Source organism: Limanda limanda, chromosome 11 (assembly GCF_963576545.1).
Source record: "Limanda limanda chromosome 11, fLimLim1.1, whole genome shotgun sequence".
Lineage (NCBI taxonomy): Eukaryota > Metazoa > Chordata > Actinopteri > Pleuronectiformes > Pleuronectidae > Limanda > Limanda limanda.
In genome coordinates, this window is record NC_083646.1 from 23,170,645 (window position 1) to 23,231,592 (window position 60,948).

At 40.5% G+C, this 60,948-nt stretch overlaps 3 protein-coding genes across 3 annotated transcripts in view; 2 read left to right on the top strand and 1 right to left on the bottom strand.

Annotated features, from left to right (window-relative positions):
• LOC133014601 (TGF-beta receptor type-2-like) overlaps window positions 1–19,065 on the top strand; it is a 20,044-nt gene extending 979 nt beyond the window's left edge. Inside the window, 8 exon segments of the mRNA XM_061081865.1 lie at window positions 7,328–7,617; window positions 7,700–7,948; window positions 8,055–8,168; window positions 8,598–8,735; window positions 10,269–10,410; window positions 16,678–16,805; window positions 17,894–17,943; window positions 17,945–19,065. Coding sequence (XP_060937848.1) covers window positions 7,328–7,617; window positions 7,700–7,948; window positions 8,055–8,168; window positions 8,598–8,735; window positions 10,269–10,410; window positions 16,678–16,805; window positions 17,894–17,943; window positions 17,945–18,149 — 1,316 coding nt within the window. The 3' untranslated portion in view covers window positions 18,150–19,065.
• A 16,737-nt stretch (window positions 19,066–35,802) lies between these two features.
• Window positions 35,803–42,243, bottom strand: LOC133013568 (protein NYNRIN-like). Its single transcript, XM_061080547.1, has one exon. The coding sequence runs from the start codon at window positions 42,200–42,202 to the stop codon at window positions 37,976–37,978; it is 4,227 nt and encodes a 1,408-aa protein (XP_060936530.1). The 5' UTR covers window positions 42,203–42,243; the 3' UTR covers window positions 35,803–37,975.
• An 8,649-nt stretch (window positions 42,244–50,892) lies between these two features.
• Window positions 50,893–60,367, top strand: LOC133013569 (IgGFc-binding protein-like). The gene is made up of 16 exons (XM_061080548.1): window positions 50,893–51,140; window positions 51,787–51,905; window positions 52,549–52,745; window positions 52,973–53,111; window positions 53,440–53,622; window positions 53,727–53,872; window positions 54,049–54,392; window positions 55,094–55,317; window positions 55,603–55,744; window positions 56,124–56,460; window positions 56,870–56,986; window positions 57,312–57,413; window positions 57,525–57,720; window positions 58,175–58,438; window positions 58,893–59,035; window positions 59,644–60,367. The coding sequence occupies exons 1-16, from the start codon at window positions 50,944–50,946 to the stop codon at window positions 59,845–59,847; spliced, it is 3,054 nt and encodes a 1,017-aa protein (XP_060936531.1). The 5' UTR covers window positions 50,893–50,943; the 3' UTR covers window positions 59,848–60,367.
• Window positions 60,368–60,948: the final 581 nt, after the last annotated feature.

Sequence of the window (60,948 nt, forward strand, 5' to 3'; positions counted from 1 at the left end):
CAGACATATGGTTTCCTGTCTGTGTTTAACTTGAAGCAGAAACATCTCCAGCACATGGTGAACAGGCCCTAAAGACACAGAACGCCAAAGGGGTGACTGACAGTAAATTCAGTGTTAGTCACTTCCTCGGTTACAGCATTAGTAAAGCAGATAGAATTCCTCCTGTTCAAACTAAACCCTAACATTCTATCTGATTTGTATATCTCCTGCAAATAATATGGGAGGTTGATGGGAGGCCCGGTGTTGAAACAGACAATCCTTAAATTGAATGAGCTTTTTTGCTCTAGGGTGAAAAACCTCAGGTGGGGCCTCCTCACGTCTGTTGCATGAAGTACAGTTTCTACAGCACCCTTCCCATGGCAGATTATTATTTTATTGGGGAAGAAATTGGATATGTCTTGCGGAATTATAACAGCAAAACAATAGAAAGTGACAGTTTATTGTAGAAGTGTTTAAGGAGAACTCACTAATGAGTAAGGAATAATTGTGAAGTAGATCCGGATTCTTAACACAGGACATGAGAACAGCCAATTCCAAACAGTCAGGTTCAGAATGAATGGGTACTGCACCAGTTCATTGAAAACTCAATTATCTATTTGTAAGAGCACAGTTGATGAATAAGCTCTAAAAATTGATGCATCAACACTCACTCATTTTTCTTTAAAGCCCTTTATAGTTGGTTTTCATTTTCAGATTCGCTCTTGTTTGCCTGTCGTTCTCACTGGGATGTAACCGTCCAATAGGATGCAAACACCAACATGTAACTTAGAGAATGATAGCAATTCGAGCCATTCATGGATGTGCTGTTAGAATGGGTGACACAAGTAGAGGGAGATACTGGGATGCTGTGGAGGACATCTTCAGACTTAGGGGTAACAATTGCTCATGTTACTCTGTTAGCGTTTGTATATTGTTTCACCCTCTGGTCTCCTTGATGCATCAAGTCTACATTCAAATCTTTTGCATAAGACATCGGCTGCTGCCTGAGTTCTCCTTTCACCAGCTTCCAGTAAACTTCCATAACAATGACCAGCTCTGTTAGGCAGGTTCTTCTATCCACTGCACACAGTTTGGAAACAAGCTGGAATTTTGAGTGGTGGTCTATAGCTGATGCTGTCTGTCGCCGTCTGTTCATCTTGTTGTCGTTCCTTACAGTTATTAATTAGCCTGGGACAACCAGAAAAAGCCCTCCAAAAAAAATTCAGGAGGTTCGTTCAAGGATGTGGACAGTAGTTTGTATAAATCATAACCTGTGTCATCCTGTACTCCCCCCTTTACACACACACACACACACACACACACACACACACACACACAGACATTCAGATCCCTGAGGATAAGGGTTGTGATTCCTTCCTCCCATTGAGGTCACAAGTAGAAGGAAGTCCTCGGCTGTTATTTTGGAGCACTGCCAGAGCTTAAATGCCTCACATTGTCTTCCCCCTGCATTACATTCTCATGACGTGCTTGTAATACGGTTTCTGCATGGGGAGTTATGAATTCTGGTGTGTGTGTCTGTGCAGTCAAAAGTATGAAAAATGTCACTATGAGGCAGTTAACACTTACCAGCTTATGTTGGACAAATCAGGGAGAAGTGATCAGATGATTAAATAGTAAATTGGAGTGGCTGTTTATCAAAGCTGCTCATTGATCAAACAGCTGTTTTCAGTTGCGAGATAAGAAGAGAGAGAGAACAAATTATTTAATCTCTCTCAACCAGTGTTGCCTTGCTAAACAATCATGCACATGCCATAAACAGTTTGACGTCAGGTGGTAGACAAAACTAAATAAGGTTTTGAACTTGATGCATGATGCCAAATGAAGGCTGATGCTGCTCTACATGTGCTGGGTGTGTAAATACAAGAACAAGTAGTTTACATGTTGCGCTGCCCCCAAGTGGCCAACAAATTAATGAAAGCAAGTTTAAGATGATACCCAACAGAGAATGTGATCTATCTCTCCGAGCCCCAGGCAGTGGTGGTAGTTTTGTTTGCAGGCAGCATGGTGGTGGATTAGTTTAGTTAGAACCTGACAATTATCAGAGGCCTCTCTGTGTAGAGTTTGCATGTCCTGTGTCTGTGTGGGTTTTCTCCTGGTGCTGTGGCTTCCTCCCACTGTCCAAAGTCATGCAGTTTAGGTTAATAGTAGACTTTAAATTGCCTGTGTGTGTGAATGGTTGTTGTCTCTGTATGTCAGTCCTGTGATAGACTGGCTACCTTTCCAGGTTTTATTCTGCCTCATCCAATGTCAGTGGGGATTATCTCAGCCCTCCTGGTTGGTTAGTTGGTTGTCAGATTGATTGATGTTTTGTTTGCTTGTGAAAAAAATGTGAGGAAGTAGGCCGACATCCATCATCATTTATCAAGACAGTGTGTTAACTCAGTGACAGTGAGTCCACATACTATTATTCATTGATATAAATCATTTCGAACAAATCGTTTGCACTCAATTTTGGTTTTATTTCTCAATTTATTCACCATTAAAGGTTCAGTGTGTAGAATTTGGTGACATCTAGTGGTAAAGTTGGATGTTGCAGCTTAATACTCCTCACCTCACCCTCCCTTTCCTAACATGAAAAATAACCTGCGGTAGCGAGGACTCGCACCTGATGGAAAGGCTCATTATAGGTTAGAGAAAATATCAATTAGTAGATTTAGATAATTACAAACTAGTGAAAACATCACTTTAGGATTAGTTCTTATTCGATTTCTTCCATTAGATCCCCTTCACATAAATCTTACACACTGGACCATCAAAGTTGGCACATTATCCACTGCGGTGTAGCATTGCCAGATTCAATCCCGATCAATAATGGCTCCTGATGCAAATAGTGCTACTGCAACAATATTGGTTGAATTGATCATAACTGAGCATCATAACTAACTCTGGCTCGAATTTCTTGTTCATTCAGCATTGACGGTAGTTTTAAAGTTTAAATACAATACAGGAAAACCCCCATTTTAACATGTTTTTTCTAAACTAGTAAAGTTTAACTACTATTGACTTTCTCATCGACGATTATCCCTCTCACTGAGAGACACAGCAGACGTTTCTACTCAAGATCCTGTAAAGATGATTTCCAGCAGACTAACGTCGCCTCTGACAGTGTCAATGCAACATGTGTTTTTGAGCTTATGAACTAGTTTCAATGAGAAGGGAGGCAGTGGTAGTAAATACTGCCTTGTTGTAGTAACATGCTGATGTTATAAGTGGTGTATTTAGGGCTGTGCTGTGGTGAAAGTCAGTTTTATGTGCTTGGAGGCACACTATGTGAGGAATGAAACAACAGTAGAACTAATTCATTTCTGACACAAATTCCTTGACTCAGTCTGTGTTTTTGCACTGATGTCACCTGATCTGGTGGGTTATTTTGACATCCCTCTTGATGAATAAAATGTTCCTCGTGAAAGGAAGTGGGGATTTTGAATGCCAAGGGATGTTTCTATTTTGGTGGTAAAGACAAAGGAAAAGATATAAAAATATGTAGAGTGGAAAATTAATTAGGATGACTTCTCGATGTAGCCTGCAAAGGGGAAGAGGAGATGAAGATGGATATGGAATAATAAAGGGAAAAAATGGCTCTGTGCCTCATCCAAGATCTATTTTTTATTCTTATATTTTACAGTTCCCCCTTAACTGTGAAATCTTGGCTTGTCATCAGTGAGTATATCATTCATTCTGTCACACAGCAGACTGCTTCATAGAGATATGACTCAAGCAGGATGATTTAAAGCTGCAGAAATAGCAGGAAAAGAAGAAGGGCAGCTTTACAAAAAAAGAAGCAGATGGAATGATAGGAACAGACCAACAGAGAGATGATGGAGGGAGAGAACGCAGACCTGCAGAACTATGAGCCATATTCATGCAGCAGTCGGGTTGCAGAGGCCGCACTGTTACCATAACAAGTAAATAGTGAGCATCCTGGTTTTTTCTTCACATCACCATAATATGATAAAAGTCTGGGTGGCTAGTTATTTATATACATTTAGGACATAACTTGGTTTTGGTAAGGTAACAAAATTCATGTAATGCAGAAATAACCTTTAAAAAAGTGTGTTCTCTTTTGTGCACTGAGCAGAGGTTTGAGTTATATTTCTTGTAGATGGCTCAATAAACTAAAATCTATACACAAAATCTATGACGCACATCGTAGGTCTGCTGAAAGTGTGCTTCTACCTCCTCTGTTTTTATAATGCCACCCATCACCTTTTTCAAACATGAACTCATGTCTGGCTCTGTGATTTTCCAAAGAAAACACTGTAGTTCCTATAATGTCACAACAAAACACTGAGAAATTAGAAACTAATAAGAGCATTAAAGACGTGAGTCAGAGACGGCAGCATTTGAAACCTTACCATTCACATCCTGAAACACACACACACGCTCCCTCTACTATTCCAAATGACGTGTCAAACTTCATTGAACGGTGCATGAGCACTCTGGCATCATGTTTGGAAAAGGCAACAATAGTCTCATTACCAGTTTGTTTTGGCAGTTTGGCTTTGCCAGTGTGTTACCTCAACTACACACTCCAGTCGTAGCATGAGGACAGCAAGGAAACAAACCTAAAACCTCCGAAACCTCCAAGCAATTTTCAAATCCTTAAAGCATACACACTTGTACAGGCGCATGGAATGTGAGAAGTACCGTCTGACCGTCTGGAGGTCTTATTTCACAACCCACTTTACTACCAGACTCTTGAAGTTGTGTCAAATCTAAAAATATGCACGTGTGTTTGTGTCCAGAGCGTTCTGATTCATTGTATCCGCAGCTCTGCCCTGAGCTGTTTTTGAAAGATTTACTACTTTACAATGACAAAATTACAACCAAAAAATGAAGATATTATTCATCTTGCTGAGAGCGTTTTTTATCTTGCTTCACAGTACATCCAGCTACATGATGGATTCAAAGACACTCACTTCTATAAAGAGAAGTTTAACATATATTATAATGAACTGTCAGTTGATGTGTCAGACTCATAAAGTCAAAATACTTGTAGTTACAAATAATTGGCATAACGTATTTATGGTCTTTACATTTAAAACAGCAGTTTTGTTTTTGCTGTCTAGGTGCCACAGTGTGTCAGGAGGAAATTCACTTTTTTCTTTCAAAGTTGAGATCACGTGCAAATCTTCTCTCTTTACCAGACGTTTTAATTTGATTTTGCATTCCAACACTGTTACTTAATAATGTATTCAATCACAGGTTAGACTTTTACATTTCAGTGCACAGTCATTAACTCCATGTGTGTATATAACTCTGAAATGCAAAATAGATATAGGCTGGTGCAACCTTTTCAGAGGTCAGTCCTTGGTATGACTCCAGCATGCCAAAATGGCAGCTTCGCTCAGGAGGGTATTGTTCCCCCGAGAGACAGAGTGAGACTCTTTTAAACGGCGCCCTGACCAGAGCAGACCAGGACGGGCTGGACCAAGCCAAGGCAGACAGGCTCTCCACTGTTTTCTGTGCTCTGAGGGTTGGCTTTCGTTCTGTCAGGGTTGGCAGTCACAGTCCGAGGAGGTGGTTAATGCTGGAGTTCAGGGTTCTCTTGGGGGGGGGCATTGAGCTACTCCAGGGTGGGCATTGATGTCCAGAGGAGAGTATGGAGGGAAAATAATTTATGTATCGAGTTATGTACAGATTCTGTCCTAATTAATGACTAATAAAAAAAATTGGGTTTCGGGCCTTTTGAGCTTTTTCGGTTTCTGAAGTAGAACATGCAAGAAAATATTTTGAAAACCAGTACTATCTCATTAAGCTTTGAGGTCAGCCCTGGCTACTGGTAGTGACCACTGTGGTGATGGAAAGGACAATATTTACAGTACTCTGTGGAGCAGGGGAGAGCATGAGAGGAAATGACTGAGGAGGTTGCTACTGCTGCAGCAGCACCCAAAACACACACACACACACACACACACACACACACACATTAGACTGTCTTCGAAAGACCTGCCTTTACTCCACTGCCATCCCTTTTATTTAGTTGTCTGTGGGATGATTAGATGTTGCTCGGCTATGCTGGATATGGTAAAATAGGTAAAATAGGAATGCAGACACTGTTAAGATGACAGTCTATACCAGAGTATTATATAACAGATGTTTTTATTGTCAGTGCCTCCGTGCTAGATTCAAATTGCCCTCATATGTAGGTAGAGGGATTCACAGCAAACAGTGAAGCATGCAATCAATTGTTAGTGTCTATATCTCTGTATCTATATCTCTAAAACACAATCAGAGCAATATTAAGTTGCAGCTCACATAAAGCAAACACTTCCCTCTGCTGCCAGGTCATGCAACGTTTGTATTCCTGACCATATAGCTGCTCAGTTTGTGTTGCTGTAGTATTAAATTCATTGTTACTATTAACTTGTTTTCCTGCCGACAGTTTGTCCGTTTATCTGTAGCGCCTCCTCAGGTGAGCCCACAACAAGACAGCTTCATGGTACAATGATGACAAACAGCATCACCTTTGATCATTAAAATACTTGCTGCTACTCAGATGATCTGGTGTCGTGATGTTCTGCTCAGGACGGCTTTGTTTCTGAGGGTCTGTTTTTATAGGTAAACAACGAAACATAACTTGCTTACTTAACTGAAAGGTCAGGAGGGCATGCAGTAGGTCAAGCCGACAGTGATCGCCCTCTGCTGTTTGACAAAGTTATCTCAGACTGTCTGATTATTTTTAATTTGAACGGTTTATTACAGGTTGAATACCATCTCCCCCCCAAGTTAGAATTAATGATAGAACCTGACAGCCCAATCTTGTGTTGTGTAAAGTTTAGCAATAAATCATACAAATGTGAAATGCACTGTATTTATATAGCAATGTTTCTTCTATTAAACTACAGCTAATAGAACAACCAACCCTCTGGATACCTCTTGAACCGCAGCCCCCTCATAAACACATCCAACTCTTTTCCTGAGCCTGCAAAACCAATTGACCTACAAAAATAAAACAGTAAATAAATGAATGGTTATCTTTCTGGTAAACGTGAACCAACAGCATCAACATTACTTCACAGTAATGTCACAATCAATGTCCTGTGGTGGAAGACTTTTACTTGAAAGATTCCACTTGAAATGTTGTTCAAAATGACTGACACTCCTTTTCTTCAACAACCCACCTTAGTTTCAGAGGCAGAGAAATGCCTCACACATTCAGGCATCTTGCCCCCAACCCTTAAAAAATGTAACAGCAAACAATCCTGACTCGTTGAGAATCTCTTCATAGCAGACCCTTATGATTCTTATTCCTCAAGCAGCACCTGGTAAAATATATGTTCTCTACGCATGTTTATTCATCTCCATCTTCTATGCTCTTTTCCAGTTGTGGATCCAACTCCAGAGGATACCTTAGTGTCTGTGATCCTGGTGAGCCTGCTGCCCCTGCTGGTGATGGGGATCATTTTAGCAGAAATGCTCTACTGGTACCGAACTTACCGTAAACGCCTGCTCAACCAAGAATGGGAGAGTAACAGTAAGAAGCGCAAGCTAAGGCTGGACTGCAGCGACGCCTGTGCCATTATGATGGATGATGACAGGTCAGAAAGCAGCTCGACCCATGCCAACAACCTGAACCACAACACTGAGCCACTGCCCATAGAGCTGGATGCGCTGGTATACAAACTCATTTCACCTGTTTAGTGAACCTATTCTGCACTTTGCCCTTCTGACTAAAATGATCACTTCTCCCTGGCAGGTTGGCAAAGGTCGCTTTGCTCAGGTATTCAAGGCGAAGCTGAAGCAGACAACCTCAGATCAGTTTGAAACTGTGGCTGTGAAGATTTTCCCCTATGAGGAGTACGCTTCCTGGAAGAACGAGAAGGACGTTTACTCCAACACAGACCTCAGGCACGAGAACATCCTCCACTTCCTGACAGCAGAGGAGAAGAAGGTGGAGAAGCAGTACTGGCTCATCACTGCGTTCCACCCCAGAGGAAATCTACAGGTGAGGCCACCACTCAGGTTGCCCAGAATTAAAGACTGATATGTTTCAGATGTTTTAGATTGGAGATTGTCTTTTCATTCTCTATTTTCATTCTCTGCCCCCCCAGGAGTATCTAACACGTCATGTGATCAGCTGGGAGGAGCTGCAGGTTTTGGGCAGCTCTATTGCTCGGGGTGTTGCCCATCTCCACAGTGACCGCCTCGCCTGTGGACGCCCTAAGGTAGCATACTGTGAATTAATGAATATACTCAGAAAATCTGATGATAGTTGAAGGAATTTCAAAATTCTGTGCACAGTTGCCTGAATGGGGGATACACCAAGTGTCCTCATGGGAACAAAATGTGTCCAAAATGTAAGGTTATATAAATATGATTGTTAGATTAGGATTTTTTTCACTGCAAACTAAATTTTTGTCTGATGGTTGTGCTAGAGAACAGGTCAGGGGGTCTCACAATAAATATTTATAACTAATTACATTGAAAGGAGACCTTGTCATTGTTCATTATAAAATATTTTACGAGTTAAAATACCTATCTATTTGTTTGCAAATGTAAACTCTATTTACTCTTTTGATTTTTCACGGTTGGCCATTGTCTACTTGAAAGCTTTTATTTTGAGATTGACACCCATATTTCTATTGTGCCTGAAGGTGCCCATCATCCACCGTGACCTGAAGAGCTCCAACATCCTGGTGAAGAATGACCTGACATGCTGCTTGTGTGACTTTGGCCTGGCACTCTGCATGGACAGCAGCCTGACTGTGGATGACCTCGCCAACATTGGACAGGTCAGATTTCATCTTTGTATTGTGACGAAACATAGTTCCTTTTTTAAAGACTTTATTAAGACCAGAGGCTGATTTGAAAGAGGACACTGTATGTCAGCAAGTCCTTTAATGTCTGCCTGTGTTAAATAGAGATACAAGCAGTGGTGGCAGAAGTACTTACATATTTCACCCAAGATAACTTCAACTCAACTTAATAAATATTACATTTTAAATACTGAAATTAAAAGTAAAGATTAAAAGCAACTTGATTATATCACTATAGATCAAAGTTGTGGGCTCAATCTAAAGCTTTAAAATACATATGTTATGGAGCAGAAGGATATTATACCTTCCATAACTGAATAAGACTATAGTACTTGTTAGGTCCTGTTAAACGTCCGTTTACAAATAGTGGTTCGTGCTGTTGTTTTATAAGCTGATACAAATTATAGGTTGTGCAGAGGAAGTTTATTGTCTACAGTAATGATGCCGCTATTTACCAACAACGCCCTGTAGGACAACCGCTTTGGTTTAAGGGGAGATCTTACTTGTGCTTGTTTGTTTTGCCTCCTTCTGTCCAAGAATTCGCTGACACGCATCATGCAGAGCGGAACACTCTGCTCCTGTTCCTAGTAATTCATTAAAATGTTCACATCATGATCCCGGATTGTCAATACCGGATGTTCCATTTACAAATGGAGGCTCGAAATTCCCAGCTGGTTGGGTGTAATTATGACTTTTGTATGTGCATGTGTTTGTTCATGTGATTCAGCAACAATCTGCGAAGAGACATGAACTGACATTAACTTTTTTTTTAATGCATAAAAAATGTCTTCCACAGGCAACAGTAGATATTATATCAGTAATAAACAAATAAAGTAATAAACTATGGTATTTTTGGTAGATTAGATGTTATGCAATGGTGAAAAACATTTTCTGACTAAGATGAGGGATCATTTTGTCACTTAGTAAAGTTTCCCTTTTTGTAAAATGCTGATGGAACGCAAGCATTCTTCACCATTATCCAAATGAATACAGATTTGTGCATCATTAGATGCTACAGACCTCCTCTCTTCAGCAATGTGCTAAACCAGCAGCTGTTTCCTTCTTTTACAACAGGGTTTCATAATGCTTACAGATAGTAATGGGCCTGGGCGGCACCAGCCTGCCCACATTACTCACTGGATCACTCAGCCAACTTATGTATAAAAATACATTTTGTTAGATGTACGAAAATAATTAAATATAGACTTGATTTATTGACATATTCTGTGTGTTTAATTTGTCTTCTGATTAAAATGGGATCGTTTAAACATGAGTGTAACTGCACAACACCAAACAACTTTTTAGGAATGAATAAAAGTAAACACAATGTTGGAAAACACAACACAAACCACTTCCTAATTTCTATTGAACCAAAGAAAACAGAAGTCTCCACTTAACCTGGCCTACATGAGCTGTGGGAGGAAGCTGTATGTGTGCGTGCGTGCGTGCGTGCGTGTGTGCGGGAGTTTTGTGTGTATTAACCCTCTCCCTTGTGTCTCTGCATTGCAGGTGGGTACAGCCCGTTACATGGCTCCAGAGGTTCTGGAGGCCCGACTCAATCTGGAGAACACTGAGTCCTTCAAACAGACTGACATTTATTCCATGGCGCTGGTGCTGTGGGAGATAACATCGAGGTGTGAAGCTATCGGAGGTCAGTCCACCCACAGACATGGAATACATGAACACACACTCACATCGGTAGCAAAGCAACTCCTGCTGAGGTGAATAAGTGTCATCCAGATGCAAAGCAAGCAATGCTTGAGATGTTGAAGGTAAAAGCATATATTAATTAGATGATACCAAAGTGGAAGCTATATCTCTCCTTACATCTGTCACATAAGGATCAGATGTTGTCAGCTTGCATTCCTTTTGTAACGTACTGCCCAAAAAAAATTATTAAAAAAAGTTAAGAGTTGCCTTAACCAATGTCATATCTTTCAGAGCAGTTTAAAAACCTATTCTAAATAATTGTTGTCTTCCTGGAGAAACGCTGGACACAAATGAAAACACTGCATTTCCAAATTATCACTTCGAAAGGTAAAAGGGAGAGTTGACTGTCGAGTGTCACACCCAGGTTCCTAGCAGTCTGGGTTGGGGCTTCCACGGAATTGTCAAAGGTGATAGTCAGGTCGTGGGCGGGAGAGCCTTTCCCTGGAAGGAAAAGTAGTTTGTTCTTGTCAACGTTTATTATCCAGGTGGTGACGCTTCTAACGCGCGACAGATTCAGACATGAAAAAAACAAGTGAAAAGGTGGGGTCTTACACTTAGATGACACAGAGAAAAGATGTCAAGAGAGTTTGAGGTGATAAGAGCCGACACCAATGTCTGTGTGTTGTCAAGACAATCACGTGATATCTGTCACTTCCTGCCTCTGCCTGTTGCAGCCTCCACCTCTCGCCTGAATAATGAGGAGGATTTTTTAGCCGCTGTGAAGGCGTCTTTGCAGAGAATCTCCTGCTGCGTTGTGCATGTGTGATTACAAACTGCGGCTGCAGGATGTAAATGTCCGGTTACTTCATCAGGATGATCACTGTATGACAGTGCAACGTTTACAATTTAAATTTGAATTATTTACTCTTCCACAAATTTCAAGTAGCATTTTCATCCAGTGCCTCTGCCTGTAATGTTCCAATGCATGTACACGTATTAGATAGAATACACTGTAATCTGAGTTTATGTACATCTATGCTAATAAGGTGAACTGTGTGTCTGTGTGTGGTTGTGACCTACATGCACACAATATGTTCAGGTTTCTTACAGTGAGTGAGGGCTTGTGGGTCAACAAGGAAGCTGATAGTCTTGTCCGTCAGAATTCACTCAGACCTCAGCTCCAGGGCTGCAGCAGGAAGCTGAGGAATGACAGAAATGTGAGGGAGGCAATCTGGACTCTGCTGTTGCCCTTCTTTGGGCAGGAAATCAATACGTGAGAACGGGATGGGACTCCTTACCTGATTTAGCTGGCTCTGCATGTGTGAGTGAGAATGAGTGTGTCCATGTACAGGGGGCATTCCTGGTTCATTACATTGAGACTTTACATTTATTTAAAATAAGATACAAAAATAAAGGAAAACTGTTGGCTGTTCTGATTATGTATTTTCAGTATGTAATGTTAGAAGAGTACAATAATTTATCATGATCTATTTCTGTAAACCCAAGTTTGGACAAATATTTTTTTTATTTCAAGAGCCGGACTTTCCTCCAAGCTAGTCATGCAATTAGTTTTTATTTAAACATAAGAATAAGTCTTACATAGAATTTGAATATTTACATGTGCATTTACATTTATAGTCATCTTTTAACATTGACACTATATTACAATTACATTGAACTTTTAACAAATACACAATATTATTTTATAATTTTGCATGAATGAAGAATATTACATAATTATTTTAAATACTTTCTTTAAAGTTTAAAAACATAACAGTTGACAATTGTAATAGATGTTTAACCTTCTAGTTTTGCATTGTTAATTTGATGTAATATGCTTTTATCCTATGATTTAAAAAATATCCAAACCTCAGCACTCAAATGCTACTTTGCACTAAACAAAAAATCTTGACTTTCCAAAAACATCTTCACTCTTATATAAGTTAAATTGCAGTCAATCTTAAAAGCAGTCGCAAATTTTCCTGTTTCCTCCCATCTCCTCACTCCAGTTGTTCTCCAGTGGACTTTTTTTAGACAGTCTGAGACATTTCGGAACTAGACAGTCACATTCCAACATTGGTTTGTCTTTGTGTGTTTATTTCGGAGTGAGCTACTGGACAGTTTCCTCTGTCTGCCCTCCAACAACAGGGGACAGAATGGTGGGTAAAGAAATACTACCCAGCGCTGGTATTGTTGTGGTGGTCAGTTATAGCAAATTCTCTGTGTGTCTCTGAGCATTTTATTTACGTATCCTGATTTAGCTTGCCGGGCGCGGCAGGGAGCTGAGGGTTATACTGGGTAATGGAGCGAGGCAAAGGGTGAGGACTGTGCCAAAGACCTTGTGGTCCATGGAGGGAGACGGCCATGAGCAACAGCTGGTGAGGGGGGTGATGTTTATACCCCACTGGGGCAAAGGCTTAGAGATAGAGGGCATTTAGTCAAAAAGTTAAATAATCAAAGGAATGTGTTACATATTGAGCTGTTTACAGAAGATGATTGACTTAATTTGCAAACTCTAAGCAAGGGTTCCAGCCAGGCTTGCTTTGTGAAATGCTCAAGAAATATGCCAAATAGCATCTATAAAACATTAATTAACACATCTTATTTGTTTACACAAACAGGATATGGAAATACAACATTTATGGTCTTAACAGAAGTTATATATTTAACCTTTTTATCAGCAAAGAGCTCAATGGCCTTCTTAAGTCATGTTGTCAGCTAGCATAGAAACTACACAGAAGTGCAGTCGGATGGATAAACTGTCACTCAGCCCCCTGTAAAACTACATATTGCACCTTTTGCATTTCTATTTCCAAATGCACTTCATTTTTTACCACTGGAAACAAAAATATTACCAGGCATGTTCACTTCACTCACAACGGCAGTTTTCAGACATGACCTCTGGAGGATGTCTGCAGAATTGGGTCCAGACTTTCCCCAGAGTTTGCCTTTCATACATTAAAAAAATCAGCAGGAGTTTCTTTGGTCAAGACTCTTTTACTCACAGAAATCTGACAATACTAGCCTAAAGATACTAAGTTGATTAGCTTATCATTTCACTTTGACGATCATGCACAAATGCAAGTGGTGAAGTAACTTTCAAGTTTTTCAACCAGCAACGGTTTCAGGCCCATATGTGCATGAAACTAGATTCACCTGCTAGTTGTAAAAGGTGTTTCCTTCTCTTAGTTTAGACTCTTAAAGCCCCATCAAAACACCACAGTGGTACTGACGTTTTACTTTCAGCTCGCTAATGTGCTGCCCACAAACCTGCCGCAGGAATTCAGCCCACAACTTTCTCTAGTGTGATGGGTGGGGGGTGGATGCTTTAGATGGAGAGAGGTTTAGTTTGGATGAGAGCGTGGTTTATCAGAGGCTGTGCAGGTTAATTCGTTCTGATGTAGTATTTGGCAGAGATGTGGGATCAGTGTCTCGTTACATGCAAATTGAAAGTCTCAAAGATGGAGCTGGGTTTCTCTTAAGATAGTGCGACCACAGAGATTTTTTTGCTAACCTCCAGGCCACAAAGGTTTCAGACAGATAATCTAAAAAGGAAACTGTCCTAAACCACTCTCCGCCCCTCAGATTGGATATACCAGGGTTTTAACCACGGGCCCAGACAGCGAGGGAAAATTGTGGCTGAGGGTCTGGTTGCAGTCTCTTGTGAAATCTGTTCTCAAACCATGGACGAAATTCTTCTCATAGCTTTCAAATGTCAGGAGAGGGAGAAACAGGCCGCACCTCTTTCATACACTGCACTGATAGTATTTGTCTGTCTGTTTCTCAAGATAGGAAAAGAAAATAGGTGCCAAATCAACATCAGGGCAGGAAATTAGATATTTTCCACTCAGTCATGTTTTAATGTTTAAAAAGCACTTCACATCTTTTTATTCCAGTTTTAACTTTCAGTTTTCTCTCTGTGTGGTACTTATATCAGCTCCTCTGCAGGAGATCGAAACAGCAGAGAGCTGTGGACAATACCAGCCTGGGCATTAATAAGCTCCAGGGGAATGGGCTGGGTCCGACTGGGTCCAGCTGGGTCCTGTTTTAAAACACTAAAAAGAGGGGAAGTTCAACATGTCAAAAACAGGAAGTGTGGGCCTGTAGAGTCAGCTACTCTGCACACAGTCTAAATCCCAGCCCTCAAACTTCCTGTCCGGGGGGTTCCACTCCAACCTTCCCACTTCCTGTGTTTGAGGAGTCAGCAGCACCACAGTGACCTCATTTATATGAAACTAGCAGCTTCTCCTAAATTTCATCAAACGACCCTGACCCCAACGATACAGAGTAGTCCAACCGACATTTGTATACACCAGGATTCTTGATCCAAAGATTTGTTTAGTAGACCTAGTTCTTAGGTCCTTCTGGTTATATCACTTCATCTGCAGGTGGAGTTTACTCAGATGTATTAGATATGCAGATTTTGGATGGCCAGAGATATCCCTGAAGTGCTTAGATGTTATTTTCAAAAACAATGCACTTGATAGCTACCATAGAGTATTGATGGGGACGTGAGCAATGATGGTTACAAACATCACGTGTCTGTCTTAACCGTCAATCATGCCATTTTGCAATATTTTTACTAAAACCAACTTTCTAGAAAAACTTGAACACACATAAGCGTTTTAAGAACTGTCAGAAACCATTGATGACAAATATTGAACGAACAAGTACCTTAGCTTTTTAGTTAGTTATGTCCCATACATTAACATGGGGGAAGCATGGTTTATGACCCATACTGCAGCCAGCCACCGGGGAGCAATTAAAAGGATTTGGCCTTTGGAGATGTCATGTCGTTTATCTTTATATACAGTCTTTGATTGCTAACAAAGTTGTTATAGCCAAGTCTCACTAGTCGATATATATTGTTACGTGCCCGCTTCAGAGACGACAGGGAACTTTTCTCCTTATATGTAACTTTATTAAAGCCAAACGAACATGTCACACTTCTTGTTCATAACTCCAACACTCCTAACATCAACACTCGTCTTCTTCACACTATCCTCATTCGACCCTGACCCGCCAACAAACCAGCCAATGAGAGCCTGCCATCCCACAACCCGTACAACTGTCACATGCCCCACCCCGACCGGTTCACTGACGCTCATGACATTTCAGTAATTATTTAAAACAGTGTACTGAGCTGAACATAAGTCATAACAACCATATAGCAGTCAAACAGAACATAAACTTAACTACCAGTCCGTTACAATATTTTTGTAATACCCCAGGCAGTTATTTCAGGCTAACAGGACCAAGGCCCTTTTTAAATAAATAGGGCGAGAGCTGTAACTGTACTTTCAGTGGTCATGGGAAATAAAAACTGGATATATAATCATGAGTCAAATGTGACTTTTCCCTTAAAAATGTTTAAAATGCTTTTTCGCAAGGATCTCTGGCATCAGTGCAACAAGACGGTTAGCATGACTGATGTTACAAAACAATTGATATGGGTTTTTAGTTTTTGGTGTAGTTATTTTTTACACAGTACATTAGGTAACATAGTCACACAGATCTGTAGCTACATACAAAATAAAATATTTTATTCTTTATTTTCAGACTGTTCTCAGCTCCTATTTCCACAATCAAGAATATTTTTTTTCATTTTATCTTACTTTTTTTTTTTTTATTGTTTTTTTACTTTGCAGCAAGTAGTGTCTCCTTTCACAGCAAATGTGAGATCCTGAGATTCTTGTCTTTGGGGCTGGAGACTGACTGCAGCTGTTGATATTTGGACCCATTCCCAGAACTTTGTTTTTCATTTTTTATGGTTTCAACGTTACTCACTCTTTTTTGTCTGCTCTGCTAGTTCATCCAAAACCAAATGTTAAAAAAAAAGCAGAGTTGTTCTCTATAGTCTGATGTTGTGAGTACTTGTGTTTTAGCAGAAGCTGATTGGTTGTTTTTAGAAATAATCAACATACAAGTGCCAAATTGAGCATTTTCCTTCCCATGGAGACATCATAAAAAAAAAACGTTTATTTCCCTCTGTCAGCATTATTGGTGCCAGTTTACGAAGCTGGCAGCTTGAGTGAAAACCAGTTCCGTGGTTTGTGGAGGAATGACCTCATTCAAGGATGCGTTTACACAATCTAATCACATTAACCCCACGGGCCACCTGTTTCACTCTAATCCTTTCATAAACTCTGCATATGTCTAGTTGATAAGTGAACATGTTTAAAATGTTGTAAATGACAAGAAGAGAAGGTGTTGTTCTTCTCTTGAGACTGAGCTAATGATTTACAATTGCTTGTGTTTGTATATGCAGAGGTGAAAGACTATGAGCCTGCGTATGGCTCTAAAGTACGAGAGCACCCCTGTGTGGAGAGCATGAAGGACAATGTGCTGCGAGACAGAGGACGACCTGAGATCCCCGACACCTGGCTCAGGCATCAGGTCAGATATACTGCTCAATATGTTTATATACTGGAGCAATAATTGCACATAGGCATGTATTTATTAAGGTTATTCATGTTACTAATCACATGTTACGGGAATCAGCCTTCTTTCATGGGACTAGAACCATCTGTATTTCTTGTAAAAAGGACTGCTGTGAAAAAAGTACACACAAATTTTTTTTTAAAGTTAACGTGTGATTAAAATACATGTTAAGAAGATTGTTATTTACAATAAATCTTTGTATTACTTGTGTAGTGCGAAGTTTGTAACCTGCCTGTGTTGCATGGGCTGTTCGCTTGTCCTGTGGTGATCACGCCCGTAAATCGCGATAGACGACATCATCATTCAAGTTCATGAGTGCCAGTCACTGCTGCTACAGAGCACTGGTCACCTGTTTATTCAAAAGTTTTTTTAATATTGAAAGTATTGCGTGTCCCAATCAGACCAAATTCAACATTGCACTTCCAATACAAATGCCACATGTGAGGCCAATAAGATAAACGGTTCTTAAGATGTGCGAGTCACAGTCAGACATGCTGAGATTTGTTGAATTAGTAGAGAGATATATTGCGTGTATTCAGAGATTGAGTGTTTAGACCACGTGTTTGGAAGAATGTTCAAGACTTTTTTTCCTAATTGAAGCTGCATGAAGCTGCGTTTGGCCACGTGGGTGGCAATACACAATATTGTCTTTTTCAGACCTAATCAAGTCCGTATGACAAAAATGTGTGAGCAAAAAGGCACCTCTGTATTCACCCAGAGTCTTTGGACAACATTGTTCCTGTCCAACTGACAATTTTAGTATCACTATTCCCTCTCTAGCTCACCAGCTAGCTGCACAATTTGTCTTGTTTATCAGACTCTGTAGTTTAAAACATTGTACTGGGTTCAGCACAGTTGCTTCTTACCAAACCATGAACTGAGACCAATGATGACGATGCTTTCAGTGGCACCCCCGTAAAAGGGGATACCGTCCATTTCTTTAACCTATGGCTGAGTTTTCAGGTGGTCTGCTTATCGACCCTCTCCATATTAGGTCAGCACCATATGAACATGTTACTTCATCTATCTTCCTGTCATTGCAGGGTGTGGCTGTGATTTGCGCCACAATAAACGAATGCTGGGACCACGACCCACCGACTCACAGCGCATTGTGTCGCCGAACGCATCTCAATAATGGAGGACGAGATTGACAAACTTTCCAGCCGCAGCTCCTCAGCGGAGAAGATCCCGGAGGAGCTGAAGATCCCTGTAGAGCTGGAGATCCCGGAGAAAGAGGTGAAAATCACAGAAATACAGAACATCATCGCTATGGACTGCTCCGTAACCGATGAGAAGTGAGCAGAGGTTTGTGGAGATTTTTAACAAAGGCACTACTGCGATGAGAACTCTCATAAGTGATATTCAGGAGCTGAGCTCTTGTAGGACTTGGAGCCAGGATGAGTGGAGTCCCAGTCTCATATCTGATTCTAACCCAGCAAAGATAAACCCTGGGGGATGGTTTTGGACTTCACCGTTCATAAACTGTATCAACTCACCCTAATCAGCCAAAAAGCTGAAGAGCCAAAAAGCAAGAGTTAACTGGAAGCTTCCAAAGATGTGCAGGGCTGGATACAGTGTTTTTACCAAGTGAGACAGGTGCCTCTCTGAGTTGAAAGGTCACTTTCTGTTTGAGAAATGAACCGGGCAATAAGTAGTAAACCAAAGACATTTAATGTGCACTTTACCATTTGATACTCATGCATTATGGATGTTCCATTTTGATATCTCTGTTACTCGGACATGTTGGAGTTATGAACGCTTTTGCATAAAAGTGCCTGTGTGTGTGTGTGTGTGTGTCTGACTTTGAGCAAAAAACTTGGCAGAGATGTCGCCTTAACACTAACAATGCTGTGGACTCCATCCCTCAAGCAGGAATGTGTGTGTGTGTTTGTGTGTGTAAAACAAAGTTGTCTTTACACAGCTATACTTAAACCTTGTTTGACAAATAAACAAGCACAATGTATATAGTGACAATAACTGTAAATAAGAGATGATTCAGCCAAAAGGGAAAGTAATCCTTCTACTTGTCTTTGAATGCAGAGATTTAAAAAACAAATTAATAGAGATGTATTTTCTAAAACATTTTGTATGTTTTCTGTTTATAGCAACATGAAACTTAGGAGTGTGCCAAAGATCTTTTACACTTCTTTACATACAGTATGTCACATGTAAAATATTGTAAACTCTATTGAATAAAGATATTTCTGCATACTGAGATTTTGTTTGTTTCTTTTGTTAATTACACAAGATACAAATACAGTGTTATGGCTACATCCAATTCGTACTCTTTCAAACTCTTACCATTATGTCTTTTTGGTCAAATAAAAGGAGCAATCTCAAAATGATACTAGCTCTTCCAGCTTCATATGTACTGTCTGTGCAGCTGTTTTCAGACATGCAGTGAACTCAGGAGATCCTCCAGACTTTATCCTAAAGGGCCATATCTGTGAGGGCAAATGTCCGACTGAGAGCCACCAGACTTTCTGCAGACAGCCTCCGAGCATTAAGTCTGCACGAATACAGAGGAGCTGATTTGAGAACACAGCAGGAGATTCTCCACGCGATTCACCTCGAGGTGTGATGATGATGTTTCTAGCATGCCACAGATACAAACATAAATATGGATGATATATGGATCAGGATGAAAAAGAGGAGCCACACACGTAGGAAACCCTGAGGAAGATGTCAAGAGAGCTTTTGGTGAAACCATCTACACCGGTGTCGATGTGATGTAAACAAAAACACGGGATTCCCGCAGCAGAAGTCGTATGTTTCATCCTGACTCTGTCTGCTGCTCCAGCACTCACCTAAACGCTCCGGAGTTTTCTGTGTTGTTGTGAACGCGTCTGATCAGAGAAGCACATAAGCCATAGTATTGCACAGACAGAATGAATATTGCGTAAAGAACTGCCCTTAGATATACTGTAAGTATGTGTTTGAATGCGTGAATGCTTCCTGTACTGTAAAGCTCTGGTCGATACGACTGCAAAGCGCTATATTAATACTTTAATTTAAAAAGTGTCACCGACTCAATCAATCTGATGTTGAGCTGGAAGTAAGACATTGAAGGGATTTTAAAGTCGTCAATAAAATGTTTAATTGTGGAAGCAATAACTGGTGGGAAATGTTGTGTTTGTCAGAAGCCTCGCTCATGAAAGCAAACTGCTGCCCAAGGTAAACACTGAAATACAGTTGGGATGTAAATATTAAAACTGAGTATACAGAGTGCACGACTCCTTTATTTACACACTAACCTATCTAAGCACAACAAATACATATCGTGACTCGCTCATCACGCACACACACACAGTCACGATTAAAAAGTGAGTTTGGTCATTTGATCTTAACCTATCTCATATCTTTTTTGTAGTAATTATGTGGTTACCGTTGAAATCTTCCCACATTATACAAAGCAAATTCTTATCATCATATCCGTAAAAGGTAGGTTGCTTGCAATATCTATGACCCCTAATATTGAAACCAGCTGTGAACCAAATGCTCAACTCCTCGTTTTAAAAATGATCAAAAAAGAGTAAGAGGTGATTGATTTTCCAGGTTGTAAGAAAAAACGTTTCCCTGTAGGAAACATATCTGCTCCTGTTTAAAGTTAAAACGCACAACAATATCAGTGAAATAGTGAACCCCTGATTTCAAGCCAGATTTCTTTTGGTTACAAGCACAGTCACTTTCCACTGCCTCATATAATAATGATAACTAGGGCTACGTTGTAGCACCGGGCCCGAGCACAGGCATTTTTCAGTCTGTTGCGGTTAGTGGAGAGAGCGATCAATGACCAAGTCAGTCTCTGCGTTGCATTAACAAAGTACTTCCTGTTTCATGGCAAATCAGTGGGTGGCACTATGACACTGAGGAAATATTGACACATAGAGCTGTTCAGGCTTGGTCTCTGATCATGAGACAGACGTTTTGCGTGGTAGGATTATGCACACTGGAGTTATGACAACATCGTCTCCTTTGGCGACGGATGAACCTTCGCCGCACCTCAATGTTCACACGGTTTGAGGAAATGTCACATCTGAGATGACATTCCCAGAAATTGAAGTTGATCTTATGAAAGCCCTACGACAAGTTTGTCAAAGTAAAAATGTGGAAAATGGCCAATATGGCCACTAAAATCAAAATGGCGGACTGCCGGTTGTTTTTTCCGTTTACCCCTTTGCAAACTTTGGTTACAATTCGAGCGTGTCTAAGCCCTGAAAAAGCCCCAAAAGGGAAAAACATTTCAGGTGGTGCACAGCCCCTAATAATAACTTGATTTGTATAACACTTATCTAAACTAGGTTACAAAGTGCTTCACACAGAAAATTCATGGGAAAATGAAGAATGAATTATGACAAAAGGTATTCAGTTCAGTTCAATCAAAGAGATCAGGAACATCCCATTTGAACTCTGTAAGACTGGTTGTAGGTTTTAATTGTACTTTTGTGTCATCAGGTGTTTCAGTCTTTTAATCGCAAAAAGTTAGAATCCGAACTTGAGGGTACGCTGAGGCTGAAGGTAAATCCGATGGGCTAATGGCTTGTATGGCAGGGCTATGAAAAACATATGGCCCGCTCAGTAGATCAGACGTCATTACCACTACGCCTATTTTAAGCTAAACTAAAAACCTACTATCAAAGGCAGCAGAGTCTGAGGCTGTCATATTTGAGAAACTACATAATTGTGGTTGCAATAAAAGAAAAAAGGAATAAAGGAGATAAAACAATAAAGTAAAGTATTACAAATTGCATTTTAAAAATGCTGTCCTAATAAAAAATATGTTTTGAGTAGTGATTTAAAGATAGGTAGTGGAATTGCGATTCTAATCTCGTCAGGCAGGGAGTACCAGAGCCTTGGGGCCCTGACAGAGAAAGCTGGTCACCTTGGGTAACCAGCCTTGACCTAGAGACAGCCAACAGCGACAGGCTCACCGATCTCAGGTTTTGACTGGGAATGCCCATGCTGAGCTTTAAAAGATAATAAAAGAATCTTAAAATCAAGCCTGAATTTAATTGGCAACCAGTAAAGGGATGCAAGGATTGGCATTGTATGAGACCTATGGTTTGTTTTAGATTAAATAGGAGCAGCAGCACTTTGAACAAAAAAAACAGCCTTAGTATTAAAATATTTAAAATAACATGTTTTTGAAGTTGTTATGTATTTTATAATGCAAGAGGACGATCGAGGTAACATCTTGAATTTAATTATTGTACAAATGGCAATCATATTTCCATTAAAACTCTTGATCCAAAGAAGGTCTGAAAATAGTATAAACTCTAAAGAGGATCATGTATGATTCCACAGGAGTAAGCACATGAACATTTTCATCACACTGCTGCAAACTGTTTTTCCTTCTTTCCACTGACCTCAACCACACAGAGCTTTAAAAAAAAGTTGTATTTCTTACCACTGAATGATTCCTCCATCATTGCTAGTATGCCGACAACAGACCGGGCGGGTGCACTTCCTATGGCAATCCTACAGAGGCCAATCTGAACAAATAAATAGAATAGGATGCAGGGAAAGGGAAAAAAGAGGCCGAAAAAGGAGGAGGAAAAGACTGGAATGAGGGTAAAGAGAGCAGAAGAATAAGTTTGACAGAATAAAGGAAAGATCACAGAGCAGTGCAGACTGCAGGTCAAACAGCAGTGCAGAGCTTCCTGCTCCTCAGTGATCTGCAGTGGTAGTTTCAATTCCTGACTAGTTCATTGCAGGTTGAGCAAATCAGGCAAGAAATCCCACTGATAATTATTATAAACAATGTAATTGTAAAAAAAAACCATTAGAAGTTATGTTATTATTTTACAATATGCATTTGCTGTTATCACACATAAGTTTAACCTTTTAAATCTGCCCAAACACTAAATAAATAGCAAATCAGTGATAATATCAGTTAAGCTAATGTGGCTAACTATAACTAGCAAGCTAATGCATAGTTCGTATTTAATCAAACAATGTGAGATAAAAAAACATTACAATGAGGTAAAACTGTGATTCTCTGTAAATCACAGTTAACTAAGACTCCACCACAGATAAATGATTTCATCACAATGTTTGACTGAATTTACCGTGACTGTTGACTGTCCAATGGCGACATTCTTCTTCTCTCTAAGAAAGATGATTTAACATGAAAAGGTTCTTCAAAGCACTCAAAGAACCATACGCAGCAAAAATAACGGTTCTTTAGCGAGAAAATGTTCCCCAGAGCACTCAGCGGGGCTCCAGAGAACTTGTGAAGAGCCAGTTTTTCTTAGAGTGTCTAATAATTGAAATATTAAATATCTCCAGGAGCAATTACTGTGATTGCAATCAGACACAAACAAGCTCTATCTTCTATGCCTGTGCCCCTAAACGTGCTGCTGTAATACTATCTATATTTATTTACAGATGACAGATAAGAGATGATTGACATAGTTCACACACATAGTGTGTTAAGGTTAAGGTTAAGGTTAAGGTTAAGGTTAAGGTTAAGGTTAAGGTTAAGGTTAAGGTTAAGGTTAAGGTTAAGGTTAAGGTTAAGGTTAAGGTTAAAATTAAGGTTAAGGTTAAGGTTACTTTAATCGTACCCGTAGATAGATTTGTTTTGCAACAATAAAAAGAGAAGGCATTGATCCAAAACAGTACAAAATTATGAACACACAGACAGAAGGCAAGACCACAAAAACCATGACAAAATGTGCTCAAATGCATTGCTATCAATAGAAAACTGGATAGGGACAATATACAAATTTGGCCATAACCCGTTCAAGTGAACAATTGCAGATAGAACAAATATATTTATGTATAAAATAATATTTCTGTAGTGTTTCGCTTTACCCCTTGGGGCTGTAAACCTTCGACCAGAGGGTAGAAGTTGAAATTCCCCATGTAGAGGATGCGAGTCATCATTGGTAATGGAGCTGGCTTTCCTCTGTAACTGTCTGGTGTACAGGGACTCTAGGCTCATCTGAGGCTCACCAATCAGCCGGCTGGACCATTTCACTATCTGACTCAGTCTGTCTCTGTCAATTATAGACACAATACCAAACCATGACACCAAAGAAAAAGATAAAACAGACTTATTAAAAGCATGATACAATAGTGCCAGCGTGGTTTTGTCAATAGGAAAATAGGATATTTTCCTTAAACAGTAGAAACGCTGGTGACCCTTTTTACACAAAGCTTAACTGTTTGCTTCAAAGTTCAGTTTGGAGTCAACAATAGTCGTAAGGTATTTATACGATTCCACACATTCAACAGTTTGGCCTTTGATAAAAGTGTCTCTGTGTTAGTAGGCAAGTTTTCTGAAATTGATGACCATATCCTTGTTTTTTGAAATGTTAAGTTGGAGGAATGACTCCTCCACCACTTAACAAAGTGCTCAACAACTGGTTGTTTTCATTTGCTTGAAGCAGACTCACAGTGCGTACTTTAAAATGATCCTATCTTTAAAAGAGCTCTGACACATATTTGTATAATGGATACAAAACAAAAGAGAGAGCACACACCCTTGTGGTGAGCTAGTGGAAGGGCAATCTTTATCTGATAAAAATCCATTCACTCTCACTCCTTGTGACCTGTTCATTAGAAAATCTAAAATCCAGTCCACAATATTAAAACTTTGGTTAAAATCTTTTAAATCTTCTAAAAAAAAAATCAAACAATGTCAAAACGATTATAAAATCAGTTAAGAGCATTGGCAAATGTAGAGTCTGAATTCAAACCATATAAAATAACTTTTTTGTTTTATTCTGGAGGCCTGCAATGGTTTTCATGCACGGCAATGCTGAGCCAAGGTTGTTTGCAGCCATTTTCTTTTCCATATCTGATTTAAAATTTATTTAGTTTAGTTTTGCTCTTAAAATTCCTATTTTAAGCACTTTGGTAGTGATTTTAAAAGCAAGTTTTTTCTCTGTAATGCAGATTTTACCGTTTTGTTGACCCATGGTTTATCATCAGGATAAAAAATGTTTGTGTGTGTGTACGTGTGCGTATGTGTGCAGACAAATTCCTCCGCAGACCAACATTTGTACCAGAAATGTAATGAAAGGCCTCCTGAAGGAGGGCACACACACACACACACACACACACACACACACACACACACACACACACACACACACACACTCCTTCCCCTCCTGTGCCCTGGCTCTCTCTTGTTCTTTACATTTTAAAATCCCAGACAGATCAGTCGTCCTCCTACGGTCGGTGCATTTATGGATTACCTCCAGGTGAGAAACCTGCCTTCCTCAAATATGAGGATTCTAGCCCATGTTTAACAAATGTAACAATTGTAACAAATGTTATAATTATTATCATTGGTTATTATTTTAATGCAGCTACATGGAACAAATGTTCTCCTTTCTTAAATAACTATAATATCAGCTTCCCAATGGCTCAGAGCTGTCATGGTGAGACAAAGATATCATCTGCCCACTGGTGGAGCAAAATGCTTAGTTTTTACTCTTTAAACCACACATTGATTTTAACTGAGAAGTGCTGGCTTAGTGTTTCAACAGGTAAATTAAGATCTATTGATGTTTGGAGTGCAATTAATTCAATAACGCATCACTTATTATACAATATAATTCATCCTGCAGTATTTCACTCATATCAGTTCCTGTAAAGGAAACTCACCACGACACCACATCCTATTCAAGGGCCTGGATTGTCAACAATGACTATTGTAGTAACGTCACAATGACAGACAAAGTTGTCTTTAGGTTTGTGAAAAGTATCTTGTTGGGATAATTAGCCTCTTCTTGTGTACACTATGCACTGGGCTTTCCCAACTTCACCTTTATTACATATTAGTTTAACAGGCAGTCACATTTCTTTGTGATGTTATGGATTAACAGGGTCATTAATGGAGAGAACAAAGGCAGGTCGTGACTTGATTCATTAAAAACCTAGAGACAATGTATTTACAGAGCAAACAGTTCAGTCTAACAAAGATCTAATCACTTAGCTACAATAATGAAGTGTTGAAAATCTATTTGTTACATTGGCATTTTATTGCCAGTGTGTCTGTTCTGAATGGCTATGACTGTATTTAATACACTTATACACAGAGAAAAGCAAGGTCATCTGTCATGTCATGGTTTTGAAGGGTCCATGTTTGTATTCACTAAAGAACAATACAGACAATAATAAATACGTAGTTAAATAACGGAAAAATATATAGATGAATTTGAGACAAAACAAGAAAAATATAACAGTAAGAATAAGACATCCAGAAAAAACTGCTTCATCATTGTTAACCACATATATATACATATACATATATACAGAATTTATTTTACTTTTAACATGCCCTTGTGAGCCAACATCACGATTTGAAAATGATATTCATGAAGAGCCTATATTTGACCTATATTGAGGGGGGGGGGGGGGGGTAACAATAGCACATTTCTGTCAAATTTCTTGTTTGTTCTACTCAGCTAATAGAGCAAAAACACCAATTTAATTATTAGTATAGAGGAAGTAGCAAAAAAGAAATGAAAAGATCGGAATGACCGAAGATATCGGTGCTATTCTTTAGAACACTATTTATGATGTTTGATTTAGTGATTATGTTGGCACACTCCTGTCAGACGTTTCACCTGTGTCTTCCCGCAATAATTGTACAACAAACAAACAATTAAAATGATTGGAAGTCAATGTCTCTCCCAAACACTCTCCCCAGTATAAGTATCTCTCCATCTTGCCATTCACCAAGCCTCCTGTCATGGTCAACTGCAGGTACTGTATGCATGCCTCTGGGGATAATAGTGGTGGCTGGAAAACTATTTGTATAATAGGGCTAAAAATGCAACATTTGTTTACTTTTAAGTGCTAATTTAGTTTCCAAAGCATGGAAAAGACAAAAGTGTGTGTAAATATATATATAAACATATATATTAATATGCTATTGCATATAGCACTTGGTCTGAAAATCGGAGCCTAAGCATTATTTAAAATTGTATTGTTTTCTTTTTATGATATGTTTTAGCATATATATGTTTGTGCAGAGTTCTACATCTTTTCTTTTTTCAATGTATTGTAAGCATAGTTATATATTATAACTAAGATTTTTTTTCTGCACTAATACATAACAATAGCACATTAATACATAATATTACGTTTGCTAATAACATGAATTGTGTAAATCATTAAAATCACAGCTTTTGCTCATGGTTGTGTCAATGTCAGTAATACAATTGCTACAGTTTATTTCTTCTTGGTGCGGCTATTGCTAAGACTAAGTCATTTCAGTTTGTTTTTTTCATCATTTACTGTAATTCTAAATGATCTTTTACAAACTGCTACAAAATTGTAATTGGTATCCATTCAAATCACGATTGAGAAAGGTATTCCTAGACAAGCTGTGATTACATGCAACGCATCAAATGGGCAACATTGTCATCAAAAGGATTCAAAGATAGATGTATCTCCAAGTAATCTGATAATCAAGCTTGATTGTATAACATACTTTACCTTTACCTTTTATTCTGAAACACATTGCATTAAAATTAGTTTTTAATACTGTGTATGACTCTCTCGCCATCAGCTATGGAAATAACGAATATCCTGATGTGTTTGGCTGCTGCACTCTTGTCAGGTATTACTTGAGGAGGTCAGACATATATAAAGTAAATAGTATAGTAAGTATTAAGTATAAATCCTGTAATTGAAAAATCTCTTCTCTTCTCCAGTATGTCATGGTTGTTCAACAGGAAAGGAGTTCATAACAACATTTCTTCCTAACTACTTGCCAACTCATCACCACGAGCTCCATGTGGCTGTGACGACTCAGGGCTTTGAAGCCAATGTTACCATCCAGGTGAGAATACCTACTTATTGTATATCTGTTTGTCTGTCTGTCTCTGGAACGCATACCTGGAGAATAAAGTGGCCTTGTCGGAGGTATGCGTTCTCTGAGTTCATTTCGAGTGTTAGTATTTGTCTCATTTGGCATTTCCAAGAAGGTCCAGTTTGTTTTAATGTAGCTAATAAACATTTAAAAGATTTGTCTGTATTGCTCTGCAGGTGGCCTCAAAGGGTTTCTCCAAGCGGCTGACACTTCCTGCAAGCACAAGCCGTTGGGTTCTTCTACCAATTGGATCAGAGCTGCAGAAGCTGTTTAATAATGAAAACTCTGCTGTTCGAATCTCATCTAGTGCTGAGATCTCTGTGGTCTCTTTCAATCATGGCCACTTTACAGGAGACAGCACCATGGTTTCTCCAAAAGAAGAACTGGGCACTAATTACTTTGTCTTCACACCCTCAGGCCAACGAGACAAGCTATTCGCCATTGTAAATGGCGATAGCCACAACCAGATCACGATCATACCTGGTGGTGATGTGTTTTTACGTGACAAGACTAGGTGGAAGAAGAAGACGGCAGTGACCATTACCCTGAAACCATATGCATCCTACCTTGTGCGTAGTGATAGCAGTTTGACCGGCACACAGATTCGATCTCAGCAGCCTGTTGCTGTCTTAGCAGGCCACCAATGTTTGGCGATTAGTCAACGCTGTGATCATGTGTATGAACAGCTCCCTCCAGTGGCAAGCCTGGGGAAAGAATATGTTCTACCAATCAGCAACTCTAAGGCCAAAAACGTGGCAGTAATAGTAGCTACTGAAGACAACACTGTGGTGACAGTACAAAGGGGACAACATTTCACCCCAAAGTTAAGGTAAATATTAAAACATTTTAAAGTTATAACAGTTTTCTAGAAGAAAATTAAAGAATGAAACCTCTGCTCTCCTCTTTATTACTGTTTGTTATCTGCAGAGCAGCATGTCTTTTAAATTCTGTGTTGTCTAAATGATGATCGAGTTTTACATGTTTTTTCTTAAATTGAGTTGCATTGAGCTCTGTCAGTCATTCGGTATTTTCTTCCAGATTATATTAGAAACATTTTCTGACATAACTTATTTGCTCTTATTCAGACACATACAGTAATTTTCAATGTGTGGAAACTATATATAGAGTGATCCTTAAGGCTAAGAGTCGGTCGATACTGCAGGAACTCTGATTGTGGCACAAAAAACTATAGTGCACATTATTGACTTCTGCCCACCATTCTTTGCAGAGTCCAGGGTTCATACTGATCTATTTTTAGGTTGAGGCAACAAAAACAATTCGGTTAGTGTTAAAGAGAAACGTCAATGTCAATAAGCACACATTATCTGACATCATGACATCTATAAACTTTTCCTAACCTTAACCAAGTGCTAAAAATGCCTCAACATAACCAAACTTAATAATAATGCAGACATATCAAACAGATTTTGTGTTTGAAGATTAAATAGGGGAATAAAAAAAATAATATATTGTCAGTTAACATTTTACTGATGCATTCCGTTAAGTGGCTTTTCAAATATAATGCTAGAAAATCTAAAGTAGTCAAGATGTTTCCTCATGAACGTATTAGCTCTGACATTTCTTATATGCACACATAATTTCGAGAAGAAAGGGTCACTATTACCAGATCTTATCCACTTTCCCTTTTGATCCGCACCAAATTGCACACACTCATATCAGTCCCCAAGGTTTTAGTTTAGGCTGGGTAACAAATTTTCCAAGATTAAAAGGCAGCGAGGTCAGCCAAGGCGTTTCTAATGCAAAGGTGAACCATGATCTGAAAGAGTCTAGGGCGATTGAAAGAGTCTGTTTATACAAGAGGGGCTTACTTTTTAGTTGCAGCTCAGATGTATGAGCAAGAGAGTTGGCGTGGTTTGAGTTAACCAGAAGCGCAGTCTAGTCTACAGTAAACACACTGATGTGCAGGCTTGAATGTGGACAAGTAAGAAAGGAGTCCATATTCCAAACAACAGTTGGGTTAACTCCATGACAACTGAGCATAATTTATCCATTATGAATCCATGAATTCCACAGGAAAATTTGTTTTTAAGTTGCCCTTAAATTTTTGAATCAAACGCTCCAGATTGATCAACTCGATTCAGTTACATTTTTATTCGTATAATGTCAAATCACAGCATACATTATCTCAAAGCAGTTAACATAGTAAGGTCGAGACCGTACAATATTATAGAGAAACCCAACAGTTCCCACAATAGGGACTTGATGAATGGAGAGAACACATTCCATGTAAAGGAAGAAACCTCTTCTTCTTTAATCTTTGGTTTAATGACAGGTAGCAACAAACTTTAAGATGCAAGAAAACCTCCAACAGAATCATAGAATGGGGGAGGTGAAATGTTTTCGCCCAGATTTGTCCTACATTCCACATCCCACACAACCCTCATCTGGCCATAGCCACAAGTTAGCCATAGCAATATTGTTTTGGGATATTTGGGCCATTACACATCCGTTTCGTTTGGGCGAAAGTTGGAAAGAATTTACATATCATGGTACCATTGAAGTGGCCCACATCTGTATACTATCTCCTTGACTGGCCATGCTCTAAAATCTATGTAAATTTGTTAATGACTATACTAATAATTTACTATAAATGTAACTATGAAAATATTTTTTTCTGATCTACCTGTACTGTATCTAACCAATGGATATATTCTACTAATGCCAACAGGAATCTAAATGCTGGGGACGTCGCCTTCGAGAAATATACCTCTGAACATCCACTGTCTGTAAAGAGCGACAAGAAAGTTATGGTGCTGCTTCTCAGCGACAATGTACCACATGACCCTTTACTAATAAGACTGATCCCAACGCACAGGCTTGGCACTGATTGGGCAGTGGAGACTGAGGATGGGCTTCCAACTACAGTCGCTATTATCTCAGAGAGTGAGGGGTCAGGCAGTGTAAAGGTGTGTGTAAGTGGAAAGTGTTCCCCACCCAAGTGGCGTCATTTCCTGAACCAAAAGCGTTGGGTGTGGTCTAATGTAGATGTGGGGAATAAGCGGAGTCATGTGACAGTGAAAGGTGACGCCCAGATGGCAGTTTACGTCTACGGTGGGAAGCACAGAAGATCGTATGGAACTGCTGGAATCTGTTCTGAAGGTACACACACAAACTTACATATCTAGATTCCTTTACACACACACACACACACACACACACACTCAGCAACAGCATATCCAAATGTCTATGCAACAATTTATGTTGATATTCTTATATATGGACACAAGTACTGGGACACCTCCACATTACACCTACAGGGGCTTTTATGACACCCTATTCTGAAGCATAAATATGGAGTTGGTCCACCTTTTCAGCTATAACAGCTTCCACTCTTCCAAGAAGGCTTTCTAAAAGATTTTAAGTGTCTCTGGGAATTTTTGCCCATTCAGCCAGAAAAGAATTTGTGAGGTCAGACACTGATGTTGGACTAGAGGGCCAGGCTCGCAATCTCTGTTCTAGTTCATCAGAAAGATGTTTGATGGGGTTGAGGTTAGGGCTCTGTACAGGCCAGTTAAGTTCTTTCACACCAAACCTGACCTGAATTTGATGATAAAGAGGTGTGTTCCGATACTTTTGTCCATGTAGTGTGTATTAAGTAAATACTAAAGTAATACAGTTAATCATGACATGATTAACTTGGTAACCACCAAGGTGCCACATGTATATACTGTAAATGAGTAGCATGTGTCATCTGTATTTCCTATAGGTGCCCCTCCGCCTACACCACCCACGGATCCCTGTGAAGAGGTGACATGTCGAGTAAAGGAACGTTGTGTGAATGGTAAATGCGTCCACGTTTCCACAGCAACTTGCCATGCGGTTGGTGACCCCCACTACTTGACATTTGATGGTCAGCGCTATAACTTTCAGGTAAGGTTGGAACTTGACTTATTGGAATGGACTTAAGCTTGACCAGCCATCCCCAGCCATTGAGTATATCTAATTTATACACTCAGGACACCCTGAACTGAGACATGCTAATACTGACACTAATGAACTGAATGTGCAGTCATGGGGGGGCCCCGTTTGCTCAACTGGTAGAGTGTTAACCATAGCTGTGTCTCAATTCAGGGGCTGCATCCTACGGAGGACGCAGTCTACATTGCCTACAAAGGGTTGGTCTCTTTGGGCCACAAAGTCTTCAGAGAACCTCTTTAATCGGCATACCCAGCCCTTACTGCTGTTGCCTTGCATCAGAGCTGAGGTTGGACACGCTGAGAAAGTCAAAATTCCCCTTGGTTTTTGTACATGTGCAGCTTTAGCTGTTCTCTTGAGTTGCAGCGTAATACTCAAGCATTGAAAGGCCCAATTACCATCACTGATTTGAAAAGGTTTGTCACTGAAGTAAAATGAATCCTAGGATAGGGGATGACCATATTAAAAACATGGTTATCCATTTAATTCCATCCTTTGTCGTTAAAGGCTTAGGACAACATGTCCTAAAAGACACATCCGCCAGTTTTTGTTCAGGGTATTGATAACTAAAATTCACAATTCACAAAATTGATAGTGTGATAAATTAAGATGTATTATTCAAGCAACGTTCAGGAGTACAGTTATTACATAAGTGTAAGAAAAGTATCATATTTAGAGCCCAGTTTGTCTGATGTCTGTATGAAATGATTTGCCACAAATCCTGAACAATAACATGTCTTCCAGGGTACCTGTACTTACATTATGGCAAATGTTACAAAGATGGCGGCCGACCTTGTGCCTTTCACTGTGATGACCAAGAATGACCACAGAGGCAGAGGGAAAGTTTCATTTGTCAGGACTGTAACTGTCAGTGTTCACCAGCAGACAATTATCATCGGCAAGCACAGAGGACGAGCACAGGTAACAGATTCCCTCACAAGTTCATGTTGCAATTCCCGACCGTGACAAGCAGTGAGAGTAAAAAACCGAGACGAGCAAACCTTCCTCAAATTTAATTGAAATTGCCCTTCAATAATGATCATGCAGATGTGACTTACATTTAGTAAGATTGTGAGAAATACCTATCAATACAATTTATAATAAGCTACACACCACAGTTTAAATTCCACAATGTTCCAGAACTGTACTTTTAGGAATTTGCATAACTATAATTCTGAATGAGGTTTTCATTCAACAGGACGGAAATAGCAGTGTTTCTGCTTGATACTATTATAGGTTGCACATGCAGCAAATGGTGAGCCTTGGTGATGGTTGCAGCCCCTCTAGAGCTTTCCTATTCTTAAACCATTAAATGATAGTAAATAATAGTAGATGTACTATTACTGTATACTCTGTCTACTACACTGCAAAAGGAATCCTAATTTTATAGACAATAACTAAATAATTTTTACAGTAGATTCCTGTATTTTTTTTTATTTTATACAAAATACTGTAAAATGACATTGACACAATTTATAATTGTTTTTTATTATTGTTCTGCTTTTACCTGTAGGTTAATGGAGAACTTCAGAACTTACCTATCAGCTTGTTGGGAGGCCTGGTCACCGTGAAGCAGAGTGGAATCTATGCAGTACTCAACACTGACTTTGGCCTGACTTTAAAATATGATTGGAACATGAGACTGTACATCACAGTGCCATCCTCCTACTACCAAAACCTGGGTGGCCTCTGTGGAAACTACAATGGAGACAGGAAGGATGACCTGCCTGAAGGTGAGGAGGGGACATAAAACGATAGCAGGAGGAGATATGGTCAGGTTAGGGTTAGATGCTGGCAGTTGAGGGGGGCCTGTCTTTTGATGCTAAGCGCAATGCAAGTGTCTTAGCCTATATATATATATATATATATATATATATATATATATATATATATATATATATCTTGATAAGTGTGTGGCCTTTTCCACCTATGTTGAAAATCATGATTTCCAATTTGAAGTTAATATCCCCAATGGCTGTTGTGATTTGTGATGTGCTTACCACCTAGTGCACTTCTCACACACCAAGATGTGACTAAATAGTAATCAGTTTTTCTTTGTGTCTCTTTCAGGCTCCGGTCTCCCTGCTGTGTTGAAGATGATCCAGCAGTGGAAGGTGAAAGATTCTGATAAGTTCTGTCATGATAACTGTATTGGTAGCTGTCCATACTGTTCAAAAAAGGACCAGGCCCACTTCAGCCAGCACAAATTCTGTGGGATTCTGAATAAGAAAGATGGACCATTTTCAGCCTGCCACAAACAAGTCGACCCAAATTTGTATCTGGACAATTGTGTCTATGATGTCTGTGTCAACAAAGGTAAGCCAATTATTGAAAACTTTAGAGCATTTTTTAACTACATGGACATTACGTCATAACTTCGCACTGCAACAGGCAACTGTGATATGTAGTTGTGAGGTGCCACATTGTCACTGATTAAAAGATAAATTTGTATTTTGCCTTCCGTGCATTTAAAGGATTTTAACTTCTGGTTGTTAGATGTTTGCACTTTGCTTAAGTTTGATGATTGATTGAAGATTGGCCTTCTTTTCTGCAAAAATAAATAATTATCTTCCTGTAAATGATGATATGGTGACGTTTTTGTTTGCAGGTGCAAGACAGGTATTGTGTGATAACCTGAAGAGTTATACAGACACCTGTCTGACAGAAGGAGCCCAAGTCAGCCCACAGTGGAGAAAGGTTTCCAAGTGTCGTAAGTAACTAAGAAAAAATATGGTTACATCTGTAAGTGCTATCTATAAAAACCCACAATGCACGCCATGTTGGGTCTGGCAGCAGGCCTGGAGAAGCTAATCAGGACAGGGGAGATTTCCCAGTGGGCTGGACAACTCTGAACTCCGTTTGACATCACAAACAATTTAAATTACACCCAAAGACCATACACCCACAAAAAGGGAACATTAAAATGACAAGATATGGAGTAAAGAGAAGAAGGAGGAAAGCCTTTACCTCTATCATCCCATGTGCCAGCAGCTTCTTTAAATGAGCTTGTGCCAGAAGATGATGGGGATGAGAACGTTTCGCTGCTACTGGCACTGAAGAATAGGCAGAAAGAGAACCGCCAGCAAGACCCTATAGATCCAATACATTAGGCAGGGCCTCAACACCATATGTAACTATTGCATGAAGCCAATTCAATGCCTATCATATGAGGATGGTGCTGGAGAGAAATCTCAAATTAGTTGTTTTCATGAAACTCTGTTTAGCCAATAGCCATGCAGCTGTGTGTGGTGAAGATCTAGGTTAAAACAAATTCACCCTGTAAACAGTTACTGTGCTGGCTGTCCCCACTTATGTTCCTATGGAAATAGACACTATAGGATGGGGAAAATGTGAGTGAATATAAGTCTGTTGTCTAATTATGGTGTTCAGATCAATATAAATTTACCACACTGATTCGTATGTGTATGACGTATGTTTTTTAATTAGATTTACAGTATTGGTTCTCACAGATAATTAGGATGATGATATCCACTCTCCCCTCCCCAGCCCTTCCGTGTCCAAAAGGCAGCCACTATGAGGCCTGTGGTTCAGCCTGCCCGGCCTCCTGTGTGTCCCTGAACAGTGAGAAGCAATGTAAAGCCCCCTGTGTGGAGGGGTGCCAGTGTAATGAAGGACTGGTGCTTAGTGGAAACAGGTAACATATTAATGATGTTATTACTATTGCTGGTTCTTGGAAATGCTTTATAATAGTTTTGCAAAGACAGCCATTAGAAATTAAATACATTTTTGCCATATTTATGTTATATGTCCCATATCCATACAGCAAAGTCATTGGTTTATATAGTTTCATGTCTGGTTTTGGTGTCACATTGAAAGTGACCTTAAACTCTGTCATAGAGAGGTAAGTACTTGAAAAGTAGGAAAACAAATTGAGCAAAACATTATACTTAAAAAAAACAGTCTTTACTATAGTAAATAACCTGCACATCCCCCTGTGTTTCGCCCATTACAATGCTACTGACGACTGCAGAGAGGGATCTACAGTGGTCCTATCATAAAGAAATTATAACAACCACTAAACCATCATACTGTGGTCACAGCTAGCAGCTTTACGCACTGTTAGAGCTCATTCATATGTGTGCATGTGTGTGTTTCAGATGTGTTCCCAAGTCCAGCTGTGGATTGTCGTGGAATTTTACCAATAATCAAGCACAAGTCAGCAAGTGTTCTTTCTGGAGTTTTAATTCTACATCTGCAGATGGGCATCACAGTACAAATCACGGCAAAGATTTCATACAATGAGCAATGACATACAGAAGACACAGCAGTTTTAAACCTTCACAAGCTCCTCCTGTGAGAGGAACACATGTTTATCAATTAACCTCTTTGATCTTTAGAAATAGGTGATCAGTATCCTGTCTTCTCCTCGGTCTCAGGCTCCTTGAGTGAACATCTGTTTACAAGCATCTCTTATCAACATTTTACAACCCCCTCACATCCCCTTTCCTGTGACCTCTTTGTTAGGTGACCCTGTAAGTGAGGAAGTCATATAACATCAGTTACTTTGAGAAACACCCTGATAACTAAGAGAATCCATTTGCTCATATTTCTATACATCAAAGTAGTTCCTTCCATCAATCAATGCCCAAATGTTAAAATTTCCACCACAATCTCCCCCCTTTGAGACCTTAAGGCTCAACATCCTCTATACAATTTTAAATCATCTCATCATCCTGGAAGGGAAGCGTCCAGGATTGATTAGTTTCAGGAAGTTGAACATATTGCCCAATCGTAGACTTAATGAGGGAAGTTACCATAGTCTTAACACAAGGAACAATAAAACATGCAAACAACACTAATACACAAAATGAAATCAGAATAGGCGTCAAAAATTTCAACAATACATTTTTCCAACCCGTTAGAGTAAACCATGATCCCCAATTCCATCCTTCAGGAATTTGAGAGTCTTTGCTTTTCTCCTCGAACAATAGATCATTCAAATGGGAAACTATATGCGTCATATTATCAGAAATGTCAGGTATGTATGTGCAGCAATCGGTCCCAATTATGTGGCAAACACCCCCTTGACTTGCGAGCATTAAATCCAAAGCCACTCTGTTCTGCAAAGCCACATTCCTGATACCCTGAATACTGGGAGACAGAGATAAGAAACCTTCCCCCACTAGGGCTGTTAGATTCTCCAGTTCCATAGCAATCTCATCTATCTTGTGTGCGTTGTTCAAAGTTCCCCACCAAGGTAAGAACCCTCCGAATCCTTTTTCTCCTGGAGACACTCTTACTGTGGAACGCTTATGTCTGGATGGCACATAATAGTGAGGATAATCTGTATGGAAGTGGGTGAGGTTAGGTGACAAGGTAACAAAAGGTACTAGTCTGGCAATATAACAAGTCCCACACCACCCCGGTCGGAGTGACTGGTAAACATATTTCCCACACACCCACACATGTTCCCTCAGAGACCCATACCCATCACTAGAAGGCATACTAACAACCGGGTTGTCATGACCTGGTCTGTTTAAACTGATGGTATTAGTTAAATTTAACTGAGCAACAAATGGCACGTTACCTCTACATGTTTCTGATGGTTCCCGATCCCATCTCAAACCACAAGTAGCTATAACTTTTTGCTTACATGGTGAAGTTCCCAGATAGTGATCCTCAGCCATAAAACATTGTCTAGTAAAACAAACAGTGCCTAACTGTCCGGTGGGGTTTATTGTCATCACAGGTTGGTGAATTTCCTGATCTGCCACCAAAGACATGTCCCAGAATCGAGCTGTGGAACCCCCATAATTAACTACACTGATATTCAGTAGTTTAAGTTTACTATTCATGTCTCGCACAGTCCTGTTCTTTAGTGAAAGCCCCTGAGTGAAAGCTATCAGTACTCCTAATGTCTCTGAGGTGTTTAGTGGGATGGTCTTAAGTGGGAGAGTAGTACCCACACCATGAGGAAGTTGTGCACAGACATAACAGCTCTCATTAGTGATTTTTCTAGCGATTACCTTCATGGTCTCATACCATGCATTATTTTCAGGTTTTATCTGTTCATCATAGGGGTCAAACGAAAGTTCTCTTTTGGTTATTTCTTTTATGCTCGAGTTGTTTTGGCTTGTTTTCCACAGCAGCAGTGGTAGGACGAAGATGACAGTCAGCAAGAACAGGGAGCACTTCCCTTCCTTCCAACTGCGCACCGCCCGCCCCATCAGATGCCACTGTTTGTCCGTCGGCGCCATTGAGTATCAGCAGTGTTCCTCTTGCAACCCTCTTAATCAGTGTGTCACTGAATTTTAGAGACTTGTAACTCTAATGGTTTCCACACCCCTTTCCTTGCGGGCATGAAACAATCGAAGGCTGGAAACACCACCTGCTGACATCAACGCACGTTCTGTCCTGAAGAATCCTCTCCTGGCTCAGGTACCCTCTTGCAATGGCTTGCATGTACCCAGGTTGCCCTCTCTGCGACCTTCACTGCCGTCTGCGTGGTGAGAAGAACTTGATAGGGCCCGTTCCACCGGCGTGCTCTCCAGCTTTTCCTCCTCAGGTCCTTCACCACAATCCAGTCTCCTGGTTTCAAATCATGCAGTTCACCGTCTATGGATTTTGGTAGGGCGTCTTTCACCTGCCTGTGGATATCAAGGAGAACAGAGGAAAGATTTACACAATATCGCAACATTTCATCTTCACATTGACTGGTCTGAGGAAGCTGCCTTTTAACAGGACCAATTCCTGTCTCCATTGGACGTGAAAAGAGAATCTCATAAGGACTCAAACCATTCTTACTTCTCACTCTAGATCTCATGTACATTAAAACAATAGGTAATGCCTTTGTCCATGTCAGCCCTGTTTCCTCACAGCATTTGACCAGTTTGTTTTTCAATGTGCCGTTTTCTCTTTCCACTGCTCCTCCACTAGCAGGATGGTAAGCACAATGTTGTCGCATATCGATACCCAAATACTCACCAACACTCTTTAAAGCTGCGCTTACAAATGGAGTACCATTATCACTGGATATCTTTCTTGGGATTCCCCACCGAGGAATGAATTCCCCCAGAAGTGCCTTTGCCACTGCTGAAGAATCCTGTTTCGATGAGGGAAAAGCCTCTACCCATTTGGAAAACATGTCAACCACAACAAGACAGTACTTCTTTCCCTCGCTTGGTGTTAGTTCAATAAAATCCATCTGTAAATGATCAAATGGTTCGTTTGGTGCTGGATGTGCACTTTGTGCAGTATGGATTCCTCTACCAATATTATTCGTAGCACAAATTACACATTTCTGACAGAATTTTTTTGAGTAGTTTGAAAATCCTTTTGTAAACCAATACTTCTGTATATCTGCTTGCATTCCCCCCTTTGACACATGGTCTTTACCGTGTATCAACTTAGCATAATAAGGAAACAGATATTTAGGTAAACAAGGTTTTCCATCTGGCCCACACCAAATTCCGTCAGTAACAGAACAGCCTGCTTTCTTCCAAACAACCTTCTCCTCTGGTGTTGCCCTCGCTTGCAGCTCCTGTAAATCAGCATTAGGTGTCACGGGCACATCCAAAACAAAAGCATCATTAACTGGCAGGCTACGTTTCGCTGCAGCCTTTGCAGCAATATCTGCTCTTGCATTTCCCCGTGAAACTGAGTCAAGTTCCCTAGTATGCGCTTCACATTTACAGATTGCAATCAGTTTAGGTAGCAACACAGCATCAAGAAGAGCAGCAACCAGGGTATGGTGTGTAATGGGTTTACCTGTAGAGGTTAAAAACTTTCTATTAGCCCAAAGTCTGCCAAAATCATGTGCCACACCCCATGCGTATCTACTATCAGTGAAGATGTTGACACTCTTGTCTCTTGCATATTTGCATGCTTCAGTCAATGCAACTAATTCTGCAGCTTGTGCAGAATACTGTGATGGGAGTGGTTCAGCTATGATTGTATCATACAAAGTTGTTACTGCAAAACCCACTTGGTTTCTACTAGTTGCTGGATCCCTTGATGCTGAGCCGTCCACAAACAGCTCCATGTCTGCATTCACCAGTGGTACATCCTGTAAATCTGGTCTGGGAGAACAAATTTCAGTTATTACTGCAACACAATCATGTGGCTCTCCATCACCTGGTGTAGGGAGGAGAGTAGCGGGGTTAAGAACAGTGCACCTCTTAATAGTGATGTTTGGCATTTCAAGTAACACTGTATTATATCTGAGCCATCTAGCTGTTGAAAGGTGAGAAGTTTTTTGTTCAAGCAAAATCATTGAAACAGCATGTGGCACCAGTAGCGTCAAATCAGCATAACCCACAACATCACGTGATGCAATCACAGCTTTCTCAGCAGCTGCTACAGCCCTAAGACAAGTTGGGAGTCCTGCTGCCACAGAGTCAAGTCGTGAGGAAAAATAAGCTACCGGTCTCAGTCGTCCCCCATGGTCCTGCAGCAGCACAGATGTCATATACCCGCCTCTTTCATCCACAGTCTGTGTAAAGCGCCTGGTACAGTCTGGTAGTCCTAATGTCGGAGGAGATTGCATAGCTAACTTCAAATCAACAAAAGCTTTCTCAGCTTCAGTTGTCCAGGTGACTCTGTTATTTGCAGTGAGGCCTTTTCCATACACAATTGCTGATAGTGGTGCCTCTATTTCAGCATAATGTGGAATCCATTGCCGACAATACGAAGTCATCCCTAAAAAACTCATGACTTGTTTCTTTGTTTCTGGCTTTGGGATAGTTTGAATAGCTTCAATTCGTTTGGATGAGAGGGTTTTACCCTCTGATGTGATTATATGACCCAGAAAGGTAACTTTTTCCGAAACAAATTGCATTTTAGACAAACTAACTTTATGACCATTTGTAGCTAAATGTTTGAGTAACGCCACTGTGTCCTGTACACATGTCTCCTTTGTGGGGGAACAGATCATTAAATCATCCACATACTGCAAAAGGGCACTACCTGCTGGTAGATCCAGTGATTCCAGATTGTCCCTTAATGCTGCATTAAAGATTGTGGGTGACTCACAATACCCCTGACAAAGGCGTGTAAATGTGTACATTTTTCCTTCAAAAGAAAATGCAAACCAGAACTGACTGTCGGGGTGAATGGGAATACTGAAAAATGCGTTTGACAAATCAACCACAGAAAACCATTTACTCTCAGATGGAACCTGTGAAAGAATAGTATGAGGATTCGGAACATTTGGTGCACGAGCCTGTACTGCAGCATTAACTGCTTGCAAGTCCTGCACAAATCTCCATCCTTGTGGTTGTCCAGATTCCTTCATTTTCCTAACAGGAAAAATAGGTGTTCGAACAGGAGATTTTTCACATGGAACTATCACCCCAGCCCTTAAAAGAGATTCAAAGACTGGTTTAATACCTTCCACTGCTTCCTTTTTCAATGGATATTGATTTTGACATGGTCTATATGATGATTTAGGGATTATCACTATTGGGTCTGCTCCTTTGATTAGACCCACATCATATTTGTGCTCAGCCCACACACATGACGGTACCTGATTCAATTCAGGAATGTCACTTATGTTTAACACAAAACTGAATCCTTCATCACTCATATCAAGAGGTTTTCCTATTTGCGGTGTATGTTTAACATTGACAAAATCTATATCAGGAATGAGTTCAACACTCCTGATTGCATTTATCACTGCAGAAAATCTCCTACGATTAACCTTCAAACCTCTGTGTAAATCAATATTAGGATCAGATGTTTTCTCCCATCCAGTAGCTGCATTACACCTTTTGGTCCAAGTTTCCAAGTCCTTCCATTCTTCCTGTCTGGGTTTGATTAGTGGAACATAAGGATCAGAATGTGACACTTCAAGCAAATCTTGTTTAAGTGAGTCAGTTAGAGCTACTGATACAACACAGTGGTTATTGTTCCAGTATAGCCAATTCAGCCTAAGTTTGTCTTCAACCTGGCCTTCTTTAAACCAGTTTTGCTCAAACAAATGATCTGATCCAACGGAGATGTGTGCTGTACAATGTAAGCTTTGTGTTGTCATAACATCTGTTAACACATCTGTACTAAGTGATTTTGCCTGTTGCAGAAGAGTGCTGTTTACAGCAGTGAGATCAGAGTCTGGAATATTCCATTGATACGAATATATTAAATCCTCTTTACCATGTTTCACAAACACTGATGTTTGTGGAACTCTACTTACGACTATACCTTGTGATGTTGAGATTAACATAATGCCCATCAAACACATCAAATCTCTACCCATAAGATTTACTGGACACCGTGGTGACAACAAGAATGAATGTTTAAAGCTCCCTTCAACCTCATCATGACAAGACAATGGTACAGTATATCTCTCTGTCACTGTAGTACCAGTTGCTCCAATCGTTCTGAGATATCTGGCACTCATTTTAGGAGTAATATCAAACTCTCCACATTTAATGACTGATTCTGTGGCCCCTGAATCTACCAAAAATGTGATGTCTTTACCACTCACTACAATCGTGTGTTCCGGCATCTGTTTATATGCATCATGTGAATATTTAGCATAAAGCTCAATGAGCCTCTCTTTATTAATCTCCTGCTTAAACTCACAATGATTAATAGCCTTCGTAATCATCTGCTCTGTGTCCAACATTAATTTACATGGTGTGTGTGTGTCAGTGTTCTTACGATATTGATGTGAGGGTTCAAACTCCCTCTCCGTCTCAACGTTTTCACCACCTGGATCCGTATCTGTCCTCAGCTCCCCCGCCAGTCAATCGCACTTTGTGTGCGGGTTATCAGGACAGTCCCTTGCCCAGTGTCCAACTTTGCCACAAATGAAACAAGCGTCAGATCTTCCACGTCCCCGTCCTCTTCCCCTCCATCGACCTCTCCCTCTGCCGCGGCCTTGTGTCTGATACGCCGCCAGCTGAGCCATCTGTAGCTGCTCTGTAAACTCAGACTTCTCTTTCTTTTTCTTACTGTTCAAGAGTTTTTCAGCATGGGTGGCATGTACTTCGACTTTCCCGAGATTTGCAGACTCCCAGGCGATGCAGTTTGTTTTCACCATCTCACTGATCTCCGGTCTGATGCCGTGGATGAAGCGATCCCTCAAGTGAGCTTCCCACGGGGTGATACGATTCTGCCCCCCCATGGCATCCGGCCTCTCGAGGCCACTATTTGTAGTGTGGACCTCCGAGAGCCTGTGGAGATAATCGGTCACAGTCTCATCTTCACCTTGTTTACACATGGAAATTTTACTCATGTCCATTCTTGCGGGAAACTTTTCTGTTATTTCCTCACACAGATTAGTTATGAATTGTCCATATTCATGGTTACTAGCATGGGCCCAGTCTGGATCCACCAATCGCCGCTCCCGTGCGGGGAAAACTCTCGTCACTTTGGAAAAATGAATCCCCATCTGCGTCATCAACAGTCTCTGCAGTTCAGTACTCGTTGGTTTAAACTGTTTGCAAAAAGCCTCCAATTGCACTGCATACTGTGTTCCCCCACTTAGGACTTGTGGGAGGAATGAAACGGTGGATTCTTTCATTTCCGTGAATGTCCATGGTCTATAGATCAGCTGAGTGTTTCCATCTCCTGCGGCCACCTCCACCATCGGTGCTTGCACGGATGTTTTTAAACCGTAATCTTTACCTCTTCGGGTGCGATTCGGAGTGTGAGCTGCTGACCACGGAGTGCTGTAGGCTGGAGGGCTGTCTTGTCCCTCCGCAGCGGGGAGGTCGAGGTCTGGGTAGAGTTGAGAGACGGCTGGAACTGCCGCTTGCGCCGTCTGCAGCGGTGGCGGCTGAGCGCTCGGCTGGTCCAGCACCGCTGCCGGCTGTGGTCTCCCCTTTGGCGGAGCTGAGTCGAGATCAGGATCTAAGTGGAGAAACTGACACTTGGAGACAACATCAGTCCCTGCCTTCTGCTTTCTATCTCTGATATTTGCTTCTGTGACCCAACAGTCATACGCTGCCCAATTTGGTACAAATACTTTTTTATTCTTTTTTCTTTTTTGCTTATCATCTTTACTCCGCTCTTCTTTCACAAGTAGTTTAACTTTGAGTTGCTGTAACTGATTCAAACTCAAACTTCCCGTGCTTGGAAAGCCACAATTCTCAACCCATTCGCTGAATTGTTCAGTACAACATTTGCCGTAATTCTTTATCATGTACTGCACATTAGGAGAGGTAGGCTGTGGTGAATTTACAGAATCTTTCCTCTTCCCTTCTTTACTGATGTTTAAACCCATTTTTCTTTGCAGACCAAAAGTTCTACTGGTACGGGAGAAAAAATAAAAATGTTCCTAACTCCTATTTAATTTATTTGATCTATATCTTTTTTATTTATCTGTATTTTTTAAATTTGAGTTTTGATTTGAGATTATTTTCTTTTATATTTAGTTTTAATAAACCCAATTCTATCTAACGTAGTTACTTCTCCTAATAGGAGGTTTTAGAATACCTCTTTTCCCCTTTTTTTTTTTTTATAAATGTTTTTTTTATATTTTGGTTAAAACATTTCTAAATACACTTAGTGCATCCTAATACCTTTAGAGAAATATCATTCAAATCTCTAGACACACACTTCTCTCTAGTTATACCCCTCCAGGTATTAAATACTTGAGAATGCTATTACTTTTTTATGAAAATAGTTATAATTATCATGAAACTCGACGTCAGAGCTCAATCTTAAAGGTGTGTTTAAATTAATAAACACTCCATATATCTTATATATACTTTGTTTATCCCAATTCAACTTCTTTTCTTTTTTTTTTTGCAGTGGTTCTAAACCCTGACTTTGTTAAACCCAGTTAACTAAAAAACTGTTAAACCCAGTTAACTAAAAAACTGTTAAACCCAGTTAACTTTTTTTTATTGGTTCCAAACCCTGAAGCTTCTCTGAATTCAACACCGGTTTCCAAAACCTTGCTATGCAAGCACGTCTGCTCCTCACTTTTTACAAAATGAGTGAATCCCTTAACCTTAATAAACCCAGTTTATTTTTCGAAATTAGAATTTTACTCACCAGAAAGAAACTGTTTGCTTGTCGTGCTCGGTCCGCATAGATCACTTCAGTGAGAGGGCACCCCTTCTCTTCAGCTTCCAGTCCTCACGTCTCCAAACTGTTTAGGGAGGTTGAGGTAAGAGTCTTCTAGACTCTTTTGTGCACTATTTACCTTCAGCTTTGAGATCCAGAACGTCCTCTCACACAAGTTATCCTGCCGACAACGCCAGATTGTCGTGGAATTTTACCAATAATCAAGCACAAGTCAGCAAGTGTTCTTTCTGGAGTTTTAATTCTACATCTGCAGATGGGCATCACAGTACAAATCACGGCAAAGATTTCATACAATGAGCAATGACATACAGAAGACACAGCAGTTTTAAACCTTCACAAGCTCCTCCTGTGAGAGGAACACATGTTTATCAATTAACCTCTTTGATCTTTAGAAATAGGTGATCAGTATCCTGTCTTCTCCTCGGTCTCAGGCTCCTTGAGTGAACATCTGTTTACAAGCATCTCTTATCAACATTTTACAACCCCCTCACATCCCCTTTCCTGTGACCTCTTTGTTAGGTGACCCTGTAAGTGAGGAAGTCATATAACATCAGTTACTTTGAGAAACACCCTGATAACTAAGAGAATCCATTTGCTCATATTTCTATACATCAAAGTAGTTCCTTCCATCAATCAATGCCCAAATGTTAAAATTTCCACCACAGGATGTCAGTATGAGGGCAAATATATCCCATCAGACACCACTTTTTGGGGTGACAACACTTGCACCAGCAGGTGTAAATGCCATAATGGGAAAGCCAAGGTTGGTTTGTGTGACTGTGTGTGCTATATCTGTCATACTGTGTGAAATCACCTGTGAGGCATCACCTCTGTTGGTGTGCACACAATCAACTAAATGTTGTGGATAAATGTTTTCACTGATATTCTTTCCTGCTGTCTTCTGTCTTTCTGGTGAAGTGTGCATCACATACTTGTAAGAAGAAGGAGCACTGTGTCATGAAGGGGGGTGTTAGGGACTGCTACTCAACATCCTATGAAACATGCAAGGCCACTGGTGACCCCCACTACCGAACCTTTGACAGTCGCCGGTTCGATTTCCAGGGGACTTGTACCTATATTCTGTCCCAACTCACCAAGGGATCAGACCAGGATCTGGTCCCATTTCAGGTGCTGGTCCAAAATGGAAACAGGGGTCGTAACAAGGCTGTTTCCTTCACCAAGTCGGTGTCACTTCATGTGTTTGGAAATGTCACCATCAGCATGAGTCGTGCCAGCCCAAGGAAAATACTGGTAAGATCAGGCTGCCTTCAGTAAACACATTACTCTATCACTATGGTTTGTTCAACCAGTGGGGAAAGAACAGAGAAAGACTTCTTCATTTATGTTCTAATAGTGAGGGTGCTGTTGTTTGTGTTGTCACGATCAACCTAAAAACAAAAACAAAAAAAATTGATTTTCATGTAACTAGAACTGGGTAATTATTATAGAAGTTAATGTAGCTTACTGTCAATGCTACTGTGGAATGACTTGTTGTGTTTCTGCAACGGCAAAGCGCCAAATTGCGGATAATGTGGTTATAGTAATATTACATTGAAACCCCCTCCCACCCTACCCAGGTAAACAGTCAGTCGGTGAATCTGCCCTACTCCATGGAGGATGGCAAGCTTTCCCTGTTCCGGCGTGGCTACTTTGGCATCGTGACAACATATTTTGGCTTGACGCTCAAGTTCAACTGGAACAGCCATGTCAGCTTGACTTTGCCCAGTTCATACTCTGCTGCAACAACTGGTAAGTTGGGTGTATGTAATGAGCATGTGACTGTGGTTGTATAAGCCAAACACAAGCAAAGCAAAGCCTTTATACCTAATCATATCCCACATAGCAAAATAGTTTGGGCCCAGATTTGGTCCATGTCCCGTACATCACACATCTGGTCCATGTACCAAGTGGAATCATTGCGAGATCTGGGCCACAAGTAAGCCAAAGCAATACTGCATTTTAACTAAGGGTGCATGAGGTGACCTGAATTAGGTTTTTACTCTTTGGGTGATATTCGCCATTCCCAAATATGTGAAACATTTACACACTTTTTCCATCAAGGCAGTTCAGGCAAGCATGAGGTAACTTTGTGTTTATAGGTGGAAATCAGTTCTACTCCCCGTATTTAACTTACAGACACGATATTTATTTCCCAACTAGAAAATTCAGAAAGTATCGAGATCCCTTCAGTCTTTGCTTTAAATCTACAAAGCAATGAAGGGCTAAAAGTGAAGCCACTCAGAAATAATTCAGTGCGCCACCAACTCACCATCTGTCCTGATTAAAATTATTTTAGTAATCATTAATTATTTTCATGCCTCATGCAACTGAACTGTTAAATCTCCATGTAACTGCTGTGCTTGTTGCCTGTTTCTCCTTATCAGGCTTGTGTGGAAATTATAACGGGAAAGGTGACGATGATTTACTGAAACCTGATGGTACCCAGGCTGAACAAATTAATGCCTTTGGACACAGCTGGAAGGTATGTATTAGCTGAGACTGGAGGACTCTGGAGAATCTTGCATAAACCTGAAATCGAGCAGAAAAAAGAAAAACATGAAAACTCCACTGAGTCACACTGCAAATTGTAGAAACTCATACTGGATCCGACTTGAAAAATGCTTGCACGTGACCAAAATTCCTTCATTTTACTTTGAGGCATGTTGCAGTCGACATCTTTACATAAATTGTTTTGTTGATTTGCAAGTTAAATCGTTTATACATATTTTAACCGTTTTACCTATAAATGTCATTGTACAAAGATAGGAGAAGACCCTGGATGCACTAGTGACTGTCCTGATGGTAAATGTCCGGAGTGCGAGCCTGCTCTGCTGCAACGTTACAAACAGGAGCGCTACTGTGGTGTCATAGCTTCCAAGAAAGGGCCGTTCAGGTAGGTTCTGGTGTGGGGAATTATGTAAGTTATAGCTAGATCATAAAAACATTTTAAATAACGATATAAGAAATATTTATATCCACATACACATTGACAAACTGGTGTTACGTGTGTAATTAATTGTCACAGTGTTTTGTTGCGTTAGTAGGTGTGGATTAGACAATTACAAAACATACAGTACCTTTGTTACCTGAGAAGGTTACACAGTTCAAAAGAAAACAAATAGATGAAATCAAATATACGAATCATCCGAACTGAAGGGTTGGTAAACATTTACATTCTATTTCTCTGTTTGATGGAGTTGTGTGAACCGACTGTGCCCTCTTTCTCTCTCTCTCTCTCTCTCTCTCTGCTGGTACAGACACTGTCACGGTAAACTAGATCACACGCCCTTCCTCACAGAGTGTGTTTTTGATCTGTGTATGTACCAAGGCCATGCATCCGCCCTATGCAACAGCCTATCAGCTTTCAGCACTGCTTGTCAAGATGCGGGAGCTACAGTGGAAAGTTGGCGAACCGAGCATTTTTGTCGTAAGACATCCACACACTGACACTCAAATCACTCTAAACTGGGAGTCACATTGTCTATGCATCCATTCATCCACTCATCCATTCATCCATTCATCCATTCATCCATTCATCCATTCATCCAATCATCCATTCATTCCATTCCATTCCATTCCATTCCATTCCATTCCATTCCATTCCATTTATTTATCCATTCATTAATGTGTACTACGTCCAGATGTCGGTGATAAAGAAATACTCCCTTAACCAAAATGTCAGTTTTTCTGTTGTACAAATAAGTCACTTCTGGAAGCTTTTATTTTTGACTGATTTCCATGGGTCTCTCCTCCAGCTCCCACATGTGGTGCAGACAGTCATTACGAGATGTGTGCCCCCCCCTGCCAGCTGACCTGCAGTGGTCTCGTGCCCCCTGAGGGCTGTGACGACAGCTCGCCCTGCACAGAAGGCTGTGTGTGTGACGATGGCTTCATGATTAGTCATGATAAGTGTGTACCTCTGGCAGAGTGTGGCTGTCAGTACGAAGGACAGTATTATCAAAGCGGACAGGTGAGCTGCTGCACTCACTGCTGCTACAACTGCAGCTTATTTTACTGATGTCCCCTTCTCTTCTGCCACTTCTCACTATTACTGCTATTGATTCTCTGCTCCCTCCTGTTTTCTCAGGTGTTTTATCCAGGAGAGTCCTGTAAAACTCGTTGCGTCTGTTCGGACAGTGGAGAAGTAGAGTGTGATCCTGAATTCCAGTGTTCAGTCAATGAGAAGTGTGTTGTGAAAGACGGTTTAGCATCCTGTTATCCCAAAGGGGTTGGTTCCTGTTCTGTGAGTGGAGTCAGGACAGTCAGGTCATTTGATGGACAGGTAATATTTTATTTGTAAGACAAGAGTGATGATGTTATCCAGGACAATGTGTGACAATTTTATTGAATTGTACAGGTTAATTTTATATTTATATTATTATCTATATCAGTAGTGACTTGTCAGATCAGAGCATCTGAATTCGATGCTACATGTGTCCTGTATCAACATGAATTGTTTCTCATGCAGAATCATGTAACGTAAGTCAATGATTGTCATTTTCTGATTTGCTCTCCGTCATTACAGCTTGTCATAGGAGGTAATAATAACCCTTTTCATTAATATAATGTTATAATTCTTTCACACCTAATGTGGTAAACATTTTGTTTTTAAGAAAAACACAGATGAGCAGTACTTTTGATGTCAACACTTGTACTAATACGTTTTAATTACCTCCTCAACATCCACTTGATTCCCACTTAGCTCCTTAAAGGAGCACACCTACATGTACGCGTGTTCTTCAGAACTGTCATCCTCTGGCCCATGAGCCAGTAAAGTGTCCAAATGATCATTTTGACTGTAAATGTTCGATCCTCTGCACGTTTCTTAACACGCAAGAGTCACAAATATGACAAAAAGAAATCAAAAATCTCAGGATGAAGAAGCGGTGCACACACTCGAACACATTGATGAAGATGTCGAGAGCGTTTTTGGCGATGACCATGTCGATGAACTGTTCACAAAAACAAATTACTTTGTTGCATCATTGACCCTTCTTGGTTAGGTTTTAAGACAAGCAGTGCAAGTTCAGGCATAATGCTACACATCTTCTAATCTCTCCGCGTCTCTACCCCCTCCATCCTCCCTCCAGGCATATCCTCTGTGGGGAAACTGTGTGTTCAAGTTATCAGAGGTGGAGAAGACGGAAGAAGGGTTGACAGCCTTCTCTGTGTTGGTACAACAGCAAACCAATAAGGGTGGCAGTGTCAGTCGCAGTGTGGAGCTCAAGGTTTACAATATTGATATCACAATGGAGACTGGTGTTCAATGGGAAGTCAAGGTATGTCTGACCTTTTTGTATGACTTGAACGATTTTTTTTGTATTCCCACAAAGAGTGATAACCATTTTCAGTAGAACAGAATTAAAACTATGCAGTGATAACATAGACTCCCACATAGATTTTTTTTTTTTGCCAGATTGGCATACATCCCACATCTTACACATCCCACATCTGGCCCACATACTGCATGGAATGATGGCATTTGGTTGCTTTGCTCCTGTTTGCCAGATCTGGGCTCCAATTAAGCCACAGCAATACCAAATTTGAACAGAAGGTGCCAACGGTGGTGTAATTCGCTTTTTGCTATTTGGTCCGTATTTACCATTTACCACATGGGTCACTGTAGGTTCACATTCAGATTACATCTTTTCAAAAGCATTGCATTTCGGCAAAAAGGCCCACAATTGTTTAGGGATATTTGGGCCAAAAATGTGTCTTTTACAAGTGGGAAACTTAAGGCTCACATCCATTTTGTCTGGGCAACAAGAAGGTCAGAAGTAGAGCATCATTACATGAAGTGGCCCACATCCACATGCTGAAACTTAAGGTCAAATCATACAACAATCGACCAAGACACTGCATCTGTCTATTTATGTGTCTAACCCTAACACATAAATTCACATGGCAATTTTCGCAAAAAATAGTGTTCTATGTTAATGTGCTGTAGCTCTTTTGTCAGAGATGGACTGGGTGGTGATGGTCATTTTTCAGAAGAGCACTAGCCTTGAGTGATGGATACAGCACTTACATAACCCAGCTCATCTTAAAATACTTTGTGTATCTGTGTCTATGCTCTTCTCTTTGTCTCAGGTAAATGACGTCAGAGTTCCCCTTCCTGTGTCATTGGTTGACGGAAAAGTGCGAGCTTATCAAAATGGCATCAGCATCATCATCGAGACCGACTTTGATCTGAAGCTGACCTATGACTGTATGGCAGGCGTGTTCTTGCAAATCCCATCCACCTATCACAGCTCACCAGTCGGTCTCTGTGGCAACTATAATGGCAAAGTTTCTGATGACCTGGGATCAGCAGAAAAGAAGCCAGCAGATATGGTGGCAGCTTGGGTAGAGATGAGTGACGGAACGCCCTGTGAGACAGGCTGTGGTGCCAGTTCTTGCCCTGGTCCTGATGAAGAGAAGGTCCCAGAAGCCAAAAAGGCCTGCGACATCATCAAAGCCCAAAACGGTCCATTTGCAGGGTGCCATTCCACAGTGCCCCCAACCCCCGACTACGATGCTTGTGTCAGGTCAGGATATACCTTATATCAAGGAGATACAAATATGTTATCTTATTTATGGTCTATAGTCTGAAGTCTTTTCCACTGCACAACCTCTGCAACCTATAGACTGCAGCTTCCTATGACCAAAATGTCCACAGTTCTTCCATTTATTTAACTTTTTTGTTGTGTTTGGTATACGACTAAGGTATGCAGTAGGACAGACAAAAACAGAAGAATTGGCACAAATGTAGTTCTAGATTCTCTTGAGATTCCAGGCCCCTGAAAGGTCTGGCAAAATCTGGTAAATGGTTCAATAGGGAATTTCAGTTTATTTCAGTTTGGTCCAGATAAAGATATTTCCATAAATCTAGAACTATGAAATATTTAATAAAATAAGTTATTATTTATATAATTTAACAAATGGACTTTTTCATTTCAAAGTGTATTTTCTTTATTATTTAATCCTGAACACATTCAATCTTGCTTGAAATTTGGACCAGCTGTAATAACATACACAGTAGACAATCATGACTTGTTCAACAAAGTTGTTTGTTTGTTTGTTTTTGTAATGAATAAATTGTAATAAAATGCAACAGCTCTTAAGAAAACTGGATTTTCTGTGTGACGACCATATTTGGTGTTTCCTGTAATTGAATTACTTTTTTTTTTGCAGGGAGATGTCCACAGGCGAAGGGGGCATGCACGTCCTGTGCCGTCACATCCAGAGTTATGTCACTGCCTGTCAACTAGCTGGCACAAAGATAAGCAAATGGAGGAGCAAGGACTTCTGTCGTGAGTCTGATCTGACTGACTGATATTTGTCTTTATTTATATGTAAACAAATGTTTTACATTCCCCTGCAATTATTGCAATTATGCAAAAGTGTTGCTTGTTTATTTACAATTACTTGCAGAAGTCTATTTTGGACTGCCCTCATTCTGCAGTAACGTCACAAATTTCCCCCGTTGTGGGACATACAAAGGATTATCATGTATTATCTTATCTTATCTTAAGAATATGTGACAACACATTTAGCTGACCCGAGATATCCAGCAAATTCTAAGACTATAGGGCAGAAGAAAAAATTATCTCGAGGTCTCTGTCTCAATGAGACTCCATCTGAGTCCAGCACCACAGCTGTGGCATCTACACCCTGCAGACGGAACAACTCGCAGCATGGTGAAACGGCTGTAGCCCAGCTTACTTTCTGTAGATTGCTTGTCTCACATTAAAAAAACAGAAAATGTGTGACATTTTTTCAATAGTGCAGATTCTGGGTTCTGTTCCTGATTGTGATTAAATGGGCCAAACTAAAACCAGCAAGTTGTGATTTTCTAAAGACCAAAATCTGAAAAGTTACCATTATAAAAGTATTCATTTTACACTATAGAAAACATCTTATTCCTGCATCTCCTGGCCTTGTTTGTCCTTGCAGCTGTGACATGTCCAACAAGAAGTCACTATGAGCTGTGCTCCTCTGCCTGCTCCTCCACCTGCTTCTCTCTGGAACAGCCAGAGCCCTGCCCAGTGTGCCAGGAGGGCTGCCAGTGTGACGAGGGCCTCATGTCTGATGGAGTCCGCTGTGTCCCTGTGGAGGAATGTGGCTGTGTAGTGGATGGACTTTACTATCAGGTAACTATCGGCATTTACGTAATCGTCATCGTACTGGTCAATATTAGTCTGGACCAACATTGCTCTTGAACGGAAAATCCACAGAACAGCAGAAATACGTCATGAAATAATGAAAGGCAATCAATGATTTCTGCTAAAAGCATACTTCAATCTTACTATGGCAATATTACATTATATATGTATGAGTGTGTGTAAATGTGTTCTAAAACTTAACTGATTCTTTTCAGTCGGGTAAATCTGAATATCAGGAGGACTGTTCAGAGCTCTGTCTCTGTCAGTCTGGACAATTCAGCTGCAGCTCAACAAGTTGCCAGGAGGGGAAGGAGTGTCGCAATGTGAATGGAACAATTGGCTGCTACCCCACAGGTCATATACTTACTGCCAGAAAATGTTATTTAAATGTTAGCTTACCTTGTCCAAACTGTACCTTTACATTTTTTCTGCCTTTGTGCAGAAATTAGTCCTTATGCATAATTTGTACCGTGCTTCTACTAATGGGATTTCCCATTGTTTTATTATTTAGAGCTTTGTAGAGCAACTTAACTGCATGTGGAAATCTGACCGTATGTGTGTGTGTGTGTGTGTGTGTGTGTGTGTGTGTGTGTGTGTGTGTGTGTGTGTGTGTGTGTGTGTGTGTGTGTGTGTGTGTGTGTGTGTGTGTGTGTGTGTGTGTGTGTGTGTGTGTGTTTTCTAGACCCCTGTGCTGAGATTAAGTGCAGGGTGAAGGAGCACTGTGAGGTATCAGAAGGCCAAGCAGGCTGCTTCCCTGATTTTAAGGCCTCATGCTCGGCCTTCGGTGACCCACACTACATCACATTTGATGGATGGAGTTATTCATTCCAGGGAACCTGCACCTATGTCCTCGTCAACACTACAGGTTCGTAAATACCTGCTATGAGGCATTTAATTTAATCTACAAATCAGCCCAAACTCACATTCACATATGCCTAACATTCACATGAATTATTCTGACCAACTCAGGTCTCGATCCATCCCTGCCAGAGGTAACTGTGACCACCAAGAACGAGTTGCGTGGGAACTCTAAATACTCCTATGTGCGTTTACTCACTGTGGAGATGATGGGCCACATTATATCCATCCCAAATAATAACAAAGGCAACATGTTGGTGGGTCTTTCTTCAAATTATATATGTTGATTAAAACTGCCTCAACTATTTCACTTTTCTGAACTGATCTGTTTGTTTCACAACAAGTTTATAATTTCATTCAATATTTTAATTAATGGAAAATAGCTAAACTTCACATTTTAGAATGGCTCACTGTCACTTCCTTCTCTTTTAAGGTGGACGGCATCAAGACAGAACTTCCTGTTATTCTTGAAGACGGCAGCCTCTCCATAATACAGTCTGGAATCAGAGGAATAATCCAGAGTGATATTGGCGTTGAAGTCACTTTTGATTGGTCCACACTTATCATGGTATCCCTAAGCAGCAGTTACTATGGTAACGTCGTTGGACTCTGTGGAAACTTTAATGGCAAAAAGGAGGATGAGCTGACGGCGGCCAGAGTCACGGCTGTTAATGTGACCGACTGGGCCAAGACATTGAGTGTCGCTGATGGTGACCCATTCTGTTACCATTACTGCAAAGGGGTGTGTCCTCAGTGCTCTGAGGAGGACCGTGTCAGGTAATGTTGACTATTATATTAACAAAGATATTTAACTGATTCTAATTATATAATGAAAATAGTTGGAGGGTTGCTGTATAATCTGAATTCCATTGGTTTAACAGTGTGTATTTCGGCCCTTGTGGTTCCAGATACAACAGAGCACATGCCTGAACAGACCCACTCACACCCAGCAGTGATGTTGTGTGCTCACATATAAAACCGGCTTGAAATGTTCAATGCTTACATTTTCTATTACATGTTAGACACAGAAAGAGTTTTCTCAAAAATGGATCAAGTTAATAAGGGCTGAATGTTAATTTCAGGGATACAGATAATTTAAGATAGGCAGAATAACAGGGGAAGGTAGGGAGGACCACAAGTGTTACAGAAACCATAATAAAGCAATTCATGAATTATAGAATAATTCTACAGTAAAAACAGGCATTGATAAATGTTTTAACAATTCATTTATAAACAATAACTACATAAATTGCAAAGTAGATTGGAACATTTAATGGCCAATAATATAAATATACAATTATTAATCAAGGATAAATAATTCAAATTAAAGAGCGGTTCGTCAACAAGTACTATTAATACATTAATTCAAAAGCGAATAAAGCAATATAAAAGAACTATTTGAAAATTCAGTTTCATGCATTGCAGTCAGGCATCAACTCAATCGATCAACATCTTTTCCTTTGTTCCGTCCCCTCCAGGTTCACTGGTCCAAAGTACTGCGGCATTCTGAGTGATAAGCAGGGGCCTTTCTCTGGCTGTCACAATAAAGTGCCAGTAGCAGAGTTTGTGTCTGACTGTTTGTATGACGTCTGCATCAACAAAGGACGACCTGAAGTGTTGTGTAACGCCTTGAACGGTTACTTCACAGAGTGCCAGGAAGCTGGAGCATCCATTAAACAGTGGAGACAACTGGCCAGCTGTTGTGAGTTACATACAGACAGACACTTATTTAGATCTGCCATAGTGCACCCTCTTGTCAGATAACTTCATAGTGGTGTCAGTGTCTAAATTCAAGTTCTGAGGGTAATTACGTATGTGAATGTGTATTCCAAGGTTGATCGAGGTAGAACTCAGATTTTCAGTTTCGAGACATAAAGGCAGGTGATTTATTTGCCGACTATACCCCTGTACTGTTCAGCAGTAGCTTCTTCCATACCCCACCCCCTGCCCTCTGTCTGTTGTGCATAACACTTGTCTGTGCCTCCAGCTGTTAAATGTCCGGCCCACAGCCACTACGAGGTGTGTGGTTCAGCCTGTCCACCCAGCTGTGGTCCTCAGCAAGTGGTGTGCCCCCAGAAATGTGTGGAAGGCTGCTCCTGTGACCCTGGATATGTCCGCAGTGGAACTAAGTCAGTACATTTTCACCCATGTATATTATTCATGTAACAATTGTCTTCCTTTCACATCATCTTCCTGCGATCAGATGAGCATCATTTTGTTTTCTCTTCATCTCATTTAGTAAATTGAATTCTGTAAGTTTTGATTGTACATTTTGCTGCGTCTCAATTCAGGGGGTGCATCATTCAGAGGGTGTGGTCTACCCGGCCCATGACATGACAAGAAAGTTTTAATACAGTACACATGTTTTTTAGCATGTGTACCCTCAGATGTTTGGTTGAGTTCAAGCATTTGGCGTCTCGTCGCTTGGTGACATCATTACCTCTTGACATCTTGGCAACAACTGTAACAGTGTATACCTGCTGACTGGGGCGGCTTTTTTTTTGTCAGGTGTGTTGTCAAGGAGACGGGCTGTGGCTGTAACTATCTTGACAAGTACTACCAGCCAGGGGTGGTGTTCTGGGCTGACTCACAGTGTGAGGAGAGGTGTGTGTGTGATGCAACAACACAAAAGGTGCAATGTAAGAAGACTAAGTGTCCTTCCGGGGAGAAATGCGGCATTGTGGAGGGAGTGCAAGACTGTTATCCAGTCAGCTTTCAAACTTGCTCCGCACATGGAGATCACCACTTCAACACCTTCGATGGACGCACGTTCGATTTCAGGGGCGACTGTGTCTTCAAGTTGGCAAGTGTGTGTGGAGACACGAAAGGTCTGCGGCCCTTCGAGGTGAGCTGACGGTAGAACAACACAGAACAGTAATGTAGCAGGTGATGTTGTCCAGCCAGAAACCGCTTGTCTTCTGCACAAAGAATATATACACACCACATTATTAAATCCAATGTGAATGTGTGTTATCATTACTTAAGGTACATTTTGCTGAAAATAGTTTTGTGCTGTCACTTCAGTGATATGTTAGTCAAGGCCTTTTACTTCAGTCAGTCAGTGAGCCGAAAAACAAAGAAGAATCTCATCCTGCACCTGTAAACAACTAAGAATTCATCCCGATGCCATTATCTGATCTATGTGTCTCCTTTATGCCTCCACTGTCCTGTCTACTATCCCTTATTTCCTCGTGCTGTTCCATTGACTTCCTTCCACCTGTCTTCTTCTCTCCTCTTCTTTTGGGGAACTGAAGGTCAACCTGGGGAACAACCACCGTGGCAAAAAAAGAGCGTCATATGCTAAAGTGGTGACCGTCAAAGTCTATGGTGTCACATACACACTTTCACAGGACCACCCAGGTGGAGTACTGGTGAGAGACATGCACACACACACACACACACACACACAAATAATCATCCAGATAACGTACTCTTTATCATTTGTAGCCCCGATCCATATAATTTCTCTAAAATCTACCAAGAGTTACTCAGAATATCTGTATGTGTTGTTAAACAGCTTGGCTAAAACATTATCTTAATTTCTATTTATGTTAAATAATGGTAAGTGGTCTGTATTCATATTGCTTTGTTCTAGTCTTGATCACTACTCAAAGTCCTATACACTTCAGTTTTTTGCCTCATCTGTCTTAGTGGACGACAGGACTAATCTTTTCTCATTTTTCCTATTTTCCACAGGTGGACGGGGTTGAACAGTCTCTACCGTTCTCACTCAATCAATCACTGATCCAAGTTTATCACAGATACAGACACACTGTCATTGAGACAGACTTTCTTGAGGTACAACACACACAGCTACACCATGCCATGACTGTAATGCAATAATGCCAATATGTTGTTGAACTGTACACAACTTACAAAACTTTTTCTTTATCTCCTACATTGTTTTAGGTCTCCTTTGACTTTGCGAGTGCAGTGAGGGTGGAGCTGGCTACCAGTTATCAAGGTGCAACCTGTGGTCTTTGCGGAAACTTTAACAATGACCCTGCTGATGACCTGATGCTGCCCAATGGGAACATGGCTTCCAACGCCAATGAGTTTGGAGTGAGCCAATGGCTGGCCAACGTGAAAGGCTGCTCTCTTGAGTGTAAGCAGCCGATGCAGTTTAATTCATCTTCCCTACTGGACCTTGCATCATAACTCCCTTTTAGATATGCACCTTTTTACATAGATGAGTCTCACGTCTAGAGTCTGTCCATTTTGGGTGAAATCCTAAGCTGGACCTTATGACATTTTTGTGACACTTACGCTCAAAAAAACGAAACGTTCTGTGAATCACCGTAAATGAGCCCTCTCACATCACAGCCTAAAAGAGCCAGATTAGTTTGTAATGAGTTAGGACTTCTTATAGTGTGGGATACCTGCGACTGCTGTGGCTCAGGAGGTAGAGTGCTTTTACGTCACATCTAACATAAGCTTCTACACAGAGATTTAGAACATTCAGACATATTGTCATTCACAGTACATTCACTTTTAGTCATATGTGGGCGAACAAGTGTCTAATACTTTTGTTAATAATGTTGATGGTTTTCTGCTCCCAGGTAAAGACTGTGCTCCCCCCTTTGCCCCTGACTACAAACCACCCAGCTACACATCAGCCTGCAAGGTCATAACAGCAGAGGATGGGCCCCTGGCGGACTTTGTAGGCCGCATAGATTCCAGGCAGTTCCATGACGACTGCATACGTGACATGGTGTTTAATAAGGGGAAAAAGGGGTCAGAATGTGACATCATCAGTGACTCTGTGGAGGAGTGTCAGAGAAAAGGCGGGCCCGTGAAGCCATGGAGGACGAAGAAGCTGTGTTGTAAGTATGATGCTTGTGTGTTTATAAGACGGTCTGGTCCTCTCTTCTCTATGAATCCATCCATTTGTTACATATATGTTTGAGGAATGATCCCCCTGCTGTCAAGGTGCATGGATATTTACTTAAGACATTCTAGTCTACCTAGCCAGGCCCTATGGTTTACCTATAAAACACTTGTGCTGGTCCTGGAATTCATTGATTGGAAGCTGACAGCCATATGGAGAGTGGAGACAGTCTCTCATAGATGTGGTGTTGCACTCATTTAATCTAGTTGAGTAATGACTGAAAATGGAAACCTTAAGGGAGAAGTTCAAACCCTCATTACCTGACCAGTCACTGTGAGTGTCATAAAAAGTATCAATCATATGTGTATTTCTCTGTGTGCGTGTGTGTGTGTGTGTGTGTGTGTGTGTGTGTGTGTGTGTGTGTGTGTGTGTGTGTTTGTGTGTGTCAGGGATGCAGTGTCCAGACAACAGCAAGTACAGTGTAACAGCTCCTGGCTGTCCACGCAGCTGCTCCTCTCGGTCTTCTCCACAGAATTGTAAAGCCAAACCCAGTGAGGGTTGTGTGTGTAACCCTGGTTTCCTGCTCAGTAAGGTAATCCTCAACACTACCTGCCCTCCTCAACTAACATACAGCTTTATTCTTGCTTCTACTTTCTGTGAACTTCGTCACTGTTCTAAAGCTGTTTTAAAGTCCTGTCACAAATGTGAGGAATCTAACTCTAACGGACAAATAATAAATCCCTGTATTTTTAGATCTAGCATAATTTGTGTAAAAATCACGAGTTTTTGAAATCCAAATTTCGTGAAACTAAGGAAGAGGTGATCATGTGTGCTTTGTTCTCAGTGGGAGCTGAGCCATCTTGTTAGAAGATGTGAAGACTCGTTTTTGGAAGTTAAACAGAGTGATCAAATTTGTTCAGTAACTACATCAGTAGTACATTCGGTTTACTACAAAGTAAAGGTCATTTACAGTCATAAACTATTTAATACATTAAAATGATCATGCAGGTCCTTGGTATTTCTTGTTAGCCTGACATGGAAAGGCTTGATTCTGAGGGACACTTATTGCCTTAGAGCTATAGTGTTTACACCGGAAAACATTTATTCCAACGTTGTATTCAGTGTACATGTAAGTGCTTTAGTGAGTATTGTCAGTCAGAAAGATGTAACTGCTGGTTAATGATGACTCTGACCCTCTAGGATCGCTGTGTGCCAAAGGCTAAGTGCGGCTGCTTCTTCGAGGGTCAGTACGTTAAGTCTGGACTGACATTCTACGCAGACTCTGACTGCCAGCGCCGATGTGTGTGTCACGGAGGGGTGATGACCTGTAAGATCAAACCCTGCAATAAGAACAAAAAATGTGAAGTGAGGAAGGGAGTGAGGAGTTGTGAGAAAAAGGGATAGAACAGGACACAAACACATATTCTGTTAATTGTGTATGCAATCAATTCTAATCAGATGTTCTTCTGTGGTGACTGTCCATTTCTAAGGTCTCCTCCTTATCGATTCGTAAATCAAACATAATTTACTCCAGGTTACATAATGTACCCTATATAACCTACTATGTACACTAAGGTATATACAACTAATCATGAGAAGTTCAAACGAATGCGGCCTGATACTACAGCCGTGCAATAACAACTCTCTATATGGGGTTTTTAATCATATTTTAGTGGGAACAGAGAGACATTCATTTTGTTGAATGGACCTTTTTGAAGCTGTTGAGCTGAACTGCATGATACTGTACTGACATTATTCAAAACAGGCTAAATAACACAAACAGCTCCCTGTGTAACCGCAACACACACCTACTGGAAAAATGGAACTGCTGTCACTACTCTCCTGTAAATGTGGAGGATTATATTAATGATTGTCCTTCTGCTTGTTCCTCTCACATATATAATAAACTCTACATTGCATTTCAGTTTTGGCTAATGCAGTATCTGTTGTGTCTGTGATTGATGTACATATCTATGTATAGTTTGTTGTACAATTTCACTGACATAGCAATGTCTTTTTCTATATAGCACTTCTAGAAACAAAGTTACAAAGAGCTTCGCAAAATAAGATGCACAAGTAAAAAACACATATGAAATAGTTTCTGTATCTTCAAAATTTAACACAGAAATTCTGGTTGTGAGAATATAAACCATAATCAGGGTAGGAATCAGTATTCATTGTAGACATGCATGCTGACTAATGACCATGTGAAGATGAGAAGAAACTGGAATACAATTTTGTACATGCATACGAGTTAGGATAAAGAAATCTGCAGTGCTGGACAACATGTTACTTTAAAGTTTTACTAACTCCATTATATTCCGACTGCTACAGTCATGACTTTCAGTGCAGATTCAGTCAAAATCACTCAGTAGTTGTGTCTCAATAGAGAGCTGCGTCCTTTGAAGGTTGCATTTGAATACCGATTGCATCACAGCGGCGCAACTAGACTGTCACATTTCGAGAGTTCCTTCAAATGAAGATGACCAATGCGTCCTTCCATCC

Bases quoted from the DNA above. Each gene is read 5' to 3' on its own strand.
- LOC133013568 (XM_061080547.1), bottom strand. From the start codon at position 42,202: ATGTTGGACACAGAGCAGATGATTACGAAGGCTATTAATCATTGTGAG.
- LOC133013569 (XM_061080548.1), top strand. From the start codon at position 50,944: ATGGTGGCAGCTTGGGTAGAGATGAGTGACGGAACGCCCTGTGAGACA. The intron at 54,393-55,093 runs GTAATGTTGACT...CGTCCCCTCCAG, and splicing joins TCTGAGGAGGACCGTGTCAG to GTTCACTGGTCCAAAGTACT. The intron at 56,987-57,311 runs GTGAGAGACATG...TATTTTCCACAG, and splicing joins ACCACCCAGGTGGAGTACTG to GTGGACGGGGTTGAACAGTC.